The sequence below is a fragment of the Salvelinus namaycush genome, chromosome 10 (assembly GCF_016432855.1).
Source record: "Salvelinus namaycush isolate Seneca chromosome 10, SaNama_1.0, whole genome shotgun sequence".
Classification (NCBI taxonomy): Eukaryota; Metazoa; Chordata; class Actinopteri; order Salmoniformes; family Salmonidae; genus Salvelinus; species Salvelinus namaycush.
This window is the reverse complement of record NC_052316.1, coordinates 35,639,302-35,706,776: the sequence shown is the minus strand read 5'-3', so window position 1 is coordinate 35,706,776 and position 67,475 is coordinate 35,639,302. Positions and strand designations below refer to the sequence as shown.

The window sequence follows — 67,475 nt, the reverse complement described above, 5'->3', positions numbered from 1 at the left end:
ATGACAAGCATGGTCAAATAATAATCAGGAATAAATCAACCGGGCTAGACAATCTGGACCCTTTCTTTCTAAAATGATCTGCCGAAATTGTTGCAACCCCTATTTCTAGCCTGTTCAACCTCTCTTTCGTGTCGTCTGAGATTCCCAAAGATTGGAAAGCAGCTGCGGTCATCCCCCACACTCTTGACTCAAACTTCTACAGACCTATATCTATCCTACCCTGCCTTTCTAAGGTCTTCAAAAGCCAAGTCAACAAACAGATTTCGAATCCCACCGCACCTTCTCCGCTATGCAATCTGGTTTCAGAGCTGGTCATGGGTGCACCTCAGCCACGCTCAAGGTCCTAAACGATATCTTAACCGCCATCGATAAGAAACAATACTGTGCAGCCGTATTCATTGACCTGGCCAAGGCTTTCGACTCTGTCAATCACCACATCCTCATCGGCAGACTCAATAGCCTTGGTTTCTCAAATGACTGCCTCGCCTGGTTCACCAACCTCTTCTCTGACAGAGTTCAGTGTGTCAAATCGGAGGGCCTGTTGTCCGGGCCTCTGGCAGTCTCTATGGGTGTGCCACAGGGTTCAATTCTTGGGCCGACTCTCTTCTCTGTATACATCAATGATGTCGCTCTTGCTGCTGGTGAGTCTCTGATCCACCTCTACGCAGACGACACCATTCTGTATACTTCTGGCCCTTCTTTGGACACTGTGTTAACAATCCTCCAGACGAGCTTCAATGCCATACAACTCTCCTTCCGTGGCCTCCAACTGCTCTTAAATACAAGTAAAACTAAATGCATGCTCTTCAACCGATCGCTGCCTGCACCTGCCCGCCTGTCCAGCATCACTACTCTGGACGGTTCTGACTTAGAATATGTGGACACCTACAAATACCTAGGTGTCTGGTTAGACTGTAAACTCTCCTTCCAGACTCACATCAAACATCTCCAATCCAAAATTAGATTTTGAATCTGCTTCCTATTTCGCAACAAAGCATCCTTCACTCATGCTGCCAAACATACCCTTGTAAAACTGACCATCCTACCGATCCTCGACTTCGGCGATGTCATTTACAAAATAGCCTCCAATACCCTACTCAATAAATTGGATGCAGTCTATCACAGTGCCATCCGTTTTGTCACCAAAGCCCCATATACTACCCACCACTGCGACCTGTACGCTCTCGTTGGCTGGCCCTCGCTTCATACTCGTCGCCAAACCCACTGGCTTCAGGTCATCTACAAGACCCTGTTAGGTAAAGTCCCCCCTTATCACAGCTCGCTGGTCACCATAGCAGCACCCACCTGTAGCACGCGCTCCAGCAGGTATATCTCTCTGGTCACACCCAAAGCCAATTCCTCCTTTGGCCACCTCTCCTTCCAGTTCTCTGCTGCCACTGACTGGAACGAACTACAAAAATCTCTGAAACTGGAAACACTTATCTCCCTCACTAGCTTTAAGCACCAGCTGTCAGAGCAGCTCACAGATTACTGCACCTGTACATAGCCCATCTATAATTTAGCCCAAACAACTACCTCTTCCCCTACTGCATTTATTTATTTTGCTCCTTTGCACCCCATTATTTCTATTTCTACTTTGCACATTCTTCCACTGCAAATCTACCATTCCAGTGTTTTACTTGCTATATTGTATTTACCTCGCCACCATGGCCTTTTTTTGCCTTTACCTCCCTTATCTCACCTCATTTGCTCACATTGTATATAGACTTATTTTTCTACTGTATTATTGACTGTATGTATGTTTTACTCCATGTGTAACTCTGTGTTGTTGTATGTGTCGAACTGCTTTGCTTTATCTTGGCCAGGTCGCAATTGTCACTCCCTGACCTTAGAGAGCCTTTTTATGTCTCTATTTTGATTTGGTCAGGGTGTGATTTGGGTGGGCATTCTATGTTCTTTATTTCTAGGTTTTGTATTTCTTTGTTTCTGGCCGGGTGTGGTTCCCAATCAGAGGCAGCTGTCTATCGTTGTCTCTGATTGGGGATCATACTTAGGCAGCCCTTTCCCTCCTTCGGTGTGGGATCTTGTTCTTTGTTTGTGTGCAGGTAGTTTGCACATCGAAGCTGTTCGGTCGTTGTATTCGTTATTGTTTTGTACTGTCAAAGTTTTACTTCGTTATTAACGTATGTGGAACTCAAAGAACGCTGCACCTTGGTCTCTTCCTTCCGACGACAGCCGTGACAGCAATTGTAAACGAGAACTTGTTCTCAACTTGCCTACCTGGTTAAATAAAGGTTAAATATTATTTTTAAACAAAGCATATTAATTGTACATGATATACTCAGTATACAAGAAAAAGTGTGTGTGTGTGTGTGTGTGTGTGTGAGAGAGAGAGAGTTAGGCTACATGGAGGGGATTATTGGGTAGTTTGGTTCATCAGGCTAACCCCCAGTCTTCGCTTGAAGTTTAGGGATGATGAGGTTTTGGCAAAGTGAAGATAAGAATTGCAGAGTATAGAGAATTTACTATGTGAGGTGCGGCAGTGGGGAGGGTGCAAGTTATTGCAGTGTCTTGTGTTGTATAGATGGATTTCAGAATTAACTTGGAAGAATCCATTGAAGGGTTTAGGTAAACTTCTGTGAGGTATGAGTATTTGTAGATGAAAGGGCATAAGTGGTGTACATTAATGTCCTAAATAGACAAGCTATTGTGTTTCTTAAACAAAGGTGCAGATTGAGCCAGGTAATTAGAGATGGTGGCTAGTCTTGCAAATGCATTTTGTATGATGTGTAATTTGTGTAGGTAGGAGGCATATGTACTGGCCCAGACAATATTACAGTAAATTAGATATGGGTAAATTAAGCTATAAAACAAAATCACTAATCTTTCTGATAAACAGATTTAATCACTTTGCTACAGACATTGTATATGATCTTTCCAGGATAACTTTTCATCAATTAGAACTCAGAGGAATCTAGTGGATGTGACTTGTGACATTTTAACATGGAAATAGATGTTCTATCATTCAGCCTACAGTAGCATCCAATGTGTGGTGGCCTACATTCCATGAGATTTAAAAAAAAAAAAAAAAAACATGCAGGGCTTGACATTAACCTGCTTATCCACTTGTCCTTCAGACAAGGAGGTGACTGAAAAGGTTGTTGTGTTGTTTGATGCAAGAAACCACTTTTCAAAATGAAATGCATTATTATTCCCAAAGCATTACTACAGAGAATCAGACGAATTATGCTACCCTATGCCTATTGGCTACTTAGCTTATTAAAGCCTGTCTCAAAACACAACAATGCCCCTTTAAGACAAAAACATTTCTAGAAATGTGTACGTTTTGTGCTCTTGGAGGAAGAAATCACTCCCCTATTGCTGACTACAAATTATCTATAACTAGGCTAATAACTCACTAACTACCAAAGGATATGAACAAAATGTGCACACGTGGCTACATGTAGCTCTCACTTTGATCTCAAAACAAGTGCATCTACTCACAACCGCTAATGCTGTAAACACAGTCCAGTTCAAAGTAAATGGCACAGATCCACATATGGCAATAGTCTATTTGCATATAGGCCTACTGCAGCTCTGACTTTTTATGCCACACCAGTCTGTGTAGAGTACGGGCTGGGTAGTGCATGTCAATGCAATAGAATTCTACTCCAATGAGTTCTGCCTACAACAACATTTGCATAGATGGTTTTGTTTCGGTATGTTGCATTGAAAGTGGTTAATATTGCGTGTCACAATGCCACAGTAAAGGGAAACGTTGATAGTGTTAACAGGGAAAACTCTAGAACAGTGGTCACCAACCTTCTCTGAGTCAAGATCACTTTGAGTAAAAAATGCAAGCAGAGATCTACTGCTCAGATTTGTTTTCCCGCTGTGTCCCTCAATGGTCGATTATTCTGCATGAAGGGATCGGGAGACAGGCGCAGGAATGCGTAACATGAGTTTTTATTTCACCCAAATTATGGCGTGACGTGTAAGGGCACAGGGACGAAGACCAAACAAACACGTACACAAAACACAGGGTTGAAACCCAAACAAAAGAGTCTCAGCGGAGGGAGAGAGCAGCAGACTGAGTCCGCCTGTCAACTTCCCTCTGCTCTCCCTTTCCTCCGCTGACACTGACCAAAAAGGGACACCGCCTTCCAGCTAATGGCGAAACTCCAGTCGTACCGCATTATTTCTGCCTCATTTACATGTTGTTTCTCCTAAGATCCAAGCCAATAATAATAACAACACAAGCCTATATATACACTTTCCTACTCATTCACTACTACTTCAGTGCTTGTTGTAGGCTGGGTGGATATAGGAAGAATGCGCATTTTATGGCTTATAAAAGTGTTGAATACAAAGTGTTGACAGTGCAGAGTAAGGACGTAAACGTGAACTCACTTATAAAAACAGCATCTCTGCTGTATTCGTTGACAGTCTCTCTCTAGTCATGGTTTTAAACGTTTTAAAATTTCACAGTGTCAACTTTGCACCAAGGTAAAAACAGATTCAGATTGGATATTCGACGGATATTCGCCTGTAGTTTTTCTTACGTTCACCAACAGCAGTGACAAATCTTATTTTTCTAATTTCAATAGCTCTTTAACCATTACTCCTAAAACTTTCAAAACGGGTTCTTGCTAACTCGATGGCATAGACACACATTGCACACACTTTATTTTTGTCGATTTACATCTCGCACTATTTAAAATTATTTATTTAAATGTTTGAATTTCAATAGCTCCTTGGTCATGTGACCGACTGACTTAAAGCAATATTCAGAATGTACACACAGCAGGCCTACACATTGCACACCCTTTAGTTGTCAATTTTCAACTCACATGTTTTTACATTATTTTTTTAAACTTTCTCATTTCAATAGCTCCTTGGTCATGTGACCTATTGGACTCAAACAAGGTTCAGAATGTCCACTGACTATCCTTCTATATTGCACACCCTTTAGTTTGTCCATTTTCATCATCTCACACGTTTTTACATATATTTGACAAACTTTCACATTTCAATAGCTCCTTGGTCATGTGACCTACTGGGGGAGAGGGTGTATTAGCTTTGGAAAGTGAATTAATGTCCAATAAGACCTGTGCAATGTTGTGCGCAATTTTTCCAACATCATGACACTTATTTGTAGTCTGTGGCTAAAGTGGTTTGAAAGCTATTGAGGTTTGAAAGCGTGAATATCCGTCTAATATCCAACTTAAAACTGTTTTTACCTCAGTCAACTTTGCTGTAGCTTTAATTTATGCCTGCTACGTTACTGCAGACACGGTCATCTAAGCCAACAATTGGCCAGCGGTAGACCTAGAGTATAGTGCACTTGATTTGCTCTCGGACCCACCGGGAAGGCAGAGTTTTGCCTTCAGACACATGAAGTGGTTCAAAATGGCAACAGTTGAATCGGGTGCACATATAGCCAACAGCCCTAGACAGATATAAAAATAGCAACACAAGGCTTTATAATTTTTACAGAAATGTTTGGCGATTGACTAGGAATGCCATGGAGATCGACCAGTCGATCGACCGTTTGGTGGCCACTGCTCTAGAAAGTAGAGTGAATTTCAATCTCGTGCTTTTCTCTGTGGGTTGATATTCCTGCGCGGCAGTCACTGAGCACACCCGCGCACTTTGGAAGGAACTTTGCTAGCGAATACAATAAAATGTGATTTTTTTTTACATTTAAAAGATCATTTGTTTATCTGGAACCATTCAGAAAATTTGGCCATACCTGAGTTGGCTTCATTAATTAGTGAATAAAAATTATTGTGTGATAAAATCAAATTGGTATCACCAGCAAAGAGAATGGGAAGTATGGTAGAAGACACATCAAGGTTATTGATATAGATTAGGAATAACAAAGGTTTAATTATCGAACTCTGTGGCACACCACAGGATATCTTGGCCCTGGTAGATGCACAGCCATGTGCATAAACAAATTGTTCTGAATCATTAACATAACTATATAACCAATTATATGTATAATCATGAAAACCGTACAGTTAATTTAGAAAGTAGGAATTAATGATCAACTGTGTCAAACGCTTTTAATTAATCTAAAAAGCTGCAAAGAGCGTATTCATTGATGTTAAGGGCTGTAAAGATTTGATCCACAAGTTGCAAAAGAACCATATATGTGGAGTAGTTTTTACGAAAACCATATTGGTGCTCATATAGAACACAGTGTTCATTGAAATGTTTCAACATTCTCTTATACACCAATTTTTCTAGGATTTTTGAAAAACATGGTAGCACAGATATTGGGCAATAATTTGTAAAATATCTTGGATCCCCAGATTTATAGATGGGGATAACTTTGGCAATTTTCAAATCTTTAGGAACAATACCAGTTTGCATAAATTTGGTAAAGATATACATTAGAGGCTCAGTAATCAAGGAAGACAATGATTTCCCCAAAGAGGCACCAATCTCATCATGACCTGCTGCTGATATCTTTAAATGACCAATTACCTCCATCACCCCCATTACATAAGGAGGATCAAACTGAAGCAGAGAAGGGAAATGTCCCTTAATGTAATCCAAGGGATTTCCATCAGTTTTCTCTATTTTCTTTGACAGAGGAACCCACATTCACAAAAAAAGTTATTAAATTCACATGAAATAAGATCAAGATCACTATGGGTCTTAATTCCAACAATACATTGAGATTGAATAGTTGTAGATACCTTTTTCTTATTTAACAGTTGATTGATGACTTTCCAAGTTGACTTTATATTATTTAAGGATTCTTGAATTTATTAGTAAAATATTTTTGGGGGGATATCGAAATAAGTGAGTAAATTTGTTCTTATACTTATTGTAATTTGCAGATTCAGGGGAGAGGGATTTGTGTAAAACTTTTTATACAACTTTTTGTTGGTGGTAATAGGTAATAGATGGTGGTAAGTGGTAATAGATGCATCCATTACCACTTTTTTACCACCAAAATAATTAACAGGATAGAATTTCTATGAAAAGAGATTCAACATCAATGTTATCAGATGTAAGTGCAGGTCCTCTCTTACAAAGAATTGAAAGGGTTCATGAACAATAATGATGTTCAAAAGTGGTAAACAGAATTATAATAAAGCATGGTTGCCTCTTCAGTCAACCATGTATTCAAGACTGAAAGAAGACAGATAATGAACGAGGTGGTCATGATTTTAAGGAAGACTGCGAACGTTCAAATGAAAGGTAGAAAATAAGCTTGTCTTGGAATTAGATCAACTGCTATACAGGTTGTTAAATTGCTTAACATTATAGTAATCACAAGTGATAGACTTATTTCTGGTAAGTTTCAGTAAATTTCAATCTGGATCAACACAATCATTATATTTATCATTCACTTCATTAATATCTAATGAGTTAAAGAACATGTTATCAGGGTTGATATCCTGCCCAACTAAGAGCGATACACAGTCAAAATCATACAGAGAGTGTAACGGAAACAGAAATGCATGCCTCCCATGTCCAATACAACCATGCATTTGTGTTAGTTTTATCAATAGAGGTGCACTTCCTATAGAATGCACATTGACACAGTCCACATAACACCACTGAAGACTTCAGAGGGTTATGACATTTATAGCAGTGTGTTTTTGGTCAATTAGAGCAAAGTGTGTTTTTGGTCATGAGGTTAGGTGAAACACAAAGTAGAGTAAATGTGTGTGGGTGCGTGTGTCAAATCAGTGCATTATAGCGGAGTCACTTGCCATAGGTCTACGAGAGGGGGGGTGAACGACCAGCTGATCATACTTCAGGTTTGCCGAAGTTGCCTTTTTGTCATTCTTAAATTAGTCGTGGCAGCAGTTCCTTTCTTTGAGGCGTACTTTTTCCGGAGAAGTCTTTATTGATGAAGATTTGAGTTCCCTTCAGGCACTTGGCCCTCCTGAGAATCTTCTCATTGTCTATGAACCTGAGTAGTTTCACCATTACAGATCTGGGCCGTCCATCGGGGAAGAAAGTACCATTCCTATGCGCCCTCTCCATCTCCTCTCCATCTCGATGAATTTAGGGTTCAGTTTGAGTTGATCTGCCAGGAGTTTCTGGTTTGACTTCTGTGTCATGCCAAGTTAAATAAAGGTTAAATAAAAACTTTTTTTCAAGTTTCAATATTTACGTCCTCAATTCCATCGATTTAAAATGTTTTTGAGCCTCGATTGGTTTTTGAGGTAGTCTCCTTCGGAAGAGTGCTTGTTAAGTGTTTGGAAAATGGTGAAATCCTCAGACATAGTTTTGAATGTAGTCTGGCTGGTGACATTCGCGCCCTTTAACTCCTCCACCTCTGACTGCGTAAACTCCAAACTGTGTTTAAATTCCATTACATCCTTAAACAGATCATCAACCTTTTTGTTGGTAGAAGTTGCAGGAAGTACTTAAAGTTATTTTCCTGTAGATCTCTTACATCATTATAGAACTATTTTTGTTGATCGAGTAGTTCATGGAGTATAGTATTTGATACGTATTCCTCTTCCGCATTGAGGTTTCCGGCATTTTTCTGTCTAGTATTATCCATGCTACAAGCTTGTGAGCTAAAATGAGTTTGCAAACACAACCCACACCCTGCCTCCCGAAAACATGTTCCGCCAGTGAAGTGGCAAACACACAAGCAACACAGACTTGATCCCACATGCACTAACTAGTACGATAAACAGAGAAGGCAGAGGACTTACTCAATGTATGGCTGCACTTTACTAAACGAGCAGGAGATCACCAACTCACAAATTAGTGCTGTGGATACAAGCAATATGCGGGGCAGTGAGCTAAAGCACAAGACACCACTACCCCAAATAATACCCTAAATTGCAATGCCTACAAGTTGAAGGCCTGTTTTTTTTTTTTTGGATAAGCCTAAATTAAACATGGAATTATTAAAATGCTGGGCTAAAGAACTTTCGAGAATTTTGAATATACATGGATTTCAATAAACAAATGGATAAGACTGTTTTATTATCTTTGATTTAGTTCCTATTGAAACAGACAAATGACAGAATGGATGACATACTGACTGACTGAACTTGATGGCTGAGGCCTTCTGAGGCTGAGAGGTGCTTTTCCGAAGGCGCATGGTGCTGCATGGAGATCACAAGCTCTTCAACTGGGAAGCAGTGTCTCGATGGAGGGGATAGACTATATGGAGACTACCTAAAACCACTGCAACAGTTATTGTAAAGTGTGGGAATAAGCTTATGCCAGTCTTAGCCTACGTTTAACCTCTCCCCTTGTTCATTTCAAAGTCCATATGTTCATGACCTGATTCATCTAAATTATGCACAATTATTTGAAATTCATATTAACCCCGCCTATAGAATATGGCAAGATTGTGAGTGATGAAATACATTTCTAAATGTTATACACTGCTCAAAAAAATAAAGGGAACACTTAAACAACACAATGTAACTCCAAGTCAATCACACTTCTTTGAAATCAAACTGTCCACTTAGGAAGCAACACTGATTGACAATACATTTCACATGCTGTTGTGCAAATGGAATAGACAACAGGTGGAAATTATAGGCAATTAGCAAGACACCCCCAATAAAGGAGTGGTTCTGCAGGTGGTGACCACAGACCACTTCTCAGTTCCTATGCTTCCTGGCTGATGTTTTGGTCACTTTTGAATGCTGGCGGTGCTTTCACTCTAGTGGTAGCATGAGACGGAGTCTACAACCCACACAAGTGGCTCAGGTAGTGCAGCTCATCCAGGATGGCACATCAATGCGAGCTGTGGCAAGAAGGTTTGCTGTGTTTGTCAGCGTAGTGTCCAGAGCATGGAGGCGCTACCAGGAGACAGGCCAGTACATCAGGAAACGTGGAGGAGGCCGTAGGAGGGCAACAACCCAGCAGCAGGACCACTACCTCCGCCTTTGTGCAAGGAGGAGCAGGAGAAGCACTGCCAGAGCCCTGCAAAATGACCTCCAGCAGGCCACAAATGTGCATGTGTCTGCTCAAACGGTCAGAAACAGACTCCATGAGGGTGGTATGAGGGCCCGACGTCCACAGATGGGGGTTGTGCTTACAGCCCAACACCGTGCAGGACGTTTGGCATTTGCCAGAGAACACCAAGATTGGCAAATTCGCCACTGGCTCCCTGTGCTCTTCACAGATGAAAGCAGGTTCACACTGAGCACGTGACAGACGTGACAGAGTCTGGAGACGCCGTGGAGAACGTTCTGCTGCCTGCAACATCCTCCAGCATGACCGGTTTGGCGGTGGGTCAGTCATGGTGTGGGGTGGCATTTCTTTGTGGGGGCCGCACAGCCCTCCATGTGCTCGCCAGAGGTAGCCTGACTGCCATTAGGTACCGAGATGAGCTCCTCAGACCCCTTGTGAGACCATATGCTGGTGCGGTTGGCCCTGGGTTCCTCCTAATGCAAGACAATGCTAGACCTCATGTGGCTGGAGTGTGTCAGCAGTTCCTGCAAGAGGAAGGCATTGATGCTATGGACTGGCCCGCCCGTTCCCCAGACCTGAATCCAATTGAGCACATCTGGGACATCATGTCTCGCTCCATCCACCAACGCCACGTTGCACCACAGACTGTCCAGGAGTTGGCGGATGCTTTAGTCCAGGTCTGGGAGGAGATCCCTCAGGAGACCATCCGCCACCTCATCAGGAGCATGCCCAGGCGTTGTAGGGAGGTCATACAGGCACGTGGAGGCCACACACACTACTGAGCCTCATTTTGACTTGTTTTAAGGACATTACATCAAAGTTGGATCAGCCTGTAGTGTGGTTTTTCACTTTAATTTTGAGTGTGACTCCAAATCCAGACCTCCATGGGTTGATAAATTTGATTTCCATTGATAATTTTTGTGTGATTTTGTTGTCAGCACATTCAACTATGTAAAGAAAAAAGTATTTAATAAGAATATTTCATTCATTCAGATCTAGGATGTGTTATTTTAGTGTTCCCTTTATTTTTTTGAGCAGTGTATAAAAAATAGTTTGAGCGGCAAAGACTCCAGTTGTCATACATAATTTATAGATTGACCAAACATCAAAATATGACTATTCAATATTGCACCCTCCCATTCTCTGGGTTCTGTCTGCAATCATAACCAGTAGCATATACCATGAATAATGAAACGTAATAATAGATAAGGTGAATGCATGGGGATGTCCACATCACCTAGAGATATGCCCATGCTGTAAAGATACACCTAGCGGACTGAAACGTCACTGTTCTAGGCATAATACAGCTAGTGCTTTCTTAGACTTGCGCTGGCAAACAAATCCATTACAATAGCTCCCTAAATATGAAGTAACCTCAACTGAGGAGTAATATAGACGTTTAACTTGAAAACGTGTAGGATACCTCTATCCGGTTTCCCTGACTTCCGCTTTGGATATGTAAACGTTATTGAAGTGGCATTGTCTCACTCGTTAGTGACTCAAGTGAGTTACAGTTAGCGGTAGACCTATAATGAACAGTCCAGACAGTAGAAATCCTCAAACATTGCGCATGCGGTCAACCAGATTTGTTTACGATCAGACCACAATGCGACTTTTATGCGTCTACACCCGTGTTTTCAATGCAATATTCGTATTCTGATGGCAGAAATCGCATACGTTTCAAGAGTAGACACGACCTGAGCAGCGACAATCAAGCGAACAAGTTTTTCGCACTTGATCGTTTGAGATCCACACATCCATAATTAGTTGTTAAACACCACTCCTGTTCCGGGAATCAGATTGGCTATTTGCACTTCAGGGAAACACTGTCACTACTGCTAAGGTAAGCTGTCATTCTCAGCATTCTCTTAATCTGTTAGAGTTTCTAGGCTATAGCCTACTTAATATTTGGGATGTAGAGTATCGTGAAAAGATATTCGCCGATATCGCAAACAAACTAGTCAATGCCATTTGATTTCGGCCTTGGCCAGAGGTGAAAAAAATATGTAATTTATTCCCGGTACGGGACCTAGGTCATTTGACTGTGCAATGTAGAATGAACACATGCAGACACGATGTTTTCATCTGATTGTCAAACAAATCACTCCAAAAAGTAGGCTACTTGTGCACATTCATCCACTTTCAAATAATTCCAGCATTGGAATGGAAAGAGACGTCAATTAAAACACCAAAAAGTGTAGTCCTAATGACATGAGTTATGCGCATTTGTAGCCTGAAGGGATTGATGTGCGTTTCGTCTCAGCAGGTGACGTGACCGAGCAGCGGGCTTTTGTGCTGTTCCAAAAGTGCACGCTGATAAAAGGCAAACTTCCCTTGAAATCTTTCCTTGAAGGTGGTAATCAAATTGACCCCTGTTCTGTTGTAAAACGATTAACGCTTTCGCTCAATGGGGGGCTTTGAATAAACCTTACATTCATAGACTGTTTTGTTCACGCAGCAATAGATAGGCCCAGTGGCGATTTTAGCATGTAAATCTTGGCGGTGCCAACAAAATAAAAGTGGGATGCGTGCCAGCAAAGCCACTACACAACACAACACTAAACAATATATTAATTACACTATAACGGTGACATACGGTGCCCACAAACTGTTAGGGCCTACATAAAGCTGTCCCAACACCTTGGTTTCGGCGGAGCATAGTCTGGCAGCGAACCATGTTCATTCAGCCTCATTTACTGTCTTTAAAAAAAACATAGCTGATATGGCAGACTTGCTTAAACAAATGTGGTTTCTACTGACAATTGAGATGTACAAACTATGGCATAATGGGACAACAGTCGGATAAGAGGCCATCCGTAATTTTGATTGACATTAATGAGCAAGCGACAACGGACGTAGTCAATATAACTATTTGTTTATCACTTTTGAAATGTACAGCGACAGAATTCAGAACATGGGCCCTGCACTCCCTGTACAAGTCAGAACCGTAGGATAAATAAAGGGGGCATATAAACAGACAATGAAAGCTCTGACAATATTTGATTACATTTCTCTAAAACAGGTTATAGGCTATATGTGCACCACCAAGTTAGAACAGTAGGTGAAATTAAGAGGTGAAAATAGACCAAATTATTAGGGTAAGGCACATTGAATGCCGTTTGGGTCTTTCTGTGTCAAAAAAGATGCACGTCATATAACACGTTAAATTAGCATTCGATTTGACACGTCAAATAACACAATTCTATTATAGAATGTTGTGTGTGCTGAATTTGCACATACAAGCCAAGCACCACTGTCAAAGCTGTACAAAAAAATTGCCAAACAAGCACACACCGGGCCACGAACGATATGTGTTTACAATACCACGTTGGTGAAAATAGACCAAATTTATTAGGGTGAGGCACATGGGCTACTAACAGCTTACTACACAACATACACTTAGCATTACTTTCTTAGCTACAGTATACATTTCTCCCTTGCATATTACATAATTTATGCAGCAGCATACAAGACATTTTTGGACTCACCTTGTGAAGGTGGCGCCAGCGGTCCTTTATGGGCAAATTTTGTCATCAAAGTCTGCCATTCTCTGGATTTATGGTGGGAACTCGGGAAAAAAAACACAGCCACTCCATTGAATAGCAGCTAACATTAGTGGTTTCTTTGCAACGCTTGCAGTTACACTGATTCCTTCCAAACGACTCATTGTTGAATTTGCGATTTCCAACTTGTTGTGTAATCTTTATGTCCAATGGCCGATGAGCACCAATACGTTTTATCTATAATTTCTCTTCATATGACAAGGATTTGCCAGTAGATTGTCTACTTAATGACTGCTAGCTAAGATTTTGAAAGTAAGATGTTGACATGATCAGTCCAATAAAAGCTACTGTAGATATAACGTGATTTGACAATTTTATCTGTGGCCAATGACCTTAAGCCTTCTTGGAAGGGCACTTCTAATCTAAGTGTTATGTCCGTCGTTGGATGAATGAGACCAAAGCGCAGCGTGGAAAGTGTTCATGATATTTAATACTGAAACACCGACAAAACAACAAAATATAAACAAACGTAAAGTTCTGCAGGGCTAGACAGCTACTGTGCAAAGACAACATCCCACAAACTAGGGTGGAAAACAGGCTCCCTAAGTATGATTCCCAATCAGAGATAACGATAGACAGCTGCCTCTGATTGGAAACCATACCTGGCCAACAAAGAAATAGAAAACTAGAATGTCCACCCAAATCACACCCTGACCTAACCAAATAGAGAAATAAAAAGGCTCTAAGGTCAGGGCGTGACACTAAGTCTGTGACACGTTTATTTGTATTTTTGCAAAAAATGTGGGGCTCAAAAAGTGGCGACCCACTGGATAGGCCTGTAGTAATAATAATGTAGACCTGTTATTTAAATTGCATATAAGAGCAACGTCAACTTACCAACATTACGACTAGGAATACGACTTTCCCGAAGCGGATCCTTTGTTCAGACCTCCCCCTGGACATTGGATCTAATCCCAGAGGCCGACCCAAAACCTCATCGTCGCCACAGTAGAGGCAGACAGAGCGGCCTCCTGGTCAAACTTAGAAGGCGAGCACACCACCCACCTCTTCCGAGCATATTAGTCACCAAAGTCCAGTCTCTAGACAACAAGGTGGACGAAATTAGGGCACGAGTTGCCTTCCAGAGAGACATCAGAGATTGTAACATTCTCTGTTTAATGGAAACATGGCTCACTCGGGATATGTTGTCAGAGTTGGTACAGCCACCGGGTTTCTTCATGCATCGCGCCGACAGAAACTAACATCTCTCTGGTAGGAAGAAGGGTGGGGGGGTATGCCTCATGATTAACGACTCATGGTGTAACAATAACAACATACAGGAACTCAAGTCCTTTTGTTCACCTGACCTAGAATTCATTACAATCAAATGTCGACCTCATTATCTCCCAAGAGAATTCTCTCCGATTATAGTCAGACGTGTATACCCCCCCCCCCCCCCCAAGCAGATACCTCGACAGCCCTGAAAGAACTTCACTGGACTCTATGTAAACTGGAAACCATATATCCTGAGGTTGCATTTATTGTACCTGGGGATTTTAACAAAGCTAATTTGAGACCAAGGCTACTTAAATCTACCAGCACATTGACTGCAGTACCCGCTCAGGCAAAACACTGGACAACTGCTACTCTAACTTCCGCAATGCATAAAAGGCCCTCCCCCGCCCTCCCTTCAGGAAATCCGACTACGACTCCATCTTGCTCGTACCATCCTATAGGCATAAACTCAAACAGGATGTACCCATGAATAGAACCATTCAACGCTGGTCTGACCAATAGGAATCCACGCATCACGATTGTTTTGATCATGTGGACTGGAAAATGTCCCGGGAAGCCTCAGACAATAACATGGATTTATATGCTGACTGAGTGAGTTTATTAGAAAGTGCATTGGAGATGTTTTACCCACTGTGACTATTGAAACCTACCCCAACCAGAAACCATGGATAGATGGCGGCATTCGCGCAAAACTAAAAGCGCGAACCACCACATTCAACCATGGAAAGAGGTTGGGGAATATGGCTGGACATAAACAGTGTAGTTATTCCCTCCACAAGGCAATCAAACACGTGAAATGTCGGTATAGGGACAAAATGGAGTCGCAATTAAACGGCCCAGACACGAGACGTATGTGGCGGGGTCTGCAGGCAATTACGGACTACAAAAAGAAAACCTGCCACGTCACGGACACCGACGTCTTTCTTCCAGACAAGCTTAACACCTTCTTTGCCCGCTTTGAGGATAATACAGTGCCACTTACGTGGCCCGCCAAGGACTGCGGGCCCCCCCTCTCCTTCTCCGTGGCCGACGTGAGTAAGACATTTAAACATGTTAACCCTCGCAAGGCTGCTGGCCCAGACGGCATCCCTAACCACGTCCTCAGAGCATGCGAAGACCAGCTGGCTGGAGTGTTTATGGACCCACATGCTTCAAGAAGGCCACCATTGTTCCTGTACCAAAGAAGGCAAAGATAACTGAACTAAATGACTATTGCCCCGTAGCACTCACTTCTGTCATCATGAAGTGCTTTGAGAGACTAGTCAAGGATCATATCACCTCCACCTTACCTGCCACCCTAGACCCACTTCAGGTTGCATACCACCCCAACAGGTCCACAGATGATGCAATCGCACTGCACACTGCCCTATCCCATCTGGACAAGAGGAATACCTATGTAAGAATGCTGTTCATTGACTACAGATCAGCATTCAACACAATAGTACCCTCCAAGCTCATTAAGCTTAAGGCCCTGGGTCTCAACCCCACCCTGTGCAATTGGGTCCTGGACTTTGACGGGCCGCCCCCAGGTGGTGAAAGTAGGAAACAGCCTCTCCACTTCGCTGATCCTCAACACTGGGGCCCCACAAGGGTGCGTGCTCAGCCCCCTCCTGTACTCCCTGTTCACCCATGACTGCGTGGCCATGCACGCCTCCCACTCAATCATCACGTTTGAAGACGACACAACAGTAGTGGGCATGATTACCAACAACGACGAGAGCCTACAGGGAGGAGGTGAGGGCACTCGAAGTGTGTCAGGTAACAGCCTTTCACTCAAAGTCAACAAAACAAAGGAGATTATCAAGGAATTCAGGAAACAGCATAGGGAGCACCCCCCTATCCACATCGACGGGACAGTAGTGGAGGTGGAAAGTTTAAGTTCCTCGGCGTACTGACAAACTGAAATGGTCCACCCACACAGACAACGTGGTGAAGGCGCAACAGCGCCTCTTCAACCTCAGGAGGCTGAAGAAATTTGGCGTGTCACCTAAAACCCTCACAAACTTTTAACGATGCACAATCGAGAGCATCCTAGCGGGCTGTATCACCGCCTGGTACGGTAACTGCACAACCCATCACCGGGGGCAATGCGGTAGGTGGTAGGTGTCCCTCCAGGACACCTACCGCACCCGATGTCACAGGAAGGCCAAAATGATCAAGGACAACAACCACCCGAGCCACTGCCTGTTCACCCCGCTATCATCCAGAAGGCGAGATCAGTACAGGTGCATCAAAGCTGGGACCAAGAGACTGAAAAACAGCTTCTGTCTCAAGGTCACCAGACTGTTAAACAGCCATCAGTAACATAGAGGCTGCTGCCAACATACAGACCCAAATCACTGGCCACTTTAATAAATGGATTTAATAAAGGTATCACTATTCACTTTAAATAATGCCACTTTAATAATGTTTACATATCCTACATTACTCATCTCGTATGCATATACTGCGTTTCATACCATCTATTGCATCTTGCCTATGCCGCACGGCCGTCGCTCATATTACTGCACTGTCGGAACTAGAAGCACACGCATTTCACTACACTCGCATTAACATCTGCCAACCATGTGTATGTGACAAATAACATTTGATTTGATTTATGTGTTAGGGACAGATGGCCTACATATCAACAGCTTTGCCCAATGGGTCCAGCCGCAGTGTCAGCCTGTAAAGCCTCTCCTGTACAATTTCTATAAGGCACAGCCTACACACACGCCGCCGAGTTACCCGATGGAGCCTATACACATTGATCCTCCATACACACCCAGGTGGTTCATTGGGCTGGTGCCTAGTGGGAACAAAATTTCCTTTTCAGAGGGAATCGAGATATACACTTTTCCAGATGTTGGTCTAAGATTTATCTTCATAACATTATCGGATCAAATATAGGCTATTATATTGTATAGGTTTACCTGCTGACAGCAATACCATTTTCCCATTGGAATAAAGTTTAGATCAGTCCGGCTATCGATGCTGGCTTGCAGTAACCTACTATTCGAACAAGTGTCAACTTTCCATACATGTTTAGGTCTAGTCAGGACTAATTGTTCGCAAATAAAACCCACTGACTCCCGATCCATTTACAGGAATGCATCCTAGTCCATCTACTATCCAGCTTGTTCGCACCTCAGTGTCAGCAGTCTTGAACCGGGTGCGAGGATGCTGTGGCCATTATTTGAGATGTTACACCTCAGGTAAGTAGATGGTCAGCAGGCCAGAATTTGACAATTCTAGAATTTGACCCTTCAATTTGTTCTACATCTGTTTTCAGAAGAGGATACGTTATCTCGTCCTGTAAAAGAAACCCAACCAGCACCTCTCTCCAGCTCTGTGAGACCCTGGGTTTGGGATGTTCATCATGACCTGGCCCTGGCATATGGGAATTCCAATGACCTGCACTGAAAAGAAAATGTGAAAGGCTCTTTACTCGGTTTCCATTTTTGTTTATACCCCGTGCTCGGCCTGCTAGTAGATGATTGGTCTATTTCAGCCAGATCCTGTTGAGCTCTTGCCAAACAAAACATACATATAACATCTGAAACCAGGGTATGTACAGTAAATCTTGTGTATAATAAATTATATTTAATGAAATGTTTGTCTGGCTAATATCTATGGAGTCTATTTTACTGGGTTGGTGTCAGTAGGTCTCGTCTTATCTGTAAAGGTCACAACCTACCTGTTTACCTCAGAAGTGTACGAGCATGGTAATCATTATTACATCCAGCTTTCAACTTCACTCATATTACACATCTTAGAATCTGAATGGGGTACACTTCTGAATGGGGTAGTGGATTTAATATTGGTCCCACTCAGGCCAGTTAAGTACCATCGCTTATATGTGAATTATAATTCGTTGAGGTTTTTAAATGAATTTTATATTCTTAAGTATCAAACATATTAAATGGAATACAATTTTGGGGGGAATAGGAATACTGTGAGTATTACAAACGTTTATTTAAAGTGTGAGATACATGTGCTAGAAAGTGACGGACCATGGGAAACGTTTGAACGCTTCTTCATATTGACTCTTTGGCTAGGATCACAGCTGAAATGGAAAGTATAAAATGTATTGATCAAGTGGGTGAAGACTAGGCTTTTTAGCACTTGGTGACATCCTCATACTTGCACATTGTACAGACAAACCAGCCATGTTAGTTACTTCCTGTTATAAACTATCAATAACAATGATACTTTCCTCAGATGCACAAATACACCAAACATCTTAAGGACAGTAGTGCATAGGTCTTGGTTTTCCTTGGCACTTAATTGGTAATTTAACAATTAAAGTAATCGTCCACGTCTCCCATCTCCACAACCACAGTCTTCAGCTGGGAGTAGTACTCGATGGTCACCTGGCCGTTCTCCCTGCCAAAACCTGCGGAGAAAGAGAAGAGATCAATGAGCACCACATAGAACACATCCATCTAATGAGGAATATGTAATGTCTTGTTATCCCTATCCACCCTCTTGCTTTCTATTTTTGTTGTATTACCATTACTGCGCTGTTACAACAAAATCTGATTATTATTCCTTAAATTTCATATTACTGTTATGACATTGTTACAACATCAGATCTGCTGACATATTTGAACCGATAATATTTGTGACAATACTGTTTGTCCATTTCAGCCATCTCTTTTCCTATGGGTTTCTAAGTAGGGTCCTGACAAACATTAATGACATTTAATGGATTATCATCATCATCATACCAGACTGCTTGTATCCTCCGAAGGGCACCTCCACAGGGCTGATGTTGTAGTTGTTGATGAAGCAGGTTCCAGCCTGCAGGTTCTCAGCCACCCGGTGGGCCCGGGATATATCCCTACAGGGAGACAAGAACAGGAAGAGAGACTCAGTGTACTAGACTAGTTAGTGATTCTAGGTCTCCATCTCAATTTCCGCTATTCCTTGCATCTTATTTCCTCGCCGCCTCAACTTAATTGTAGGAAAAAGTCCAATGCCTCTCCCATCAGACCTTATCCAATACATTGAGGAGCCAAGGAGAGAGGATGCAAGGAATCGAGGAAAGACTATTGTAGAAGGTTAAATGTGTATGGATCTGGTAATGTACCTGGTAAAGACTCCAGAGGCCAGGCCGAATGTAGTGTTGTTGGCCCTCTTCAGCACTTCCTCTTCTGTGTCAAAGGGCATCACTGACATTACAGGCCCAAAGATCTCCTCCTTCACACACGTCATGTCGTCTGTGCAGTTGTCTGTGTTGGAATACATGGATGTGGAGTTAGTGTCAAAATGTGGAGTTACATATAAAGTTATACAAAATGTGGAGTTACAGTCATAGCTCCAAATATAGACTGGACAGTCACTACCAGAGTATGTGAGCAGAGTTGAGCGGTCGGAAATCCCGCTCATTGCTCTCCACGTCCTTTCCAACCGCTCCGCTCCAAATTCGCGCCATACATAAAAATAAAAATAAATCACAATTTAACCAACACTCATCTATTTTTGTGACTGCCTGGACCTAACTTTTGGTTTTGAAGTATTGAAACCAAACCATATGATTTGAATGAAAATTATTTTAATAAACATGACTTTAAGAAGCGCTCATGGCCTCCCGAATGGCGTAGTGGTCTAAGGCACTGCATCGCAGTGCTATAGGCATCACTACAGACCCGGGTTTGCTCATGAGGCGGCGCACAATTGGTCCAGCGTTGTCCGGGTTATGGGAGGGTTTGGCTGGCCGGGATGTTCTTGTCTCTTCACGCTCGAGCGACTCCTTGTGGCGGGACGTGCGCATGGACGCCAACTTCGGGCAACAGTTGTATGGTGTTTCCTCCAACATAATGGTGCGGCTTGCCTCCGGGTTAAGCGAGAAGTGTGTCAAGAAGCCGTGCCGCTTGGCAGGTTTGTGTTTCGGAGGACGCATGGCTCTCGACCTTCACCTCTCCTGAGTCTGTAGGGGAGTTGCAGCGATGGGACAAGACTAACTACCAATTGGATGTCACAAAATTGGGAAGAAAAAGCACATTAAAAATCTAAAATGCTCATCATTTCAAATTGTATGTGAGCACAGGGGTGCAGAGAGTGCCCAATTGGACTGGAGCGCGATGCATCCTGTTTGCCCTGGACGCTTGTTCACGTTATCTAAACGTTCTCCAAAAACCTGTCACTGAAATTCACACTTCTAAGTAGAACACATTGACTTTAACTTCACACTGTTCAGCGTATAATAGCAGACAGCATAGAATTGCTGCTTTGCTAATATTTGCAAAGGCCTCCCTGTGATTTGGCTGGAGGAATGGGAGGAAGGAATATACATCAGTGGAGGCTGCTGAAGGGAGGACAGCTCATAATGTCTAACCGCGCAAATGGAATGGCGTCAAACACATCATTCCACTCCAGCCATTACCACGAGCCCATCCTCTCCAATTAAGGTGCCACCAATCTCCTGCGGTTGCATGCATAATGATCTGCATGTCATTGTGTCAGTCAGGGGAAAACACTGCATAATGATCTGCATGTCATTGTGTCAGTCAGGGGAAAACACTGCATAATGATCTGCATGTCATTGTGTCAGTCAGGGGAAAACACTACATAATGATCTGCATGTCATTGTGTCAGTCAGGGGGAACACTGCATAATGATCTGCATGTTATTGTGTCAGTCAGGGGAAAACACTGCATAATGATCTGCATGTCATTGTGTCAGTCAGGGGAAAACACTGCATAATGATCTGCATGTCATTGTGTCAGTCAGGGGGAAACACTGCATAATGATCTGCATCTCATTGTGTCAGTCAGGGGAAAACACTGCATAATGATCTGCATCTCATTGTGTCAGTCAGGGGAAAACACTGCATAATGATCTGCATCTCATTGTGTCAGTCAGGGGAAAACACTGCATAATGATCTGCATCTTATTGTGTCAGTCAGGGGGAACACTGCATAATGATCTGCATGTCATTGTGTCAGTCAGGGGGAAACACTGCATAATGATCTGCATCTCATTGTGTCAGTCAGTGGAAAACACTGCATAATGATCTGCATGTCATTGTGTCAGTCAGGGGAAAACACTGCATAATGATCTGCATGTCATTGTGTCAGTCAGGGGAAAACACTGCATAATGATCTGCATGTCATTGTGTCAGTCAGGGGAAAACACTGCATAATGATCTGCATGTCATTGTGTCAGTCAGGGGGAAACACTGCATAATGATCTGCATCTCATTGTGTCAGTCAGTGGAAAACACTGCATAATGATCTGCATCTCATTGTGTCAGTCAGGGGAAAACACTGCATAATGATCTGCATCTTATTGTGTCAGTCAGGGGAAAACACTGCATAATGATCTGCATCTTATTGTGTCAGTCAGGGGAAAACACTGCATAATGATCTGCATCTTATTGTGTCAGTCAGGGGAAAACACTGCATAATGATCTGCATCTTATTGTGTCAGTCAGGGGAAAACACTGCATAATGATCTGCATGTCATTGTGTCAGTCAGGGGAAAACACTGCATAATGATCTGCATCTTATTGTGTCAGTCAGGGGAAAACACTGCATAATGATCTGCATGTCATTGTGTCAGTCAGGGGGAACACTGCATAATGATCTGCATCTTATTGTGTCAGTCAGGGGAAAACACTGCATAATGATCTGCATCTCATTGTGTCAGTCAGGGGAAAACACTGCATAATGATCTGCATCTTATTGTGTCAGTCAGGGGAAAACACTGCATAATGATCTGCATCTTATTGTGTCAGTCAGGGGAAAACACTGCATAATGATCTGCATCTTATTGTGTCAGTATGGGGAAAACACTGCATAATGATCTGCATCTCATTGTGTCAGTCAGGGGAAAACACTGCATAATGATCTGCATGTTATTGTGTCAGTATGGGGAAAACACTGCATAATGATCTGCATCTCATTGTGTCAGTATGGGGAAAACACTGCATAATGATCTGCATCTTATTGTGTCAGTATGGGGAAAACACTGCATAATGATCTGCATCTTATTGTGTCAGTCAGGGGAAAACACTGCATAATGATCTGCATCTCATTGTGTCAGTCAGGGGGAAACACTGCATAATGATCTGCATCTCATTGTGTCAGTCAGGGGAAAACACTGCATAATGATCTGCATCTCATTGTGTCAGTATGGGGAAAACACTGCATGAAACCTTCTTTACTATTCAGTTAACACACACACACCCTCCCTCCCATAAACACACACAGCCCTCTCTCTCCCACAAATACACACTATTCCCAACTTTTAAAACGTTAGGCACCAAACAGAATTTAAGGAGCACCAGAAATAAATAGATGTTTGATATATTTTAGGCTTACATTAGCCTATATGAATCCTACCTTTGAAGCACATCTCATGAGTAGCAGACCCTTTTCCTTTCTTCCTGTGCCAATCACATTTTCCTAGACCTACTGTCAAGTTACTAGGTTGTTAGCTGACTGAACGTTGTTAGTTATCAAACCAATAAATTAGAGACCCAGGATTAGTTTAAAATGGCTTGCTACATGGTTTGTGAAATTATAGAAAAATGGGCACGAATCCGGATAGAAAGAAAAGGCATCTCCGGCAATAGGGGTCATATTCTTTAACAGTTTAGACTGGAGACGAAAGCTGCAAGCATGCCTGTCATGAAGCGGTGCTCAATTTCCCTCTCGGACAATCAGTGGCTGCATGACAGGGAACTTGCAAAGTCTACTCAGACTGGTCTGTGCTCTCCATTATAACTGGTGAGGAAATGATACAATGCATCAACACTGCTGCTTTGCACAGTGCTCTAATGTAACAAATGTACAAATCTAACAGCAGAAGACTCATCAGGGTCTGGGTCTGGATCCCTGCTCGCCATCACAGTTAAATTATATATCCTTTTAAAAGGACAGCAATGGACAAGCGTGAAGAGCGTATGGAGAAAAGCAGATGAGTGAGGGCTGGTAATGAGTCGGCTGGCTGATTACAGCTAGATATTATTGGACCTGCGCATACAAAAGACTAATGGCTGTTGCTTAAATTCAACTGAATTTTTAAACAAAACTGACTTTATAAACATTTTATAATAGGCACCCTTACAAAAAAAAGACTGCAGTATTACTACAGTATGCTGAAAATACTGCATCCCCCCCAAAAAAAAATTGCTGAAGTAATTGTGCAGTATAACTGCAGTTATTCTGCAGTACACTGCCGTTATTATGCAATCGGTGCATCCAAAATACCACAGTCGACTGCAGTTACTGCACTTTTAGAACGGCAAACTTTTTTGTAAGTGCGCCAGCAGTTTCTTTAGATCAGTAGGGCTGAAAGTCGGTAATATCATATGAAACAGTACTACAGTATTCTAAAATGTTGGCATCATGACATTACTACAGTACCGGTACACCATGCAACAGTGTTATGGAGCATGACAATTGGTGTAATTATGATTAAACAAGACTCACCCAGGACACAGGGAGACATGTAGTAACCTCCCTTCAGTTTGGGTTCAATCGGGATAAAGGCTTCCCCTCCACAGAGTACCTTTGCTCCCTAAAAGAACACACACAGAGATTTGTATTAGACAAAGGCTGACAAAAAAAAAAATACATTGCAGATCACAACATGATGATTTGTGTTAGGTACAAAAATCAGACAAACAGTAGACTGAAGGCTGGGGTAGACATTAGTCTAATGTACCCACTGTCCTGAATGAGGCAGATGTTCAAACATCAGGGCTGTGTTCAGTAAGAAGAAAACATTGTGAAACAGCGAGGGACTACCAGAACTTCTCTACGTTGTCTAAGCTGTCTAAACTGGACATTGCACTGCATTTAGTTAGTGTACTGTGGCGTACAGCAGGTCAGCCACCAGGGGGAGACTAGTCGAGGCCTGGTAACAGATGGAGTATACATCACGAGGCGATGGCTCCATCTGCTGGACGTGCCAGGTCTCGACGGGCTCTCTAGCCAGTACTAATTGGGGCTGATTGTGAGCTGGTGAGTAATCAAGGGCGGATTGCTCACCAGCTGTGCAAGGCCCATAAAGCTGCCAGAAGGGCAGCACACAGGGGGTGGGGCCAGAAGGGCAGCACACAGGGGGTGGGGCCAGAAGGGCAGCACACAGGGGGTGGGGCCAGAAGGGCAGCACACAGGGGGTGGGGCCAGAAGGGCAGCACACAGGGGGTGGGGCCAGAAGGGCAGCACACAGGGGGTGGGGCCAGAAGGGCAGCACACAGGGGGTGGGGCAAGAAGGGCAGCACACAGGGGGTGGGGCAAGAAGGGCAGCACACAGGGGGTGGGGGAAGAAGGGCAGCACACAGGGGGTGAGGGAAGAAGGGAAGCACACAGGGGGTGGGGCCAGAAGGGCAGCACACAGGGGGTGGGGGAAGAAGGGCAGCACACAGGGGGTGGGGCAAGAAGGGCAGCACACAGGGGGTGGGGCAAGAAGGGCAGCACACAGGGGGTGGGGTAAGAAGGGCAGCACACAGGGGGTGGGGGAAGAAGGGCAGCACACAGGGGGTGGGGGAAGAAGGGCAGCACACAGGGGGTGGGGGGAAGAAGGGCAGCACACAGGGGGTGGGGGGAAGAAGGGCAGCACACAGGGGGTGAGGGAAGAAGGGCAGCACACAGGGGGTGGGGGGAAGAAGGGCAGCACACAGGGGGTGGGGGGAAGAAGGGCAGCACACAGGGGGTGGGGGGAAGAAGGGCAGCACACAGGGGGTGGGGGGAAGAAGGGCAGCACACAGGGGGTGGGGGGAAGAAGGGCAGCACACAGGGGGTGGGGGGAAGAAGGGCAGCACACAGGGGGTGGGGGGAAGAAGGGCAGCACACAGGGGGTGGGGGGAAGAAGGGCAGCACACAGGGGGTGGGGGGAAGAAGGGCAGCACACAGGGGGTGGGGGGAAGAAGGGAAGCACACAGGGGGTGGGGGGAAGAAGGGCAGCACACAGGGGGTGGGGGGAAGAAGGGCAGCACACAGGGGGTGGGGGGAAGAAGGGCAGCACACAGGGGGTGGGGGGAAGAAGGGCAGCACACAGGGGGTGGGGGGAAGAAGGGCAGCACACAGGGGGTGGGGGGAAGAAGGGCAGCACACAGGGGGTGGGGGGAAGAAGGGCAGCACACAGGGGGTGGGGGGAAGAAGGGCAGCACACAGGGGGTGGGGGGAAGAAGGGCAGCACACAGGGGGTGGGGGGAAGAAGGGCAGCACACAGGGGGTGGGGGAAGAAGGGCAGCACACAGGGGGTGGGGGAAGAAGGGCAGCACACAGGGGGTGGGGGAAGAAGGGCAGCACACAGGGGGTGGGGGAAGAAGGGCAGCACACAGGGGGTGGGGGGAAGAAGGGCAGCACACAGGGGGTGGGGGGAAGAAGGGCAGCACACAGGGGGTGGGGGAAGAAAGGACTCCTGTGTTATTGTGGACGGTTGCAGAGGTAACAAGAGGGAGTTCAGTTTTGTGCCAGACAGGATACAGCCAGACCCGGAACCCCGAAGACGGTATCCCGGAGAGGGTTTCATGGGGGAGACCTATCCTTTTCTTTTTGATCTATTATTTAAATAAACACCCTTGAAACTGAGCTAATCCTTCTCTGTCCGTGTCTGATCTGGGTAAACGTCATGACCAAACCCCCTGGTCTGCCACAGTACCCTATTGAACACGACCCAGGTTGGACATTAATTTACTGATACCTCTTTACCTCTGTCTTGGCCTGGCTGACGAAGCCCAGCACCTTGTCCAGGTGTTGCCTAGTGATCAGGGCTCCCATGCGGGTGTTCTCCAGGAGAGGGTCCCCTACTGAGATGGCCTTGGTCCTCTTAACCACTTCCTCCAGGAACACAGGCATGATCTCTCTCTGCACGTACACCCGCGTCCCATTACAGCACACCTAAACAGCGGAGACCATAGGTAGGTGGTTGGTTAAGAAAGTTGCATGTCAACATGATAGTAAGTCAATAGAGTTCAACTCAATAGAAACCAAGAGTGGAAGAAGATACATGTATCACATATGCTTAAATCAAGGTCAGAAAAAATACCAAATCAAATTTTATTGATCACATAACATCAGCTAAACATGTGTATTGCAGGTGTAGCGAAATGCTTGTTTCCAGTAATATCTATCAATTCACAACACACACAAACCTAAAAGTTAGAGATGGAATTAAGGAATATATAAATATTAGGATGAGCAATGTCGAAATGGCATAGACTAAAATACAGTAGAATAGATCACAGAATATACATATGAGAGGAGTAAAGCTAAAATTATGTAAACATTATTAAAGTGACTAGTGTTCCATTATTAAAGTGGCCAGTGATTTCAAGTCTATGTATATAGGGCAGCAGCCTCTAAGGTGCAGGGTTACGTAACTAGGTGGAAGCCACCTAGTGATGGCTATTTAACAGCCTGATGGCCTTGAGATAGAAGCTGTTTTTCAGTCTCTCGGTCCCAGCTTTGATGCACCTGTACTGACCTCGCCTTCTGGATGGTAGCGGGGTGAACAGGCAGTGGCTCGGGTGGTTGTTATCCTTGACGATCTTTTTGGCCTTCCTGTGACATTGGGTGCTGTAGGTGTCCTGGAGGGCAGGTAGTTTGCCCCCAGTGATGCGTTGGGCAGACCGCACCAACCTCTGGAGAGCCCTGCAGTTGCAGGCGGTACAGTTGCTGTACCAGGCGATGATACAGCCCGACAGGATGCTCTCAATTGTGCATCTGTAAAAGTGTGTGAGGGTTTTAGGTGCCAAGCCAAATTTCTTCAGCCTCCTGAGGTTGAAGAGGCGCTGTTTGCCTTCTTCACCACACTGTCTGTGTAGGTGGACCATTTCAGATCGTCAGTGATGTGTACGCCGAGGAACTTGAAGCTTTCTACCTGCTCCACCGCGGTCCCGTTGATGTGGATAGGGGCGTGCTCCCTCTGCTGTTTCCTGAAGTCCATGATCAGCTCCTTTGTTTTGTTGACGTTGAGTGAGTTATTTTCCTGGCACCACACTCCCAGGGCCCTCACCTCCTCCCTGTAGGCTGTCTCGTCATTGTTGGTAATCAGACAATACTGTTGTGTTGTCTGCAAACTTGATGATTGAGTTGGAGGTGTGTGTGACCACGCAGTCATGGGTGAACAGGAAGTACAGGAGGGGGCTGTGCAGGCATCCTTGTGGGGCCCGAGTTGAGGATCAGCGAAGTGGAGGTGTTGTTTCCTACCTTCACAACCTGGGGACAGCCTGTCAGGAATTCCAGGACCCAGTTACACAGAGCGGGGTTCAGACCCAGGGCCCCGATCTTAGATGCAGTGCCTTAGACCGCTGTGCCACTCGGGAGATCCCAGTTATGAACTTCACAGGATTGTGAAGATGCACGGTGACCTTGGTCCTTTCCAATAAATCTTGAGGGTATTATTCTGGGGACATGATGATTGATGCATGACTGCGGTTTGACAAATACTCTCGCTCTTACCCATAATAATCTCATCATGTAGACCACCCTACCTGCAGTCTACCCGCACTGTATCTGCAAGCGGTTGGCTAGAGCTCATGTGCCAAGACCAGAGTAGGCATATTTGCTATTTAACGCAACAGTTTGACAAAACTAAATCTGTAGAGTTGAAAATGCAATTGAAACACATTGAACTTTCTGGTTCATGAAAAATTGTACTTTTGTTGCTTAAGTTGTGTGCACTACGTCATCACCCACTGACTTTAATCCGCAACAAGTCCATTTGGTGGAAACACACCACTGGTGGGAAAATGTGCATATTTTCTTCATGCAAATATTCAAAAATCTGCATAAAGATTCACCAATTGGATGGAAACCTAACTACTGACAGTCAATTAGCCCATATCAGCTAAAATTATGGAAAGATGGTAAATTAGCTAATTTGTCGACATGATTCCCGACCGGGTGGCTCCCATTGATTTTGTTAGTCACTCTCACTCAAATATCATATTAGAAAACTGCAAACATTTCTATCCACCCTTTGACAAAATGTGTAGAATTTCAGGAAATTAGCTGTAAAACTGCAAATTATTCTCTCAGCCCCATAGCAAAATGTATAGAATTGCAAGAAATAACTATGAAACTTAAAATGTCTCTCCACTGCATATGTGGGTATGGATGAGGGCTAGCAGACGCGCGAGCCACTGGGCCCCTCAAGATGAATTCAGATTTTTTAAATGGCACCCGCACCCATTAAAGTTGCTTATCCCTGTGCTACATTCAGTGTTTTCCACAAGTCCCCAAAATATTTCACAGAACAACCTATATTTTGGTTGCCTCTGGTACATTCTAATGCCTCTATTCCAGCCGAAATACACAGCAAAATGATTGAATACTTGATCAAATGTACCTTCCAGATTGGAAAAATGTGTGGTAAATTACTGAAAATGTATGAATTCAGTGTATTGTTCGTTGTTTTGAATATCGTCTAGGGCTAGGCATATACTATTTTCTAAGTAAAAGAACATTCAACTTTTTTAAACATTGAACCTGACTTCTTGAGCTTAAAGTCTTACAGTTTTACTGCAAGATATGAATAGCCATAATGCTTGTTCTTCAAATTATAGATTTTAAATAGCCCATGTTATCTTAAAAATGTATGAAAGGCGGCTGCTATATGAAACACGTGGATTCATATAAAAGAATGTGCCGGAAAACAATAATAAAGCCAAGTAGAGTTTGACTCATCGTTACCACTTAGGCTACATTACATGGATGTGCAAATTCAGGGCTCTGCGCTGATTTTTAAAAAAAATGTATGTGTGTTTTTTTTTATTACAAGGAACACATTTAGGTCCACACAAATAAATTTAGGAGCACAATGAAAGTATTTGAGAATGAGTGTTTTTATGATAAATGCCTAAAAGTTCATGAATAAACTTTTTCCATGTACTCTCAAATATTTGGCTAATTTGGGTGAGATTCTCTGACATCACATTGCTAGTAGCAGTTAAGAAAACTCAAACTAACATTGAACAACAACCTAGTGTGTGAACAAAACAATGTATATATCCAAGAAACACGAGGATAAAGTCACTTTAGTAGACTTTTGGGTAAATTCGACCAACGTCTATGCCTGTGCACTTCTACAAAGGTATCTTTCAGCACTTCACTCAATGTGCACAGCACCCCATGCACTGTTGCAAAGTAGTTATTTGCATAGACATAAGAAATCATTCTTATTTCTATGGTTCCTTGTGTAATTAGCTACCAGCTATTAAACAAAATGGCAGAAAGACTGAAAAAAAGCAGGATTTTTTGTTGCTATAAATCAGTTTTCAATTCGCATATCTATTTTTAGCCGCATAGGAAAGTAAAATGGTCGCACTCCAGAGCCCTGAAATTCACTCAGAGACAATAAAGAAGCATCCTCTCCACCTCTGCAGAATTTCTTTACACAATCAACCACAGCACACACAAATCACACTACCCACAGGAGGCGGGACAGACAGCAGACTGTCAAACTAGTAGTGTTTCCCTGTCATTGCTCGCTTTGTTACTGACAGGCGCCTAAACTATCAATAGATTGCTAGAAGATGCACATCGTTCATTCTAGCGGGAGGGAGACAGCTTGGCTGACTTTTTTTTTGACTAGCGAATCGAAAAGCAGCCTAGTTAATTTAAGTGGAAAAAGAAGCCGGCTGAAAAGTAGTCTAATTGGCTGTTTAGACGACGCTAGCCGGCGCTAGTAGAAAACACTGTACATCAATTCAGACAATGGTATTGGGACATTAAGTAAGAAGTCAGTCAGCACTGAAAGTAAAGTAAGAAGTCGGTTAACATCGAGAGCTCACCTCTCCCTGAGTCAGGAAGTTAGCCATGAGCGCCCCCCTCACTGCGTTCTCCAGCTCACAGTCCTTAAAGATGATGAGGGGTGATTTCCCTCCCAGCTCCAGAGTCACCTGCTTTACAGTCTTCGCAGACATCTCCATGATCTGAAAGGAAGAGAGAACATGATTGTAGGAAAGGTCCAATTAGCCAATGAGAACTGAGATAAATGAATACTGATCAATAATCATATCAATAGTGTTAAAAAAGGTATGGACATGGGAATAGTACTTCCCAAATGAATGTTTAATGAACAAGTCTTGTCTGACAGATGTTTTAGACAATTGCAGGACTACACTGCCTCCTACTGACCATTATATTATATATTATATGATAAATAACTACCTCTAGATGGCAGTGTTGTCCCTAACATTGATCGTGGTGATGGTGACAAAGAATATGGGTCATAAATCAAAAGTTATTTGTCACATGCACCGAATACAACAGGTACAATACAACCTTACCGCGAATTGCTTACTTACAAGCACTTAACCAAAAATGCAGAAAGAAAATATTTATTAAATAATCTAAAAGTTAAAGAAACACAATTAACTTCTACTTCATCACAATCCCGGATCCGGGAGCACCCCCATCAGTAAAAAAGCTGACTAGCATAGCCTAGCATAGCGTCACAAGTAAATACTAGCATCTAAATATCATTAAATCACAAGTCCAAGACACCAGATGAAAGATACACATCTTGTGAATCCAGCCATCATTTCTGATTTTTAAAATGTTTTACATGGAAGACACAATATGTAAATCTATTAGCTAACCACGATAGCAAAAGACAACTTTTTCCCACCATTTTTTTCCTGCATAGGTAGCTATCACAATTTCGACCAAATAAAGATATAAATAGCCACTAACCAAGAAACAACTTCATCAGATGACAGTCTGATAACATATTTATTGTATAGCATATGTTTTGTTAGAAAAATGTGCATATTTCAGGTATAAATCATAGTTTACCATTGCAGCCACCATCACAACTCTCACCAAAGCAACTAGAATAACTACAGAGACCAACGTGAATTACCTAAATACTCATCATAAAACATTTCTGAAAAATACACAGCGTACAGCAAATGAAAGACAAAGATCTTGTGAATCCAGCCAATATTTCAGATTTTTTAAGTGTTTTACAGCGAAAACACAATATAGCATTATATTAGCTTACTACAATAGCCAACCACACAACAGCATTGATTCAGGCCAACAATAGCGATAACGAATAAACCAGCAAAAGATATTAATTTTTTCACTAACCTTCTCAAACTTCTTCAGATGACAGTCCTATAACATCATATTACATAATACATATAGAGTTTGTTCGAAAATGTGCATATTTAGCGGCACAAATCGTGGTTATACAATGAGAATAGTAGCCAAGCTGCCAACAATATGTCGGGAGAAATCTTGGGAGAGGCACCTAATCTAATCAGTAACTAATCCTAAACTTGACTAAAAAATACAGGTTGGACAGCAAATGAAAGATACATTAGTTCTTAATGCAATCGCTGTGTTAGATTTTTTAAATTAATGTTACTACGACATACAGCGCGCGTTAAAGCAAGACCGCACCGAAATTAATGGCGGAATATGAGTTTTACATTTTTCAACAGAACAACGAATTAACATCATAAATAGTTCTTACTTTTTGATGAGCTCCCATCAGAATCTTGGGCAAGTTGTCCTTTTTCCAAAAGAATCGTTGCTCGGTTGTAGATTGTCGCCTTCAACGTTGGAATTAGCAGTAAACATTAGCCATGTGGGCCAGACGTGTCCAAGTCCCTAGAACGCAGCACAAATAAATACCCGAAAATCGCAATATACTGATATAACTCGGTTTAAAATAACAACATTATGATGTCTTTAACACCTATATCGAATAAAAACAGAGCCGGATATATCTAAAGGGCTATAACGGGAGCTTTCTAGAACGACATCCTGAGGTCCTTTTTGCGTCATGGCGAAGAGAAGAAAGGGAGCACCCCACGTTGCCAGCCCATTTATAAGCCCTCAGATCTGCCTAGCAACTCCATTCCAATTCTCACTATTCGCTGACATCCAGGGGAAGGCGTATGCAGTGCATCTCAACCAATAGAATACATGCAAATTAATAAACCGACCTCAGAACAGCCTTCAGATTTCAGCATTCTCACATCCTCGTAGGAAAATTGCTCCAACTCGAGTTCTGTTTTACTCACAGATATAATTCAAACGGTTTTAGAAACTAGAGTGTTTTCTATCCAATAGTAATAATAATATGCATATTGTACGAGCAAGAATTGAGTACGAGGCAGTTTAATTTGGGAACGAAATTATTACAAAGTGCAAACAGCACCCCCTATTGAGAAAAGGTTAAATAACAATAAAGAGGCTATATGGGGCCTCCCGGGTGGCGCAGTGGTCTAGGGCACTGCATCGCAGCGCTAGCTGTGCCACCAGAGATTCTGGGTTCGCGCCCAGGCTCTGTCGCAGCCGGCCGCGACCGGGAGGTCCGTGGGGCGACGCACAATTGGCCTAGCGTCGTCCGGGTTAGGGAGGGTTTGGCCGGTAGGGATATCCTTGTCCCATCGCGCACCAGCGACTCCTGTGGCGGGCCGGGCGCAATGCGCGCTAACCAAACCAAGGTCGCCAGGTGCACGGTGTTTCCTCCGACACATTGGTGCGGCTGGCTTCCGGGTTGGATGCGTAGCTGTGTTAAGAAGCAGTGCGGCTTGGTTGGGTTGTGTTTCGGAGGACGCATGGCTTTCGACCTTCGTCTCTCCCGAGCCCGTACGGGAGTTGTAGCGATGAGACAAGATAGTAATTACTAACAATTGGATACCACGAAAAAGGGGGTAAAATTAAAAGGGAAAAAAAGAGGCTATATACAGGGGGTATATGTACATGTAGGTAGGGCTAAAGTGACTATGCATAGATAATAAACAGTAAGTAGCAGCAGTGAAAACAAAACCCAAAGCAAATAGTCTGGGTAGCCAATTTATTAATGTCACCTTTATTTAACCAGGTAGGCCTGTTGAGAACAAGTTCTCATTTACAACTGCAACCTGGCCAAGATTAAGCAAAGCAGTGCAACAAAAACACAGAGTTACACATAAACAAACATACAGTCGATAACACGATAGAAAAATCTATATACAGTGTGTGCAAATGTAGTAAGATTAGGGAGGTTAGGCATCAAATAGGCCATAGTGGCAAAATAATTACAATTTAGCATGAACACTGGAGTGATAGATGTGCAGACGATGATGTGCAAGTAGAGATACTGGGTTGCATAGGAGGAAAAAAATAAATAACAATATGGGGATGAGGTAGTTGGGTGGGCTATTTACAGATGGGCTGTGTACAGGTTCAATGATTGGTAAGCTGCTCTGACAGCTGATGCTTAAAGTTAGTGAGGGCGATATAAGACTCCAGCTTCAGTGATTATTGCAATTTGTTCTAGTCATAGGCAGCAGAAAACTGGAAGGCGGCCAAAGGAGGAGTTAGCTTTGGGGATGACCAGTGAAATATACCTGCTGGAGAGCATGCTACGGGTGGGTGCTGCTATGGTGACCAGTGAGCTGAGATAAGGCGGGGCTTTACCTAGCAAAGACTTATCGATGACCTGGAGCGAGGGCCAGCCAACGAGAGCATACAGGTCGCAGTGGTGGGTAGTATATGGGGCTTTGGTGACAAAACGGATGGCACTGAGAGACTGCATCCAGTTTGCTGAGTAGAGTGTTATTTAGAGGCTATTTTGTAAATGACATTGCCGAAGTCAAGGATCGGTAGGATAGTCAGTTTTACAAGGGTATGTTTGGCAGCATGAGTACTTTGTCGCGCAATAGGAAGCCGATTCTAGATTTCATTTTGGATTGGAGATGCTTAAATGGGAGCCTGGAAGGAGAGTTTAGTCTAACCAGACACCTAGGTATTTGTAGATGTCCACATATTCTAAGTCAGAACCATCCAGAGTAGTGATGCTAGACGGGCGGGCAGGGTGCTGGCACGATCTTTTGAAGAGCATGCATTTAGTTTTACTTGCATTTAAGAGCAGTTGAAGGCCACGGAAGGAGTGTTGTATGGCATTGAAGCTCGTCTGGAGGTTAGTTAACACAGTGTCCAAAGAAGGGCCAGATGTATACAGAATGGTGTCATCTGCGTAAATGTGGATCAGATAATCCCTAGCATCAAGAGAAACATCATGTATACAGAGAAAAGAGTCAGCCCCGAGAATTGAACCCTGTGGCACCCCCAGAAACTGCCAGAGGTCCAGACAACAAGCCCTCCGATTTGACATACTGAACTCTGAGAAGTAGTTGGTGAACCAGGCGAGGCAGTTATTTGAGAAACCAAAGCTGTTGAGTCTGCCGATAAGAATGCGGTGATTGGCAGAGTCGAAAGCCTTGGCCAGGTCGATGAAGACGGCTGCACAGTATTGTCTTTTATCGATGACGGTTATGATATGGTTTAGGACCTTGAGCGTGGCTGAGGTGCACCCAAGACCAGTTCGGAAAACAGATTGCATAGCGGAAAAGGTGCGGTGGGATTCGAAATGGTCAGTGATCTGTTTGTTAACTTGGCTTTCTAAGACTTTAGAAAAGGCAGGGTAGGATAGATACAGGTCTGTAGCAGTTTGGGTCTAGAGTGTCTCCCCTTTGAAGAGGGGGATGACCGCGGCAGCTTTCCAATCTTTAGGGATCTCAGACGATACGAAAGAGAGGTTGAACAGGCTAGTAATAGGGGTTGCAACAATTTCAGCAGATAATTTTAGAAAGAGATTGTCTAGCCCAGCTGATTTGTAGGGGTCCAGATTCTGTAGCTCTTTCAGAACATCAGCTATCTGGATTTGGGTGAAGGAGAAGTGGGGGAGGCTTGTACAAGTTGCTGTGAGGGGTGAAGAGCTGTTGACCGGGGTAGGGGTAGCCAGGTGGAAAGCATGGCCAGCCGTAGAAAAATGCTTATTGAAATTCTCAATTATCGTGGGTTTATCGGTGGTGACAGTGTTTCCTAGCCTCAGTGCAGTGGGCAGCTGGGAGGAAGTGCTCCTATTCTCCATGGACTTTACAGTGTTCCAGAGTTTTTTGTGAGTTTGTGTTTGAAAAAGCTAGCCTTTGCTTTCCTAACTGCCTGTGTATATTGGTTCCTAACTTCCCTGAAAAGTTGCCTATCGCAGGGGCTATTCGATGCTAATGCAGTACGCCACAAGATGTTTTTGTTCTCATCAAGGGCAGTCAAGTCTGAAGTGAACCAAGGGCTATATCTGTTCTTAGTTCTACATTTTTTGAATGGGGCATGCTTATTTAAGATGGTGAGGAAAGCACTTAAAAAATAACCTGGCATCCTCTACTGACAGAATGAAGTCAATATCCTTCCAGGATACCCGGGCCAGGTCGATTAGAAAGGCCTGCTCGCTGAAGTGTTTTAGGGAGAGTTTGACAGCGATGAGGGGGTGGTCGTTTGACCGCGGACCCATTACGGACGCAGGCAATGAGGCAGTGATCGCTGAGATCCTGGTTGAAGACAGCAGAGGTGTATTTAGAGGGCAAGTTGGTCAGGATGATATCTATGAGGGTGCCCGTGTTTACGGATTTAGGGTTGTACGTGGTAGGTTCCATGATAATTTGTGTGAGATTGAGGGCATCTTTCTTAGATTGTAGGACGGTTGGGGTGTTAAGCATATCCCAGTTTAGGTCACCTAACAGTACAAACTCTTGTTCAGCGGACTTATCATTGATGAGCAGAGAAGCAATTCAGGTTTCTCAAGTTACTCTCGTTATCAATAGATCCAGAGAGGTCAATTTTCTGGCTATGAGTTTCAGTGAGACTGAGATTATGAACAGAGGTGACTGAAGACTTGCCATGACAAGAATTTAGGATTGTACTCAGAGGACACAGTGGCAAAATCTTTTGCAACTGCAAACTAAAACGAGCATTACTTATTGGACTAGTTCAGGTAGTCCCTCCCTGTTTCAGTCCGTTTTCTTATGTTTGGTGCCTAATGATTACGACCTTGGTAAACACCCAATAAAGTATTTTGTTTCAGTGTGTACCTTCTTCCCAGTTGGGACACTGCCAGTGAAGGACACCTTAGCCACGCCGGGGTGATTACAGAGCAGGGTGCCGGTCTCCGCCCCACCCTGCACCACGTTGAAGAGCCCATCAGGTACCCCAGCCTCTTTGTAGATCTCAGCCAGAATCACGGCGGTCACAGCAGTGAAAGGAGAAGGCTTGAACACCATGGCATTACCTGGGGATAAAGAGACACAGCAGTAAATAAATAAATACTTAGTTTCACTCAACAGTACAATCTGTCTCTAAAAGACATTCAGAGACAACGGTCCAAAATCTACTATTCCTCTTTGTATGCATAGTTAATTTAAAACTCCATGAAAAAGAACGGATACGTTCATTATACAAAATAATGAAATATGTATTGATTAGTTTTAAGTCATCTAATCATAACTGAAATGTGAAGCAAAAAAACATTCCACAGCGTGATGGTAATGAATGAACACTGGAGGTCATGGCAAACGTACCACAGGCCAGGGCAGGAGCAGACTTCCAACAGGCGATCTGGAAGGGGTAGTTCCAGGCCCCGATGCTCACACATACCCCCAGGGCCTCCCGTCTGGTGTAAGCAAAGGATCCTCCGGGCAGTTGGATGTGCTGGCCTGAGGTGAACGAAAGGTAAACTGTAACATTGCTATGAATGCTATTGCAGATATATTGTAGTTGTGTGATTCATTATTAGGGTGCAACAAATTTGTCTGTGTTATGCATCATTCAGTAAAAGCTAAAAACCTGTCACTATGCCCATAAGCATAAAAGACAAAAGAAAAGTGAAGCATACGTCATTTAAAGAGAAGAAAATAGTCAGGCCTATAACAATACAATGTATATGTGTTTGAGAACCACAATAGCATAAGATGGTAATTGGTCAAAATCCTTTTGTTTATACATGTCTTCCACAGAGTGTGTTCCCACCTGCCAGTGTGCCAGCAATGCCAGCGTAGTACTCTAAGGTCTGCCAGGAAACATCAATGTCCACCCGGGCCTCTGTGATAGACTTCCCATTGTTGATCACCTCCAACTTGGCAATGTTGTCTCTTCTCTCCTGTTAACAGCATTGGGAATAGTGGTCCTTTGTAGCTTAGTTGGTAGAGCATTGCGCTTGTAACGTCAGGGTAGTGGGTTTGATTACCGAGATCACCCATTTTTTTCTAAAACGTGATCACTGTGAGGTACAGCACACTGTAAACCCCGAGGCATTTTACACTCAAATACTTCTAGTAAGTTGAACTGAGTCAATGAAAAATCATTATTACCTCAAATGTTTATGTGGTACTGACTCAAAACTAAATGAGAATTCACAACTACATTTTTAAAAGAAATTAACTTTTACCCAGCATGCTCTACTGCAGGTTGACTTTTTGGAATAGTTTTTCATATCTGTGTTTTTGTATGTTTTTTTATTTCACCTTTATTTAACCAGGTAAGCTAGTTGAGAACAAGTTCTCATTTACAACTGCAACCTGGCCAAGATAAAGCAAAGCAGTGTGACACAACAACACAGAGTTACATATGGAATAAACAAGCGTACAATCAATAACACAATAGAAAAAAATTGTCTATATACAGTGTGTGCAAATGGCGTGAGGAGGTAAGGCAATAAATAGGCCATAGTAGCGAAGTAATTACAGTTTAGCAAATTAACACTGGAGTGATAAATAGCAGATGGTGATGTGCAAGTAGAAATACTGGTGTGCAAAAGAGCAGAAAAGTAAATAAAAACAATATGGGGATGAGGTAGGTAGATTGGGTGGGCTATTTACAGATGGGCTATGTACAGCTGCAGCGATCGGTTAGCTGCTCAGATAGCTGATATGATAGAAATTCATATGATTTATACGTTTAAGGTAATGGTAAGATAATGACTAAAAATATTCCACCCTGAAACCATATAATTGTATGAAATTTATTAGAATCATAAAACTATAATTTGATGATGTGTGTAGTTTTAGTCAGAATTAGAACAAGGACCTTTTGTTCCTTTTTAGTATGTAAGCAGGGTGCAAGTGGGAAACAAATGATAAGAGGAGCTATCGACAGACAAGTTGTAATAGTGTGTTCCTTACAGCACATTCTGTCTCCACCCGTGGAGGGGAGAAACTGTTAGGCTTGCAGAAAATTATGAAACATGTTGCAGATTAAACAATGTATCTGTGTAATGGAAAACCACCGACTGTCTGAGGAAGACGTAGTTTAGGATTTCAACTTGTATGTGTGTGCCGAAGCAAATACAGAAGAACAATTAAACTGTGGTTGACTCGACCTGGCAAGAAATGTGAGAAACGTATGATAGGACAGGGAGTACTTCTCAAGGTTTCTCTAATCTCGGGGGAATGGAACTGTCGGCTGGGTAGTGATACACAGTGGTGAGAACCATGAAGAAGGATAAAACTCACATACTGTTTGTGTGTAAGTATGTGTGTAGGATATCTACTGTTTGTGTGAAAGTATGTGCGTAAGTAAGGAGCAAGGTATAAAATGGATGTCTTTGTATAATGGACTTCAGAGTGCTCTCGTGAATAAACATTTTGACTATTGTAAGCTGGGACTCTTGTCTGTTTCATTCAACCAGAATCTTACAAACCCTGGGTTGCAGACTGAGTAGATTAATTGAAGTTTATGAACATTGATAACGAAATTCTCATAACAATAGCTGATGTTTAAAGTTAGTGAGGGAAATATAAAAGTCTCCAGCTTCTGCAATTTTTGCAATTCGTTCCAGTCATTGGCAGCAGAGAACTGGAAGGAAAGGCGGCCAAAGGAGGTGTTGGCTTTGGGGATGACCAGTGAGATATACCTGCTGGAGCGCGTGTGACCAGTGAGCTGAGGTAGACTTGTAGATGACCTGGAGCCAGTGGGTCTGGCGACGAATATGTAGCGAGGGCCAGCCGACTAGAGCATACAGGTCGCAGTGGTGGGTGGTATAAGGGGCTTTGGTGACAAAACGGATGGCACTGTGATAGACTGCATCCAATTTGTTGAGTAGAGTGTTATTTAGAGGCTATTTTGTAAATGACATCGCCGAAGTCAAGGATCAGTAGGATAGTCAGTTTTACGAGGGCATGTTTGGCGGCGTGAGTGAAGGAGGCTTTGTTGCGAAATATGAAGCCGATTCTAGATTTAATTTTGGATTGGAGATGTTTAATATGAGTCTGGAAGGAGAGTTTACAATCTAACCAGACACCTAGGTATTTGTAGTTGTCCACATATTCTAAGTCAGAACCATCCAGAGTAGTGATGCTAGTCGGGCGGGCAGGGTGCTGGCAGCGAAAGGTTGAAAAGCATGCATTTAGTTTTACTAGTGTTTCAGAGCAGTTGGAGGCCACGGAAGGAGTGTTGTATGGCATTGAAGCTCGTTTGGAGGTTAGTTAACACAGTGTCCAAAGAAGGGACAGAAGTATACAGAATGGTGTCGTCTGCGTAGAGGTGGATCAGAGAATCACCCGCAGCAAGAGCGACATCATTGATATATACAGAAAAAAGAGTCGGCCCGAGAACTTAACCCTGTGGTACCCCCATAGAGACTGCCAGAGGTCCGGACAACAGGCCCTCCGATTTGACACACTGAACTCTATCAGAGAAGTAGTTGGTGAACCAGGCGACGCAGTCATTTGAGAAACCAAGGCTGTTTAGTCTGCCGATAAGAATGTGGTGATTGACAGAGTCGAAAGCCTTGGCCAGGTTGATTAAGACAGCTGCACAGTACTGTCTTTTATCGATGGCGGTTATGATATCGTTTAGTACCTTGAGCGTGGCTGAGGTGCACCCGTGACCAGCTCGGAAACCGGATTGCACAGCGGAGAAGGTACGGTGGGATTCGAAATGGTCAGTGATCTGTTCATTAACTTGGCTTTCGAAGACTTTAGAAAGGCAGGGCAGGATGGATATAGGTCTATAACAGTTTGGGATTAGTGTCACCACCTTTGAAGAGGGGGATGACCGCGGCAGGTTTCAAATCTTTAGGGATCGGACGATCCGGACGATACGAAAGAGGTTGAACAGACTGGTAATAGGGGTTGCAACAATGGCGGCGTATAATTTTAGAAAGAGGGGGTCCAGATTGTCTAGCCCTGCTGATTTGTACGGGTCCAGGTTTTGCAGCTCTTTCAGAACACCTGCTATCTGGATTTGTGTGAAGGAGAAGCTGGGGAGGCTTGGTTAAGTAGCTGCGGGGGGTGCGGAGCTGTTGGCCGGGGTTGGGGTAGCCAGGAGGAAAGCATGGCCAGCCGTAGAGAAATGCTTATTGAAATTCTCGATTATCGTGGATTTATCAGTGGTGACTGTGTTACCTAGCCTCAGTGCAATGGGCACCTGGGAGGAGGTGCTCTTATTCTCCATGGACTTTACAGTGTCCCAAAACCTTTTGAAGTTAGAGCTACAGGATGCAAATTTCTGTTTGAAAAAGCTAGCCTTTGCTTTCCTGACTGACTGCGTGTATTGGTTCCTGACTTCCCTTAAAAGTCGCATATCGCGGGGACTATTCGATGCTAGTGCAGTCCGCCACAGGAGTCAAGCTACACAAAGATCTATAACAATTTTTTCTAAACTAATTGAATGATTTAGTTAGAATGTTTGCACCCATTACTGAAATGGTTATCCCAGGTGAAATGGTTTAGGTAGTCTCCTCACACAGTTCCTAACCCTGGCAGTCATTATGAATGCAGGTTGCAATTGAATAAAAAGTCTAACTGTTGGATATCCTAACTCTAGCTGGATTTCAATAGGAATTACATATTAATTGCAAGCCAGCATAATGTGATTTGCAAAATTCTGGCAAATTTCCCAGAAATCCCGATTAGAAGATTCCTGGAAATCCTCCTCCCAGCATTTTTCATTTTATTTTTATAAATCTGCAAGTGGAATTGTGCCACTTGCAGGTGTGATGTGGCCTCTAAACTGTAAAGCTAGGCCTCAAAATAAGGCTTCACGAGAAATGTAATGTCCTAAAGAGTTTAATTATCGCTCTCTCGCTAACCTTTATTTAACTAGGCAAGTCAGTTAAAACTTCTCTAGGATAGGGGGCAGCATTTTCACGTTTGGATGAAAAGCATACCCAAATTCAACTGCCAGCTACTCATCCCCAGAAGATAATATATGCATATTGTTAGTAGATTTGGATAGAAAACACTCTGAAGTTTCTAAAACTGTTTGAATCATGTCTGTGAGTATAACAGAACTTATTTAGCAGGCGAAACCCCGAGGACAAACCATTCAGATTTTTTTTTTTTTGAGGTCACTCTCTTTTCAATGGATTTTCATTGGGAATACAGATTTCTAATTGACCTTCTTGCAGTTCCTACCACTTCCACTGGATGTCAACAGTCTTTAGAAATTGGTTGAGGGTTTTTCCTTTGTGTAATGAAGAAGTACGGCCATCTTGAACCAGGGTCACTCGAAGTGTCCTGTTTGTTAGAGGCGCATGACCAGAAAGCTAGCTATAGTTGGTTTTAATCCTGTATTGAACACAGATCATCCCGTCTTCAATTTTATCGATTATTTACGTTAAAAAATACCTAAAGTTGTATTACAAAAGTAGTTTGAAATGTTTTGGCAAAGTTTACAGGTAACATTTGAGATATTTTGTAGTCACGTTTCACAAGTTGGAACCAGTGTTTTTCTGGATCAAACGCGCCAAATAAATGGGCATTTTGGATATATAATCGACAGAATTAATCGAACAAAAGGACAATTTGTGATGTTTATGGGACATATTGGAGTGCCAACAACAGAAGCGCGTCAAAGGTAAAGCATGAATTATATTTTTATTTCTGCGTTGTGTGTCGCGCCTGCAGGGTTGAAATATGCTTCTCTCTCTTTGTTTACTATGGTGCTAACTCAGATAATAGCATCGTTTGCTTTCGCCGAAATGCCTATTTGAATTCTGACATATTGGCTGGATTCACAACCAGTGTAGCTTTAATTTGGTATCTTTCATGTGTGATTTAATGAAAGTTAGATTTTTATAGTAATTTATTTTAATTTGGCGCTCTGCAAATTTCTCGGGCTTTTGGCCAAGTGAGACAGTAGCGTCCCGCATAAACTCAGATTTTTGGATATAAATATGAACTTTACCGAACAAAACATACATGTATTGTGTAACATGAAGTCCTATGAGTGTCATCTGATGAAGATCATCAAAGGTTAGTGATTCATTTTATCTCTATTTCTGCTTTTTGTTACTCCTCTCTTTGGCTGGAAAAATGGCTGTGTTTTTCTGTGGCTATGTACTGAACTAACATAATCGCAAGGTGTGCTTTCGCCATAAATCCTTTTTGAAATCCGACATGTTGGCTGGATTCACAACAAGTGTAGCTTTAAATTTGGTGTCTTTCATGTGTGATTTCATGAAAGTTTGATTTTTATAGTAATTTATTTGAATTTGGGGCTCTGCATTTTTACTGGCTTTTGGCCAAGTGGGACGTTAGCGTCCCACATATCCCAGAGAAGTTAAGAACAAATTCCTATTTACAATGACGGCCTACCGGGGAACAGTGGGTTAACTGTCTTGTTCAGGGACAGAACGACAGGATTTTTACCTTGTCAGCTCGGGGATTTGATCCAGCAACCTTTTGGTTACTGGCCCAACGCTCTAACCACGGGGGCGGCAGGTAACGATAATATTCACCTAGGAACTCACATGGTGAAGCCCACAGGACTGAATATGAACGAATTCAACAACTATGTCTCTGTTACAATAAAATACAGTCATGGATGGTAACTCAACAATTCCTCAAAAAGGCAAAGAGCGCTTTGGAAAATATATTGAAGGCGTGGCTTAGTAAGGGTATTACAAAAATGTTTCAAGCTGATACAACTCAAAACTGTTTGAGTAATGACCACAAAATAACTTTAAGTAACTGTACTCATTAAGTGCAACAGGTTTCCTCAAAGGTTTTGAGTAGACGGCACATTGGAGTTTACAGCGTACTATGCCTGTGTAATTAATAAATAACTAGGATTGCACATTTTCAACCACGTTCAATTATGTCGTGTAACATTTTCAAAACTTTCCTGGCACTGTTCCCAGAAACCTTTAAAGCAACTTCAGTTCACCACTAATACTTGGGATGATGCGTAACAGCAAGAATGTTCCAATCAGCAATTTATGTCCTCAAATCAAACAAAAATGTCATTGGTCACACACATATTTAGCAGATGTTATTGCGGGTGTAGCGAAATGCTTGTGTTCCTATGTTCAACACCGCAGTAGTAGCTAACAGTTCACAAAAACACATTCTAATCTAAAAGTAAAATAATAGAACTAAGAAATATATAAATATTGGAGCGGCAATCACTTACAAAGACTCCTTGGTACAGAGTTAACTCGACAAAAAAAGCCTCAGATTAATTAAATGTAACTCCACACCCCTGCTGTACACTGTAAAGATGTATGGACTGCAATGCACTCATGAAAAGTCTGAAATTATTTAAAAAGAAATATAATTTCTCTGTTCAGGAGCTTAGAATTAGAATATAACAGCAATGTTATGCAAGCATTATGCAGCATTCTGCTCACATGACATGTCTCACCCTGATGATGCGAGCAGCCTCCAGCATAACTCGGGCCCTCTCCATGCCTGCCATCTTGCTCCACTTTAGGTAGGCAGCATGTGCACTTTGGATGGCCTGGTCCACCTCCTCTTTCCCACATGGAAACATGTCACACAGCTTACGCCCTGCAGACACCAGATGAAAAAGACAAATAAACACTTCACAAACATCTAACTGGCAAACAGAATCCATGGGATTCTTGGGGGGCATATTGTAAATTGGTTAGTGAACTCTTGCTGACCCCAAATAGTGAGGTAATAATACTCTAATGGAAACTTACCAACATAAAAAAGGTCAGTGAACCTTGACACTTACATTCCAGATACTGGATAACGAGGAGATCTATGGCTGGTCAACTGTGCACTGAGATACCTTTTTACTACAACATTAACACAATAATGGATCTAAAAACATTAAATGCATCTGCGATACAGGCCTACAGCTCTATTAAATCAGAAAGCCTACGTAAAAGCATTTCACTGTTAGTCCACGCCGGTTGTTTACGAAGCATGTGACGAATAACATTTGATTTAGTAAACGGTATAGTGTATGTAGTATGCTACAAACCAGTTGCAGGTTCGTGGACGGGCTCCGCGTTAATTCCATCCTTGGGTTTAACTCTGCATCCACCCCAGAAATTTAAGTGGTCTGTCACCACGACCTGTCCAGTGGAGGCACTGGGCATAGACTCTAGAAGCTGGGCCATGTTCGACTGTGTGTGAATCACCTGTAGGACAAATAAAATAGGAGTGATCAGACTGCAACAATATTAAAATGTAAGCGTTTCGGCAGTTTCAGGCAAACAATAGCGCATGGGCAACATATTTAGCTAGCTAAATATGTATCTACATGCATGTAGACTTTTACTAATTTAGTTAGCATGCATGCGTGCGTATTTGCAGAAGAAAATGTCCTCCAGACAGCCAGCAACATTATAAACACACCCTTTCACAACGCAGCAAAAACGCAGACTTCAGGCCTAGCATGGAAGCGAGCTAAACCAAATCATTCTGCATATTTACTCAAAATCACACTTATTTAATAATTTGACTGTTCCTACCGTCTTCTGTTCCGTAAATCGAAGCGTTCGTCCTGCTTTGGATGTGATGTTTTATTGATGCAAGTCAGCAGATATCGTATCATACAGACAGACGCACTTCGCCCCTCGTAAACAGGGAATGTGTAAAATAGTAGCCACTACCCAACCAGTGTGGAAATACTGTATGAATATGACCGCAGTTCAAATCTTCAGCAATTACACGATATGGGCGGGATTAGTTTCAGGGTGTCTGATAGCTTGCCTTTCACATATACATGGACTTTATCATCCGGATCCTTGAGCATTTGAAATAAGTATTTCGACGTTTATTCTAAAACCTGGGCAATTGAGTTGGACCCTTACATTACAGTTTAGGTCATGAGGACGCAAGTGTCAATAACCGGGTCATTCCTACAATGCGGTGCCATTTGGATCTCAACATTTTTGAAAAAATAAATATATATACAGTACCAGTCAAAAGTTTGGACACACCTACTCATTCAAGGGTTTTTCTTTATTTTTCACTATTTTCTACATTGTAGAATAATAGTGAAGACATCAAAACTATGAAATAACACATATGGAATCATGTAGTAACCAAAAAAGTGCTAAAAAAATCAAAACATTTTATATTTGAGATTCTTCAAAGTAGCCCCCCTTTGCCTTGATGACAGCTTTGCACACTCTCGGCATTCTCTCAAACAGGTAGTCACCTGGAATGCATTTAAATTAACAAGTGTGCCTTGTAAAAAATGTATTTGTGGAACTTCTTTCCTTCTTAATAAGTTTGAGCCAATCAGGTGGTTTGTGACAAGGTAGGGGTGACATACAGAAGATAGCCCTATTTGGTAAAAGACCAAGTCCATATTATGGCAAGAACAGCTCAAATAAGCAAAGAGAAACAACAGTCCATCATTACTTTAAGACATGAAGGTCAGTCAATCCGGGACATTTCAAGAACTTTGAACGTTTCTTCAAGTGCTACCAGACGACGTAACGTTTTTTACTTTTTAATTACCCTTTATATTTTTAGTTTTTCCCTCACTCAATTATTATTATTTTTTTCATTCAACTTTTTCGCTCCGGACACTTTATCTGGATGTGGTTTGTCAGGACCTCCACCAGCCGAAGCTAAGTAATAACATTTACATGATGCCTTCTTATTGCAGTCGCTGTATTCATAATATACAGGAGAACGATCGCCTTACGGCGAGGATAGCTGTGCTGCAAGCCCAGCTTCAGACGCAATCGTTAGGCAAGGGTAATTTCAGTGTAGGAAAGGATGAAACAGTGTCTGTGCCACCAGTAAGTACAGATAGTAGTATAAATCCCCTCGCACAGTCCCCGCAGCCGGACAACTTTCTCATGGCTTCTGGAGAAATGCTGTAGGAAAATGCTGTAGGAATGCTCAACCGGTGTCGCTCATTCAGCCGACAGAAACTTTCAACCGGTTCTCCCCATTAAGCAGCGAGTTGGAGACAGAGGCCGAGCCTTCTCTGGTCTCTACTCCTCCCGTTACGGGGTCTGAGATGCCGAAGCCTCCCACCATTAGCTCTGACAAATTGAAAACCCTAGTCAGTGGCGACTCCATTACCCGCAGTATTAGACTTAAAATGAATCATCCAGCGATCATACACTGTTTACCAGGGGGCTACCGACGTTAAGGCTAATCTGAAGATGGTGCTGGCTAAAGCTAAAACTGGCGAGTGTAGAGTGTATAGGGATATTGTTATCCACGTCGGCACCAACGATGTTAGGATGAAACAGTCAGAGGTCACCAAGCGCAACATAGCTTCAGCGTGTAAACCAGCTAGAAAGATGTGTCGCATCGAGTAATTGTCTCTGGCCCCCTCCCAGTTAGGGGGAGTGATGAGCTCTACAGCAGAGTTTCACAGCTGAATCGCTGGTTGAAAACTGTTTTCTGCCCCTCCCAAAAGATAGAATTTGTAGATAATTGGCCCTCTTTCTGGGACTCACCCACAAACAGGACCAAGCCTGGCCTGTTGAGGAGTGACGGACTCCATCCTAGCTGGAGGGGTGCTCTCATCTTATCTACGAACATAGACAGGGCTCTAACTCCCCTAGATCCACAATTAAATAGGTCAGTGTAGTCAGCTCAGCTATCCCCATTGAGACCGTGTCTGTGCCTCGACCTAGGTTGGGCAAAACTAAACATGGCGGTGTTCGCCTTAGCAATCTCACTGGAATAAAGACCTCCTCCATTCTTGCCATTATTGAAAGAGATTGTGATACCTCACATCTCAAAATAGTCAATGAACTAATCACTGATCATAATCTTGATGTGATTGGCCTGACTAAAACATGGTTTTAGCCTGATTAATTTACTGTGTTAAATGAGGCCTCACCTCCTGGTTACACTAGTGACCATATCCCCCGTGAATCTCGCAAAGGCGGAGATGTTGCTAACATTTACGATAGCAAATTTCAATTTACAAAAAAAAACAACGTTTGTCTTTTGAGCTTCTAGTCATGAAATCTATGCAGCCTACTCAATCGCTTTTTATAGCTACTGTTTACAGGCCTCCTGGGCCATATACAGCGTTCCTCACTGAGTTTCCTGAATTCCTATCGGACATTGTAGTCATAGCAGATAATATTCACATTTTTGGTGACTTTAATATTCACATGGAAAAGTCCACAGACCCACTCCAAACGGCTTTCGGAGCCATCATCGACTCAGTGGGTTTTGTCCAACATGTCTCTGGACCTACTCACTGCCACAGTCATACTCTGGACATAGTTTTGTCCCATGGAATAAATGTTGTGGATCTTAATGTTTTTCCTCATAATCCTGGACTATCGGACAACCATTTTATTACGTTTGCAATCGCAACAAATAATCTGCTCAGACCCCAACCAAGGATCATCAAAAGTCGTGCTATAAATTCTCAGACAACCCAAAGATTCCTTGATGCCCTTCCAGACTCCCTCTGCCTACCCAAGGACGTCAGAGGACAAAAATCAGTTAACCACCTAACTGAGGAACTCAATTTAACCTTGCACAATACCCTTGATGCAGTTGCACCCCTAAAAACTAAAAACATTTGTCATAAGAAACTAGCTCCCTGGTATACAGAAAATACCCGAGCTCTGAAGCAAGCTTCCAGAAAATTGGAACTGAAATGGCGCCACACCAAACTGGAAGTCTTCCGACTAGCTTGGAAAGACAGTACCGTGCAGTATCGAAGAGCCCTCACTGCTGCTCGATCATCTTATTTTTCCAACTTAATTGAGGAAACTTAGAACAATCCAAAATTTATTTTTGATACTGTCACAAAGCTAACTAAAAAGCAGCATTCCCCAAGAGAGGATGGCTTTCACTTCAGGAGTAATAAATTCATGAACTTCTTTGAGGAAAAGATCATGATCATTAGAAAGCAAATGACGGACGGCTCTTTAAATCTGAGTATTCCTCCAAAGCTCAGTTGTCCTGAGTCTGCACAACTCTGCCAGGACCTAGGATCAAGGGAGACACTCAAGTGTTTCAGTACTATATCTCTTGACACTATGATGAAAATAATCATGGCCTCTAAACCTTCAAGCTGCATACTGGACCCTATTCCAACTAAACTACTGAAAGAGCTACTTCCTGTGCTTGGCCCTCCTATGTTGAACATAATAAATGGCTCTCTATCCACCGGATGTGTACCAAACTCACTAAAAGTGGCAGTAAATTCTCTCTTGAAAAAGCCAAACCTTGACCCAGAAAATATAAAAAACTATCGACCTATATCGAATCTCCCATTCCTCTCAAAAGATTTTGAAAAAGCTGTTGCGCAGCAACTCTCTGCCTTCCTGAAGACAAACAATGTATACAAAATGCTTCAGTCTGGTTTTAGACCCCATCATAGAACTGAAACTGTACTTGGGAAGGTGGTAAATTACCTTTTAATGGCGTCAGACCGAGGCTCTGCATCTGTCCTAGTGCTCCTAGACCTTAGTGCTGCTTTTGATACCATCGATCACCACATTCTTTTGGAGAGATTGGAAACCCAAATTGGTCTACACGGACAAGTTCTGGCCTGGTTTAGATCTTATCTGTCGGAAAGATATCAGTTTGTCTCTGTGAATGGTTTGTCCTCTGACAAATCAACTGTAAATTTCTGTGTTCCTCAAGGTTCCGTTTTAGGACCACTATTGTTTTCACTATATATTTTACCTCTTGGGGATGTCATTCGGAAAAAACATAATGTTAACTTTCACTGCTATGCGGATGACACACAGCTGTACATTTCGATGAAACATGGTGAAGCCCCAAAATTGCCCTCACTGGAAGCCTGTGTTTCAGACATAAGGAAGTGGATGGCTGCAAACATTCTACTTTTAAACTCGGACAAAACAGAGATGCTTGTTCTAGGTCCCAAGAAACAAAGAGGTCTTCTGTTGAATCTGACAATTAATCTTGATGGTTGTACAGTCGTCTCAAATAAAACTGTGAAGGGCCTCTGCGTTACTCTGGACCCTGATCTCTCTTTTGACGAACATATCAAGACTGTTTCAAGGACAGCTTTTTTCCATCTAAGTAACATTGCAAAAATCAGACATTTTCTGTCCAAAAATTTGGCTGAAAAATGTATCCATGCTTTTTTCACTTCTAGGTTAGACTACTGCAATGCTCTACTTTCCGGCTACCCGGATAAAGCACTAAATAAACTTCAGTTAGTGCTAAACACGGCTGCTAGAATCTTGACTAGAACCAAAAAATGTGATCATATTACTCCAGTGCTAACCTCTCTACACTGGCTTCCTGTTAAGGCAAGGTCTGGTTTCAAGGTTTTACTGCTAACCTACAGAGCATTACATGGGCTTGCTCCTACTTATCTTTCCGATTTGGTCCCGCCGTACATACCTACACGTACGCTACGGTCACAAGACGCAGGCCTCCTAACTGTCCCTAGAATTTCTAAGCAAACAGCTGGAGGCAGGTCTTTCTCCTATAGAGCTCCATTTTTATGGAATGGTCTGCCTACCCATGTCAGAGTCGCAGACTCGGTCTCAACCTTTAAGTCTTTATTGAAGACTCATCTCTTCAGTAGGTCCTATGATTGAGTGTCGTCTGGCCCAGGAGTATGAAGGTGAACGGAAAGGCACTGGAGCAACGAACCACCCTTGCTGTCTCTGCATGGCCAGTTCCTCTCTCTCCACTGGGATTCTCTGCCTCTAACCCTATTATGGGGGCTGAGTCACTGGCCTACTGGTGCTCTTCCATGCCGTCCCTAGGAGGGGTGCGTCACTTGAGTGGGTTGAGTCACTGACGTGGTCCTCCTGTCTGGGTTGGCGCCCCCCCTTGGGTTGTGCCGTGGCGGAGATCTTTGTGGCTATACTCGGCCTTGTCTCAGGATGGTAAGTTGGTGGTTGAAGATATCCCTCTAGTGGTGTGGGGGCTGTGCTTTGGCAAAGTGGGTGGGGTTATATCCTCCTGTTTGGCTGTGTCCAGGGGTATCATCGGATGGGGCCACAGTGTCTCCTGACCCCTCCTGTCTCAGCCTCCAGTATTTATGCTGCAGTAGTTTATGTCTCGGGGGGCTAGGGTTAGTCTGTTATATCTGGAGTATTTCTCCTGTCTTATCCGGTGTCCTGTGTGAATTTAAGTATGCTCTCTCTAATTCTCTCTTTCTCTCTTTCTTTCTCTCTCTCGGAGGACCTGAGCCCTAGGACCATGCCTCAGGACTACCTTGCATGATGACTCCTTGCTGTCCCCAGTCCACCTGGCCGTGCTGCTGCTCCAGTTTCAACTGTTCTGCCTGCGGCTATGGAACCCTGACCTGTTCACCGGACGTGCTACCTGTCCCAGACCTGCTGTTTTCAACTCTCTAGAGACAGCAGGTGCGGTAGAGATACTCTCAATGATCGGCTATGAAAAGCCAACTGACATTTACTCCTGAGGTGCTGACTTGTTGCACCCTCGACAACTACTGTGATTATTATTATTTGACCACGCGGGTCATTTATGAACATTTGAACATCTTGGCCATGTTCTGTTATAATCTCCACCCGGCACAGCCAGAAGAGGACTGGCCACCCCTCATAGCCTGGTTCCTCTCTAGGTTTCTTCCTAGGTTTTGGCCTTTCTAGGTAGTTTTTCCTAGCCACTGTGCTTCTACACCTGCATTTGTTGCTGTTTGGGGTTTTAGGCTGGGTTTCTGTACAGCACTTTGATATATCAGCTGATGTAAGAAGGGCTATATAAATACATTTCATTTGATTTGAAAACCATCAAGCGCTATGATGAAACTGTGGCTCATGAGGACCACCACAGGAAAGGAAGACCCAGAGTTACCTCTGCTACAGAGGATAAGTTCATTAGTTACCAGCCTCAGAAATTTCAAGTAACAGACACATCAACATCAACTGTTCAGAGGAGACTGGGTGAATTAGGCCTTCATTGTCGAATTGCTGGTAAAAAAAAGCACTACTAAAGGACACCAATAAGAAGAAGAGACTTGCTTGGGCCAAGAAACACGAGTAATGGACATTAGACCGGTGGAAATCTGTCCTTTGGTCTGATTGAGTCCAAATGTGCGATTTTTGGTCCAACCACCGTGTCTTTGTGAGACGCAGAGTAGGTGAACGGATGATCTTTGCATGTGTGGTTCCCACCGAGAAGCATGGAGGAGGAGATGTGATGGTGTGGGGGTGCTTTGCTGGTGACTTGGTCAGTGATTTATTTAGAATTCAAGGCACACCTAACCAGGATGGCTACCACAGCATTCTGCAGCGATACGCCCTCCCATCTGGTTTTCGCTGTTAGGTTCTAATTTTCAGAGTAAATAACTCACGGACACTAGAGAAGCTTAACCAAGTGTAATTCTTCCCAAAGGGTCGATACAGCTGCATTCAGACATCACGTTTCCACCACCACAAGTATATATACTCCAATTTAGACACTCCTCCTTCTCTCCAATCCTCACATCTTTTATGGTCTGACAGGAAGACGAAGTGATAGGATAATAAACCATTGTTTCTCCCTTAAGGGAAACTGATCTGACCTCAACTCCATTGAGGCCTAATCCAAAGATCTCCACCTGTCTCCCCTCATTCCACAGCCATCTGTCTCCTACAGATAACCATTAACTTGTGATGTAAAAACCAGTCTCTTTCACACCTTTATATGCTATGCTTCTGGGTATAACAATGTCTCTAGTATAGCAATGTTCAAAGTTTCACCCCGAACCCAACAGCGCTTAGTGGGACTATCATTTGTTTTTCAACAGAGCAATGACCCAACACACCTTCAGGCTATGTAAGGGCTATTTGACCAAGATGGGGAGTGATGGAGTGCTGCATCAGATGACCTGCCCTCCACAATCACCTGATCTCAAACCAATCGAGATGGTTTGGGATGAGTTGGACTGCAGAGTGAAGGAAAAGCAGCCAACAAGTGCTCAGCATATGTGGGAACTCCTTCAAGACTGTTGGAAAAGCATTCCAGGTGAAGCTGGTTGAGAGAATGCCAAGAATGTGCAAAGCTTTCATCAAGGCAAAGGGTGGAAAATGTTGAAAATAGTAAAAATAAAGAAATACCCTTGAATGTGTTGCCAAACTTTTGACTGGTACTGTATATCAGAAAATGGACATGTTTGACTTTCAGTAAAACTTATTGGTCAAGCTCAAGCACTTAAAAACGGTTTGGGTGCATAATCCTAACTGGGTGGACATGTTGAGCCTAAATTAGCGATAGCTCTGTGAGTGAGCAAGATTGAGCTAGCATAATGGTGAACACTTGAACAGGATTTTAACTGCTCTATCAAACATATTTTAACATTTTAAATGTTCTCTATAATTTAGCCTAACAGGGTGGACATTGATGAGTAGGACATACAGACTAACAACCTGAAACATGGACACATAGATATAACTGAGTGTTTATATTTATGTAGCTTTTCACCATAGTTTTCCCACACTTCCTGAATGTGGGGTCATTATAGGAAGGTGTTGTTTTCCTAAATGGAGAATTACAACAAACTAACAGACTGGAAAGTGATATCAGGGACACACAGAATATTTTAAATAAAATAATACAATAATCTTGAAAAAAAACATTGATGAAAAATACTTTAACTAGGACTATAAAATAGTTAAAGGTTTGGTATATTTTATTATTATACGGCTTATGTTTCTTGTAGAAGTTGATAAATATCACCTGGGGACATGGCAAAAACACCGATATCCACTGACAAAAAAAGTGTAATAACATGAATACAATTCCCTTTCAGGATCCATATTTTTGTGTTAAAGTAGACACCTGACCTTAAATTTAAAGCGTTTTGGAATCTACATTTTACACTAAATAAGAACGGATCATTCCTGGAGACAAAAAAGGCACTGTATCTTAGGAATGACCCTGCCAATTAATTTAGCAGTCCTCTCTATCTGTGTGTTGTTGGTCCCAGCCCAGCTCCAATAGTGTAGACTTTCAAGTAACAATTTTCTGCTGACTCATTAACCCACTTATGGCTTTCTAAGATAGGAACCACCAAAGTCATGAATACTTGTTTTACTTATGATATTCTGTGGTAGCAGCCATAGATCATACACAATTGCAAAGAAAGAAAAGAAAACAGCATCAAACAGGCTAAAATGTGATAAAACATTTATTCAATAAGTAAGAAATGAAATACTACAGAGCCAGGCAACCACATAATGTACTGATGAACCAAACAGCCAATCCACTCCCAGTTCTGCTTAATTTATTCCAATCTCATACGATTTTTGTTTAGCATCTTATCACAATGTTTATCTGAATATAAACAGAATATCTCATACTTTTGTAAAATTTTGTAAATCATTAGCACTCACAATCATAGCTACTTTTATGTCAAACTAATCAAACTAAAACTTAAAGCATCAAAATAAGGAAAATGGGTCAAACCAGGTACACTACAAACTTCAATGAAATAATGGGTACAGGTAATGAATGATACAGTAGCTGCTGATGGTATTCAATGTATACAAAGAGTCGTCCCATCCATCTTTGTGACAGCAATGTCATTCTCTGTACAGATGAGGGGGCTGTCCGCTCCCTTCTCTCTGTGGCAAGACAGTCACAGTGTAGAAATAGGACTGAAGACGCGTTCTAAGCAGACTACATTGCAAAAATCACATCATATGATATAGGATCTGATGCTCGGCTGCACACTCGATGACATGGTACACAACCATTGGACTGTAATGTATTCAGCCTGGAACGCCACCCATGTGCTTGGTTCTTAGGAGAACTTAGCTGCCTGGGGAGGGGGTCCCAAGAAACCTCCAGCCTGCTTGGTGGCAGCTCTGGAGGGGGCCAGACCCAGCATCTTCTGGATGTTCTGTGGATGGATAGAAACAATATTTACATAGCAAGTAGACAGAAACCAAGAATATGTATGAGAAGTCCCAGTTCTGAAAAGTTGTGAACCGTAAGCTGTTGAATGTGGAATCATATTTTAAGAGATTGGGTCTGTGGAAACCTTCAACTTCAAATCCATAAATGTATGTCCTTAATCTTTTTGTTAGCCCAGTATTTGCTACTCTTGTCAATATATTGCAACCCATGACAGGTGGTAAGATAGTGTCAGTTGAGTTACCTGTCTGATGGACATGGTGCAGAGAATGTACAGGAAGATGAAGGAGCAGTCAGTGAAGTCCTCGCCCAAAAGGTTGCGATGGGAAAGGCCCTGAATGTAGGACAGTGGGACGAATGGCAGTTTGGCCACCACCCTTCCATCAAAGCTAAAACAAGTCAATGATATTAGCACACAGTGGGTAAGGAGGTGCATTGAATGACTAACTTTGAGCTGAGAGCGATTGCTTAACAAAAAAACTCATCATAACAGAGTATCCACCCGTGCCACTAGATCTAACAGATAGCATTTGCCATTGTCTGTACACTCACATGGAGTTGAACATTCCCATCAATGCTGTGAAACAGAAGCCAATGGCGAACATGGACTTCATTCGTACCTGTAACAAGACGGGAGGACAGTCAGATGAAATGTGGTCACCCCTTCATCACTGAAGCTAGATAGGAAATGAGGAAGGAATACACAGGGCGTTGGCTTGCTTAATTTGTATGACAAAATACATTTCTCTCACCATGGATAGATCTCTGTTGTTGTTCTTCAGTTTCTCCTCTTGTCTCTCTGTGAAGTTAAAATTAAAACATTGTGTATGGGGACCAAATGTTCTTTTATATACACCAACCGCCATATCTATTATCATAATAGTCTTGTCAAATTTATGATGAGACGATAGCTATGGTCCAGGAAAGCTTTGGTCCAAATACATACTGTATAAACATATGACTCTTCTTTCTTACCAATCTTTTTCTTCTGTTGACGTCCTGCAGATTCTGTAATGGTTTCCTTCTTCTTCTCCACTGAAATATTCAAATATTTATTACAAAAATGTTTTCACTACAGAGCTGTCACCCTTGAAAACAACAACGGTAAGGGTAGGTAACAACACATCCGCCATGCTAATCCTCAACACGGGGGCCCCTCAGGGGTGCGTGCTCAGTCCCCTCCTGTACTCCCTGTTCACTCATGACTGCACAGCCAGGCACAACTCCAACACCATCATTAAGTTTACTGATGACAACAGTGGTAGGCCTGATCACCGACAACGATAGGGACAGCCTATAGGGAGGTCAGAGACCTGACCGTGTGGTGCAAGGACAACAAACTCTCCCTCAACGTGATCAAGACTAAGGAGATGATTGTGGACTACAGGAAAAGGAGGACCGAGCACACCCCCATTCTCATCGACAGGGCTGTAGTGGAGCAGGTTGAGAGATTCAAGTTCCTTGGCGTCCACATCACCAACAAACGAACATGGTCCAAGCACACTAAGACAGTCGTTTAGAGGGCATGACAAAACCTATTCCCCCCTCAGGAGACTGAAAATATTTGGCATGGGTCCTGAGATCCTCAAAAGGTTTTACAGCTGCACCATCGAGAGCATCCTGACGGGTTGCCATAAGACTCCTGAACAGCTAATCAAATGGCTACCCAGACTATTTGCACCCCTCCCCCCCGGTTAAGGGCTTGTAAGTAAGCATTTCACTGTATCAAATCAAAGTTTATTTGTCACGTGCGCCGAATACAACAGGTGTAGACCTTACAGTGAAATGCTTACTTACAGGCTCTAACCAAGTGTGCAAAAAAGGTATTAGATGAACAATAGGTAGATAAAGAAATAAAACAGTAAAAAGAGAGAAGCCCTTTTGTCCTAGATTTGGCACTCCGGTACTGCTTGCCATGTGGTAGTAGAGAGAACAGTCAATGACTGGGGTGGCTGGGGTCTTTGACAATTTTTAGGGCCTTCCTCTGACACCACCTGGTGTAGAGGTCCTGGATGGCAGGCAGCTTAGCCCCAGTGATGTACTGGGCCGTACGCACTACCCTCTGTAGTGCCTTGCGGTCAGAGGCCTAGCAATTGGCGTACCAGACAGTGCTGCAACCAGTCAGGATGCTCTCGGTGTTGCAGCTGTAGAAGATCCTTGAGGATCTCAGGACCCATGCCAAATCTTTTTCGTTTCCTCAGGGGGAATAGGCTTTGTTGTGCCCTCTTCAAGACTGTCTTGGTGTGTTTGGACCATTCTAGTTTGTTGTTGATGTGGACACCAAGGAACTTGAAGCTCCCAACCTTCTCCACTACAGCCCCGTCGATGAGAATGGGGGCGTGCTCGGTCCTCTTTTTCCTGTAGTCCACAATCATCTCCTTAGTCTTGGTTACGTTGAGGGATAGGTTGTTACTCTGGCACCACCCGGCCAGGTCTCTGACCTCCTCCCTATAGGCTGTCTCGTCGTTGTCGGTGATCAGGCCTACCACTGTTGTGTCGTCTGCAAACTTAATGATGGCGTTGGAGTCGCCATGCAGTCATGGGCACGCACCCCTGGGGAGCTCCAGTGTTGAGGATCAGCATGGCAGATGTATTGTTACCTACCCTCACCACCTGGGGGCAGCCCGCCAGGAAGTCCAGGATCCAGTTGCAGAGGGAGGTGTTTAGTCCCAGGATCCTTAGCTTAGTGATGAGCTTTGAGGGTACTATGGTGTTGAAGGTCTACAACTGTTGTAAGTTCTACTACACCTGTTGTATTCGGCGCATGTGACAAATAAAATTTGATTTGATCCAAGAACTGAACAATGTCGTCAGTGTAAATTGTGAAAAGCAATGAAAATATATTTAAAGACACTCACATTTCTTGCTTTGCTTTTCCACCTCTGCCTTCAGACTCTTGTACTTTGCAGTACGATACACCAACACCCATGTAATTCCTTAGGATGGAGATGTTTATAAAGGTTAGGCAAATACTACATTTAGAGCAATCAATACATCAACATATCAATGAATGTGCATAGAAAATCATGCATGTGTATTAGATGATGCCCCAATCATCTCCTGATGAAACATAAGCTACTGTCATTAACTACAAATAACAAGTATGCGGTTATTATCATTAGTACACCAATGGTGACCATCAATCAATCACATATATTTCATAAAGTCCTTTTAACATCAGCCGTTGTCACAAAGTCGTTTACAGATACCCAGTGACCTGGCCGAGAGCTCGCAATGCTTAGATCTGATCGCTGTAGCCTCATAAAGACAGACTCCCAATGTTGTGTCCCAAAGCTAAGAGGCGTCGTGCTACTCATGCCCCGGATTAAACAGGTTTCCAAATGACAAAACATCTACCGCACTCAGCGTTTACCAAATAAAATACATCACCAATATGTTTGAAGGTTGCTAGCCAAAATTAGAAAGTCAGTATCAGGTAGCTAGCTAAAGTCAGCCAGATAGCTTAGCTAAAATTAACGTTAGCTAGCTACTGTAGTTACTTACCCTCAGCTAACAGAGCTGTGCAAACAGAGATGAAAACAATAAGAATAGTGTCTGCGAACATGGTTGTCATTTTTGTAGGTCGTATCACGATCCCTTTCCTATGGTACTGAATGTGGCTATAATTTATCAGCAAACTCTCGCCGCATTTGAGTATGGAATTTGATGTCAGCAGCAACTGCAAATAGTAGTTACAAGAACACGTCACGAATACGGGAGCAACTTCCGGCTAGCGCTTCCGGTTGGTAAATCAACATACATCAACGCAGAGAAGAGGCGAAGCGAGGCAGTAGTGTGCAACTGCAGCCCACAATTCGTGGCGTACTTGAATCTGCATGAACACCCACCCCCCCTCGAGCACCCCATTGGTTCCTGCATGAATTACCCCCCCCCCCCCCCCCCCGCTTGTGTTACACTTTGGAATGTGGGTCAAAAGGGAAATAAAAAGTATTATCTGAGTTTTTTCACCCACCTACCTGTCATCCCTGCCTCCCGCTAGCTAGCACTGCAGTTTAGCCGTGTAGTCCTAAGGATGACACCTGTTAGGATTTATGTTTATGCACTATAGCCTGTTAGCATATTGTTTGAAGATGAATATTGTTTTGTTACACACACACACAAACAATACAGATGGGTAGGTGTGTAAGGACTGACCAACACAGGCCATAAAAGCTGTGGTCAGTCTGGAGAGGGGAGGGGTGCATCACTCTAGGCCAACCAGGGTTGTTGGGAGACTATTCAGTACCATATTAGGAATTGTGTGAGTGAAGAATCAAGGGGAGACACAAGACGGAGCTAATCTACCCAGCAACCAGATGTGGACAAAGGAAAGCGCCAAGGGGCTTGGACAAGTCCGAGGGCCAGCAAAGGCGGGGCAAAGTCTAAACCGCGCCCAGCCTCTACTGTGATAGGCCAACAGACGCGTTGGAACTACGTCATCACGGTATAAGAACAGCTGTTTACGTACTTCCTGCCAGTTCCCTGTTTACCCTGCACGGTGATACAGCGAACCCGTATATACGAAAATTGCATTTGCCATTCATTGTTTGCGGTAATTAAACATAATTAAAGAAAGTTAGCAGACCTTGCTTTTTATTTATCCTGACACCGGATGTGTTACACGCAGCGTTCACACACCGGTACACAGAAGGCGGGACGACACAGTGTGCAAGCTAACTAGCACATGGTGTCGCTAACTAGCGAGCTATCTAGCTAGTTAGTACACCGTGTTAGGACTAGCTTGCTAAGCTAGCACACAGTGTCCTTTTCTCCCGCCTGCCGAACACCTGCCCTCGCCATCGTTAACAGAACTGCGGGAAAACAGTGCCCGCCAGGTGGGGCGTAGGACACTGTCTACCGGACCAGTGTATGGCAAGCTGGCTACCGTTGTAAACTGCCTACTCTCGTCCGCCATTCATCAAATCAGATCACGGGTCCTTATGGTATTCCAGGGTGCTTTCTCAGAGCATGCGCAGAACAGGTGGCAGGTATATTCACTGTAATTGTCAACCTCTCCTTGTCCCAGTCTGTAATCCCCACATGTTTTAAGATGACCACCATAATTCTTGTTCCCAAGAACTATAAGGCTTCATGCCACAATGACTACCGCCTTGTAGCACTCACATCTGTAATCATGAAGTGCATTGAGAGGCTGGTTATGGCACACATCAACTCCATCATCCCAGAAACCCTAGACAAATCCAATTTGCATACCGCCCCAACAGATCCATAGACGACGCAATCTCAATTGCACTCCACACTACCCTCACTCATCTAGATAAGAGGAATACCTATGTGAGAATGCTGTTCATTGACTACAGCCAGTACTCAACACCATTGACCCCTCCAAGCTCATCACCAAGCTTACGACCCTGGGACTGAACACCTCCCTCTGCAACTGGATCTTGGACTTCCTGATGGGCCCCAGGTGGTGAGGGTAGGCAACATCACCTCCACCCCGCTGACCCTCAACATGGGTGCCCCACAGGCGTGTGTGCTAAGTCCCCTCCTGTACTCCCTGTTCACCCAAGTAGCACTGCCATCGACTGCATGGGTGGTGTTGACAGCTCAGTACATCACTGGGGCCGAGCTCCCTGCCATCCTGGAACTCTATGTCGTGCGGTGTGAAAGGAAGGCCTGGAAAATCGTTAGACTCCAACCACTCAAGCCATAGACTGTTCTCTCTGCCTCCGCAAGGGAAAGCGGTACCGGTGCCTTAAGTCTGACACCAACAAGCTCCTGAACACCTTCTATCTCCATGCTATAAGACTGCTAAATAGCTAACTAAATACATAAAATGCCTACACAGACTATCTGAGTTGATCTTTGTTTTTATTCTTATTTTAGCACTGTCTCTATGCACACGCACAGGGTCCTACACACTATGCACACTGATACTCCAACACACATACAAACACTCACTCCATCATTTGCTCAGACACATATTCTGATAAACATACATATATATTGACACTACACACACCCACTCACATACTGTACACTCATCATATACCCTGCTGCTACTCTGTTTATCATATATCCTGATGCCTAGTCACCTTACCCTTATAAAAAAAAAACTTTTAAACTCGGACAAAACAGAGATACTTGTTCTAGGTCCCAAGATACAAAGAGATCTTCTGTTGGATCTGACAATTTATCTTGATGGTTGTACAGTCGTCTCAAATAAAACTGTAAAGGACCTCGGCGTTACTCTGGACCCTGATCTCTCTTTTGATGAACATATCAAGACTGTTTCAAGGACAGCTTTTTTCCATCTACGTAACATTGCAAAAATCTGAAACTTTCTGTCCAAAAATGATGCAGAAAAATGTATTAGATAAACTTCAGTTAGTGCTAAACACGGCTGCTAGAATCTTGACTAGAATCTTGACTAGAACCCCAAAATTTGATCATATTACTCCAGTGCTAGCCTCTCTACACTGGCTTCCTGTTAAGGCTAGGGCTGATTTCAAGGTTTTACTGCTAACCTACAAAGCATTACATGGGCTTGCTCCTATCTATCTTTCCGATTTGGTCCTGCTGTACATACCTACACGTACACTACGGTCACAAGACGCAGGCCTCCTTACTGTCCCTAGAATTTCTAAGCAAACAGCTGGAGGCAGGTCTTTCTCCTATAGAGCTCCATTTTTATGGAATGGTCTGCCTACTCATGTCAGAGTCGCAGACTCAGTCTCAACCTTTAAGTCTTTATTGAAGACTCATCTCTTCAGTAGGTCCTATAATTGAGTGTAGTCTGACCCAGGGGTGTGAAGGTGAACGGAAAGGCACTGGAGCGACGAACCACCCTTGCTGTCTCTGCATGGCCAGTTCCTCTCTCTCCACTGGGATTCTCTGCCTCTAACCCTATTATGGGGGCTGAGTCAATGGCTTACTGGTGCTCTTCCATGCCATCCCTAGGAGGGGTGCGTCACTTGAGTGGGTTGAGTCTCTGGAGTGATCTTCCTGTTCGGGTTGGCGCCCCCATCGGGTTCGTGCCGTGGGGGAAATCTTTGTGGGCTATACTCGGCCTTGTCTCAGGGTAGTAAGTTGGTGGTTGAAGATATCCATCTAGTGGTGTGGGGGCTGTGCCTTGGCAAAGTGGGTGGGGTTATATCCTGCCTGGTTGGCCGTGTATAGGGGTATAGTCAGGGGTATAGTCAGACGGGGCCACAGTGTCTCCAGACCCTTCATTTCTCAGCCTCCAGTAATTATGCTGCAATAGTTTATGTGTCGGGGGGCTAGGGTTAGTCTGTTATATCTGGAGTATTTCTCCTGTCTTATCCTGTGTCCTTTGTGAATTTAAGTATGCTCTCTCTATTTCTGTCTCTCTTTCTTTCTCGCTTTCTCTCTTTCTCTCTTTCATTCTCTTTTTCTTTCTCCCCGGTGGACCTGAGCCCGAGGACCATGCGTCAGGACTACCTGGCCTGATGAATCCTTGCTGTCCCCAGTCCACCTGGTCGTGCTGCTGCTCCAGTTTCAACTGTTGTGCCTGCGGCTATGGAACCCTGACCTGTTCACCGGACGTGCTATCTTGTACCGGACCTGCTGTTTTTGACTCTCTCGCTCTCTACCGCACCTGCTGTCTCTAACTCTGAATGATCGGCTATGAAAAGCCAACTGACATTTACTCCTGAGGTGCTGATCTGTTATACCCTCTACAACCACTGTGATTATTATTATTTGACCCTGCTGGTCATCTATGAACGTTTGAACATCTTGGCCATGTACTGTTATAATCTCCACCTGGCACAGCCAGAAGAGGACTGGCCACCCCTCAGAGCCTGGTTCCTCTCTAGGTTTCTTCTTAGGTTCCTGCCTTTCCAGGGAGTTTTTCCTATTCACCGTGCTTCTACACCTGCATTGCTTGTTGTTTGGGGTTTTAGGCTGGGTTTCTGTATAGCACTTTGTGACATCGGCTGATGTAAAAAGGGCTTTATGAAATACATTTGATTGATTGACAAAAATTCCAAAAGAATAGAGACATTTCAAATGTCATATTATTGCTATATACAGTGTTGTAACGATAGGCAAATAGTTCAAGAACAAAAGGGAAAATAAATAAATCTGAGGGAAATATGTGTCTCTAATATGTCCATACATTTGGCAGGAGGTTAGGAAGTGCAGCTCAGTTTCCATCTCATTTTGTGGGCAGTAGCCTGTCTTCTCTTGAGAGCTAGGTCTGCCTACGGCGGCCTTTCCTTAATTTTTGGTCAGTCACAGTGGTCAGGTAATCTGCCACTGTGTACTCTGTTTAGGACCAAATAGCATTCTTGTTTGCTCAGTGTTTTTGTTCATTCTTTCCAATGTGTCAAGTAATTATACTTTTTCTTTTTTTCTCATGATTTGGTTGGGTCTAATTGTGTTGCTGTCCTGGAGCTCTGTGGGGTATTTTTGTGTTTGTGAACAGAGCCCCAGGACCGGCTTGCTTAGGGGACTCTTCTCCAGGTTCATCTCTCTGTAGGTGATGCCTTTGTTATGGAAGGTTTGGGAATCGCTTCCTTTTAGGTGGTTGTACAATGTACAGTTGAAGTCAGAAGTTTACATACACTTAGGTTGGAGTCATTAAAACTTGTTTTTCAACCACTACACAAATTTCTTGTTAACAGACTATAGTTTTGGCAAGTCGGTTAGGCCATCTACTTTGTGCATGACACAAGTAATTTGTCCAACAATTGTTTACAGACAGATTATTTCACTTATGATTTACTGTATCACAATTCCAGTTGGTCAGAAGTTTACATACAAGTTTACATATATATAAGTTGACTTTGCCTTTAAACAGCTTGGAAAATTCCAGAAAATGATGTCATGGCTTTAGACGCTTCTGATAGGCTAATTGACATAATTTGAGTCAATAGGAGGTGTACCTGTGGATGTATTTCAAGGCCTCCCTTCAAACTCAGTGCCTCTTTGCTTGACATCATGGGAAAATCTAAAGAAATCAGCCAAGACCTCAAAAAAAAAATGGTGGACCTCCACAAGTCTGGTTCATCCTTGGGAGCAATTTCCAAACGCCTGAAGGTACCACGTTCATCTGTACAAACAATAGTACGCAAGTATAAACACCATGGGACGACGCAGCCATCATACCGCTCAGGAAGGAGACGTGTTCTGTCTCCTAGAGATGAATGTACTTTGGTGCGAAATGTGCAAATCAATCCCAGAACAACAGCAAAGGACCATGTGAAGATGCTGGAGGAAACAGGTACAAAAGTATCTATATCCACAATAAAACGAGTCCTATATCGACACAACCTGAAAGGAAGAAGCCACTGCTCCAAAACCGCCATAAAAAAGCCAGACTATGGTTTGCAACTGCACATGGGGACAATTATTGGACTTTTTGGAGAAATGTCCTCTGGTCTGATGAAACAAAAAAATAACTTTTTGGCCATAATGACCATCGTTATGTTTGGAGGAAAAAGGGGGAATCTTGCAAGCCGAAGAACACCATCCCAACCGTGAAGCACGGGGCTGGCAGCATCATATTGTGCGGGTGCTTTGCTGCAGGAGGGACTGGTGCACTTCACAAAATAGATGGCATCATGAGGGTGGAAAATTATGTGGATATATTGAAGCAACATCTCAAGACATCAGTCAGGAAGTTAAAGCTTCACCGCAAATGGACCTTCCAAATGGACAATGACCCCAAGCATACTTCCAAAGTTGTGGCAAAATGGCTTAAGGACAACAAAGTCAAGGTATTGGAGTGGCCATCACAAAGCCCCGACCTCAATCCTATAGAACATTTGTGGGCAGAACTGAAAAAGCGTGTGCGAGCAAGGAGGCCTACAAACCTAACTCAGTTACAACAGCTCTGTCAGGAGGAATGGGCCAAAATTCACCTAACTTATTGTACGAAGCTTGTGGAAGGCTACCTGAAACGTTTGACCCAAGTTAAGCAATTTAAAGGCAATGCTACCAAATACTAATTGAGTGTATGTAAACTTCTGACCCACTGGGAATGTGATGAAAGAAATAAAAGCTGAAATAAATCATTCTCTCTACTATTATTCTGACATTTCACATTCTTAAAATAAAGTGGTGATCCTAATTTACCTAAGACAGGGAATTTTTACTAGGATTAAATGTCAGGAATTGTGAAAAACAGAGTTTAAATGTATTTGGCTGAGGTGTATGTAAACTTCCGACTTCAACTGTAATTGCTCTTTTCTGGATTTTGATAATTAGTGGTTATCGGCCTAATTCAGTTCTGCAATCATTATTTGGTGTTTTATGTCGTACACAGAGGATATTTTTGCAGAGTTCTGCATGCAGTCTCAATTTGGTATTTGTCCCATTTTGTGAATTCTTGGTTGGTGAATGAACCCCAGACCTCACAACCATAAAGGGCAATGGGTTCTATAACTGATTCAAGTATTTTTAGCCAGATCCAAATTGGTATGTCGAATTTTATGTTCCTTTTGTTGGCGTAGAAGGCCCTCTTGGGCCTGCCGAGTGGTGCAGCGGTCTAAGGCACTACATCACAGTGCTTTAGGCGTCACTACAGGCCTGGGTTCAATCCTGGGCTGTGTTACAGCCGGTCGTGACCAGGAGACCCATGAGGCGATGCACAATTGGCCCAGTGTCATCCAGGTTAGGGGAGGGCTTGGCCGGCCGGGATGTCCCGTCACATTCTATTGATTCCTGTGGCAGGGTTGTGTTTCGGAAAATGCATGGCTCTTGAACTTCACCTCTCCCAAGTCTGTACAGGAGTTGCAGTGATGGGACAAGACTGTAACTACCAATGGGATATCATGAAATTGGGGAGAAAAAGAGGTCAAAAAATTTAAATAATGTCTCTCAGATCGTTCACAGCTTTGTGTAAGTTACCTGTGGCGCTGAGGTATGTATTGTTTTTTGTGTGCTTTAGGGCAATGGTGTCTAGATGGAATTTGTATTTGCAGTCCTAGCAACTGGACCTTTTTTGGAGCACCATTATTTTTGTCTTACTGAGATTTACTGTCAGGGACAGTTTCTCCCAGGTCTGACAGAATTTGTGCAGAAGATCTCGGTGCTGCTGTAGGCCCTCCTTGGTTGGGGACAGAAGCACCATATCATCAGCAAACAGCAGACATTTGACTTCAGACTTCTATTAGGGGAGGCTGCAGACTGTTCTAGTGCCCTCGCCAATTATTTGATATACAGTGCATTCGGAAAGTATTCATACCCCTTGACTTTTCCCAAATTTTGGTAGGTTACAGCCTTATTCTGAAATATATATATTTTTTTATCCCATCATCAATCTACACACAATACCCCATAATGACAAAGTAAAAACAGGTTTTAGAAATGTTTGCAAATGTATAAAAAATGTCAAACTGAAATATCATATTTACATAAGTATTCAGACCCTTTACTCAGTACTTTTTTGAAGCACCTTTGGCAGTGATTACAGCCTTGAGTCTTCTTGGGTATGATGCTACAAGCTTGGACACCTTGAAGAAGAGGGTAGGGCTCAAACTGCATCCGTCTCTCACCCCATGGCCCTGTGGAAAGAAATGTGTGTTTTTTGCCAATTTTAACAGCACACTTGTTTGTGTACATGGATTTTATAATGTTGAATGTTTTTCCCCCAACACCGCTTTCCATCAATTTGTATGGCTGACCCTCATGACAAATTGAATGAAAAGCTTTTTTGAAATCAACAAAGCATGAGAAGACATTGCCTTTGATTTGGTTTGTTTGTTTGTCAGTTAGGAAATGCAGGGTGAATACGTGGTCTGTTGTACGTTAATTTGGTAAAAAGCCAATTTGACATTTGCTCAGTACATTGTTTTCACTCAGGAAATGTACAAGTCTGCTGTTAATGATAATGCAGAGGATTTCCCCAAGGTTGCTGTTGATGCATATCCCATGGTAGTTATTGGGGTCAAATTTGTCTACACTTTTGTGGATTGGGGTGATCAGTCCTTGGTTCCAAATATTGGGGAAAACACCAAAGCTGAGGATGATGTTAAAGAGTTTAAGTATAGACAATTGGAATTTGTAGTCTGTATATTTTATAATTTCATTTAGGATACCATCAACACCACAGGCCTTTTCAGGTTGGAGAGTTTTTATTTTGTCCTGTAGTTCATTCAATGTAATTGGAGAATCCAGTGGGTTCTGGTAATCTTTAAAAGTTGATTTGAAGATTTGTATTTGATCATGTATATGTTTTTGCTGTTTGTTCTTTGTTATAGAGACCAAAATATTGGAGAAGTGCTTTAGGGCAGCAGGTAGCCTAGTGGTTAGAGCATTGGTCCAGTAACCGAAAGGTTTTTGGATTGAATCCCCAAGCTGACAAAGCAAAAATGTGTTGTTCTGAACAAGTCAGTTAACCCGGTAGGCCGTCATTGTAAATAAGAATTTGTTCTTAACTGACTTGCCTAGTTAAATAAAATAATTATCCATACATCTCTGTTTTGGAGAGATAACACTTCCTGTTGTTGTTTGTTTAGTGTGTTCCAATTTCCCCAGAAGTGGTTAGATTCTATGGATTCTTCAATTACATTGAGCTGATTTCCGTAGTGTATTTCTGTATTGTTTTAGTGATTCACCATAGTGAAGGCGTAGGCCCTGGTTTTCTGGGCTCTATGTTTTTGGTTGGATACGTTTCTCAATTTCTTTCTTAGGTTTTTGAATTCTTCATCAAACCATTTGTCATTGTTGTTAATTTTCTTAGGTTGTCTGCTTGAATTGTTTAGATTCGATAGAGAAGCTGAGAGGTCAAATATACTGTTTAGGTTTTCAACTGCCAAGTTTACACCTTCACTGTTACAGCAAAATGTTTTGTCCAGGAAGTTGTCTAAAAAGGATTGAATTTGTTGTTGCCCAATTGTTTGTTTTTGTAGGTTTCCACACTACTTTCCTTCCAACTATAGTATTTCTAAATATTATTCAGTTCCTTTGGCTTTGATGCCTTTTGGATGAGTATTGCTTTGTTCAAGTAGACTGTGATTTTGCTGTGATCTGATGGGGGTGTCAGTGGACTAACTGAATGCTCATAGAGACTCTGGGTTGAGGTCAGTGATGATATAGTACTAATGCCA

The 67,475-nt window shown here is 43.1% G+C and overlaps 2 protein-coding genes and 1 long non-coding RNA gene across 5 annotated transcripts; 1 reads left to right on the top strand and 2 right to left on the bottom strand.

Annotated features, from left to right (window-relative positions):
* The first annotated feature begins 11,407 nt into the window (after positions 1 to 11,407).
* Positions 11,408 to 18,260, top strand: LOC120054985. The gene is made up of 3 exons (XR_005477650.1): positions 11,408 to 11,719; positions 17,762 to 17,869; positions 17,947 to 18,260. It is a non-coding gene; the product is annotated as an uncharacterized LOC120054985 (long non-coding RNA).
* A 272-nt stretch (positions 18,261 to 18,532) lies between these two features.
* On the bottom strand, positions 18,533 to 45,258 carry aldh9a1a.1 (aldehyde dehydrogenase 9 family, member A1a, tandem duplicate 1). 3 transcript variants are annotated; one of them, XM_039002787.1, is made up of 13 exons: positions 45,117 to 45,254; positions 44,624 to 44,783; positions 44,036 to 44,181; positions 37,421 to 37,550; positions 36,973 to 37,107; positions 36,487 to 36,683; positions 30,409 to 30,549; positions 26,324 to 26,512; positions 24,095 to 24,182; positions 20,003 to 20,074; positions 19,747 to 19,888; positions 19,385 to 19,497; positions 18,535 to 19,050 (listed from the first exon to the last, which is right to left on the bottom strand). In XM_039002787.1, the coding sequence occupies exons 2-13, from the start codon at positions 44,760 to 44,762 to the stop codon at positions 18,950 to 18,952; spliced, it is 1,593 nt and encodes a 530-aa protein (XP_038858715.1). In that variant the 5' UTR covers positions 44,763 to 44,783; positions 45,117 to 45,254; the 3' UTR covers positions 18,535 to 18,949. The 3 variants fall into 3 exon arrangements, with proteins under 3 accessions (XP_038858716.1, XP_038858715.1, XP_038858717.1); XM_039002788.1 differs by lacking the exon at positions 20,003 to 20,074 and having other exon boundaries at positions 18,533 to 19,050; positions 45,117 to 45,252; XM_039002789.1 differs by lacking the exons at positions 18,535 to 19,050; positions 19,385 to 19,497; positions 19,747 to 19,888; positions 20,003 to 20,074 and adding an exon at positions 20,140 to 20,586 and having other exon boundaries at positions 45,117 to 45,258.
* Positions 45,259 to 53,692: 8,434 nt separating this feature from the next.
* tmco1 (transmembrane and coiled-coil domains 1) lies at positions 53,693 to 58,199 on the bottom strand. Its single transcript, XM_039002786.1, has 7 exons — positions 57,943 to 58,199; positions 57,297 to 57,374; positions 55,414 to 55,473; positions 55,191 to 55,237; positions 54,991 to 55,058; positions 54,683 to 54,827; positions 53,693 to 54,424 (listed from the first exon to the last, which is right to left on the bottom strand). The coding sequence occupies exons 1-7, from the start codon at positions 58,010 to 58,012 to the stop codon at positions 54,326 to 54,328; spliced, it is 567 nt and encodes a 188-aa protein (XP_038858714.1). The 5' UTR covers positions 58,013 to 58,199; the 3' UTR covers positions 53,693 to 54,325.
* Positions 58,200 to 67,475: the final 9,276 nt, after the last annotated feature.

What these genes read in the sequence shown, in the direction of transcription:
- aldh9a1a.1 (XM_039002787.1), bottom strand. Translation starts at nt 44,762, where the DNA reads ATGGCCCAGCTTCTAGAGTCTATGCCCAGTGCCTCCACTGGACAGGTC. An exon ending in AGGCTGCTCGCATCATCAGG is followed by an intron (nt 37,551 to 44,035) that starts GTGAGACATGTC and finishes TGCTGTTAACAG; the next exon opens with GAGAGAAGAGACAACATTGC. An exon ending in CATTGCTGGCACACTGGCAG is followed by an intron (nt 37,108 to 37,420) that starts GTGGGAACACAC and finishes CGTTCACCTCAG; the next exon opens with GCCAGCACATCCAACTGCCC.
- tmco1 (XM_039002786.1), bottom strand. Translation starts at nt 58,012, where the DNA reads ATGACAACCATGTTCGCAGACACTATTCTTATTGTTTTCATCTCTGTT. An exon ending in ATGGGAATGTTCAACTCCAT is followed by an intron (nt 54,828 to 54,990) that starts GTGAGTGTACAG and finishes GACTTGTTTTAG; the next exon opens with CTTTGATGGAAGGGTGGTGG. An exon ending in GCACCATGTCCATCAGACAG is followed by an intron (nt 54,425 to 54,682) that starts GTAACTCAACTG and finishes ATCCATCCACAG; the next exon opens with AACATCCAGAAGATGCTGGG.